Below are 72,089 nucleotides of genomic sequence, written 5' to 3' on the forward strand. Positions count from 1 at the left end.
ACTACACTAATTGCTTATTAAAAAAAAAAAAAAATCACACCAATGCAGTTTTCTCGTCTTTCCAGTAATAGATCTGAGAATCCCATCCCAAGTATATTACGTTCAACTATGCAGGAGTTAACAAGAAACACAACTTGCTCCCCACCTCCCTCTGACGTTTATTATTAGTATCACCATCATCAATATTATCATTTAATTAATATCATTATTACAATTATCAACTGGGCAGCAAATCAAATTATCTATCGAAAATATTTTTCACAAACCACATGGCAAGTGCAACAATGTCTTTAGCTATTCCTAAACAAATGAGTGCACCCCACCTTACCTTCAATTTTTCTAAGTGAACCAAGAGAGGGAAGACCTCAGAGCTTAAAATACAGGACTAGCTCAGTAGGTTCTCAATGAAAATAACACCATCTCCTAGGGAGCAACTTAGAAATAATAATTGTTAGATGCATTTTATAATTACTTTTAAATTAAAATTAACTTTAGTTTCAGCTTTACAGGAAAGTTGTGCAGATAATACAGAGAATTCCCAGGTGCCCAGGCCCAGTTTCCGCATATTATTAACCTCTTAAATTAGTATGGTACATTTGTCACAATTAAAGAACCCATACTATTATTACTAACTAAAGTCTGTACTATATTCAGATTTGCTTCATTTTTAGCCTCTTGCCCTTTTTCTTTTCCAGGATTCCACCCAAAATACCACATTATATTTAGTCATCATGTCTCCTTAACCTCCTCTTGGCTTGGCCGTGACAGATTCTCAGATTTTCCTTGTTTTTGGTGACCTTCCCCGTTTTGAGGAGTACTGACCAAGTGTTTTGTAAACTGTCTCGCCGTTGGGACTTCTCTGATGTTTTTTCAGGATTACGGGTTATGGGTTTTTAGAAGGAAGACACAGAGGGAAAGTGCCTTTCTCGTCACATGGTATCAATAGTACATACTGTCAGTACAACTCAGTTGATGTCGGCTTTCATTACCTGGCTGAGGCGCTGTCTGTCACATGTCTCCGGTAAAGTTAGTCTTTATCCCCATTTCCATATTATACTCTTTGGAAGTCACAATGCATGGCCCACAGTGAATGAGTGTGTAGTTGAGGGAGAAGTGTCTACATACATTATTTGGAATTCTCCTGTACAGATTTGTCTGTTTTCCACACCCTCCCCCATTTATTTATTTATTTATTTAATCATTTATTTACATCAGTATGGACTCATGGATATTTATTTTATATGTTGGGTTATAATCCAATACTACTTCATTAAATTTGTGGCCCAAATTGTTCCAGCTTTGGTGATTGGAATGGCTCCTGTGCACCTTTGATTCGAGGTGTGCATATGTGTGCTTCACGTCGATTATATTACTTCCCCGGCCCTAGAATCAGCTATTTCTCCAAGGATCCCTTGTCCCTTCATTGGAGAATGGTATTAGAAACCAAGATCTGGGTGTTCAGTGTGCTTGTTGCTATTGAGGCATTGTTTCTTTTAGGCCACCTAAACTGACAGAGCAAAGAAACCGATGTGTGCACACTCACCTGTGTAAGTACACCTAACTACAAATAGCCCCTCTATGTATTAATCTACATGTGTATTAAGCAAAATGTAAGTTCTTACTGATGTCTCCAACACCACTCCTTACCACCTGGATCATTCTAGCCTTCAACTCTTATTGATCTGTAACCTCCCACTCCAATAGTGAGAAACGTGGCTTCCACCATCTGCCATCATTTACTTAACTGTTAAATTACAGTATACCAGGGGTGCCAAAAAAATATACGAGGTCGGACAATGAAGCTCGCAAACTCATCCTAGAAAAAATGCTACATACCTCATTGCTGAATATCACCACGGTCCCCTTGGGAAGCTATGCACCGACGCCAGTGCCTAGTCCACCCTTCAAAGCAATTTTGGAACTCTTTTTCTGGAATGGCCATCAGAGCTGTCGTCGTATTACCCTTGATGTCCTGAATGTCATCAAAATGTCTTCCCTTCAATATTTCCTTTATCTTTGGGTAAAGAAAGGAGTCACTGGGGGCCAGATCAGGTGAGTAAGGAAGGGTGTTCCAATACAGTTATTTGTTTACTGGCTAAAAACTCCCCGTATACACATGATTTGTATTCATCTTTTGTTATCAGAATATATATTGTTACAATTTTAATAGTTTTTTCCTTTCTTAAAATGTATATACATTTTTTTGGCACCCTCTGTACATATTGTGGTTTCGGAATTGTTAACCTGTACGCCTACGAAGAGCTTTTATTACCTAGAGTATAGCACTCATGTGCAGTTTTTTTTTTGCCTTAAGTCTTATAGACTTGTGGAAGCACTTTTGATTGTCATAAAGTTGCGAGGGGTGGCTCTGACATTTAGTAGAAAGGGCTCTGACATGCTAAATGTCCTAAAACGTGATGCAGAAATCTGCACAATATCTATGCAGATATTGAAATCACCAGATTGTGACGGGAGAAGTGCTAAAGAGAGTGGCCATGAACCAGGGGCTAAAATCTTTAAGGGGTGAGAAGGTGTAACCTGGGGGATAACAGGTGACTACAGCAGCAGGGATTGTGAGTGGGTTAGTCTGATGACTTAAGATTCAAAAATGGGTGCTTTTATGAAAAAGGGAAAGATAATTGTATGGAAATAGCAAGGAAGACACCTACTCCACCTCCAGACCCAGTGATAATATGACATATAGTTCTGGTTTCCTACTACCATCTAGTAGTCCCTTGATCAAATGCAATCTGGCCCTAACCATATCCCCAAGAAATGCTCTGGTTCAGTCAAGTGCACTCTTTAAGCATACTGCCTGCTGTCCTGGATTTGCCTGTCCTGATTTCTCAATGCTTTCCCCCTGCTCAAGGAGTTCAAGGGCATTTTGAAGGTAGTTTTCTCTGCCAATGTTGCCTGCTCTGCCCTTCGGTCCTTACCTGCATTAGTCATTGCAGTAATCATTGCACAATATATACAAATAACGAATCATGCTGTACACCTGAAACTATTATAATGTTACATCAATTATATCTCACTTTTAAAGGCAACGTTATTGTCTCCCCATAAAATATATGGAAACTGAGACTCAAAGATTAACTGAATCTCTAAATATCAAAGATAATAAATGATAAAGATAGGACTGGAACTTAGGTCTTTCTGAATCAAAGTACCCCACCTACCTCAGCACAACACATTATTTCCCCTAAAAATGATAATATTCTTACATAATATTTGCAGTTTTCAAAACACTCTCATATCCATTATCTCACTGGAGTCTCACAATAGCAAGCAAATGACCACACAGAAAAGGGATGTAAGACCTTGGGTCTGGATGAGGTGAAAGGTTAGAACTGAGACCTGAGTGTAAAGCTGCAAACCTCAAACGGCTGTATTTGAAGATGCAGAGCCAGATTTCATATATAGCTATTGATCTAAGATGAAGTCAGAAGTTCCAGAAGAGGACGACAGGCTATCAAGTTCTCTGAAAGTAGGGTAGGCCCCAGATAATTAGCTGAAGTATAACACTGGTCTCTTCGTAGGTGCCAGAGCAGAGGGGAGCTAGGTAGGCAGGTTGCTCCCTCGGGGCCCATAACTCCTATGGGGACATATGGTGGACAGCTGTCAGTTTAGAGAACTATTGTGCTGAGTGCTAAAGCTTCTGTCGCTTTTTGGACACCTGGCTTAGCTTAGCACCTGAACTATTTCACAATAGTATTATACAATGAACCTAGACCTTACATAAGTATGGGGAGACTGTCTCGGCCCCCTAGAACAATACTGCATTGACCCCTGGTAGCAGTGCTAATGGGGAGAAGGTTCCCTTTGTTCTGCCAGCCTGGACTCCTTTCGCCCTGGGGCACAGTCCAGCACTGACACAAGACTGATGATCACTGAGATCATGTAAGATGGGATTAGGACAAGGCAGATGGACATTCCCAACAGTGTCAGGGAAAGTTCATGGCTCCGGTTTTCTCCATCAGTCTACCATGACCATCCTTAAGGACACCCAGCCCTCCATGGAGGTTGAGAACTGCACATTGATTAGTGGACTGATCGGCTCCTGTGAAATTAAGGTTCTTTATTTCAAGATTTTTTTCTCACCTATCTAGAACAGATTTACTAATATCTGAAACTAGATTGTTGAGAAAATTAGACCCTAGCCCAAAAATGAGATGGAAAAAACAGTGAACATGTGTCTTTATGTATAAATGTTTTCAGATTTTTTGGGTAGATACCCAGGAGAGGGATTGCTGGGTCATATGGTAATTCTATTCGTAATTTTTTGAGGAACCTCCACACTGCCTTCCATAGCAGCTTTGTTTACGGTGGCCAAGACATGGAAACAACCAAAATGTCCTTCGATAGATGAATGGATAAAGAAGTTGTGGTATATATATACACAATGGAATACTATTCGGCGGTAAGAAAAGATGATATAGGAACATTTGTAACAACACGGATGGATCTTGAGAGAATAATGCTAAGCGAAATAAGTCACACAGAAAAAGCAGAGAACTATATGATTTCACTGATATGTGGTATATAACCAAAAACAACAAAAGAACAAGACAAACAAATGAGAAACAAAAACTCATAGACACAGACAATAGTTTAGTGGTTACCAGAGGGTAAGGGGGGAAAGGGGTGGGAGATGAGGGTAAGGGGGATCAAATATATGGTGATGGAAGGAGAACTGACTCTGGGTGGTGAACACACAATGGGATTTATAGATGATGTAATACAGAATTGTACACCTGAAATCTATGTAATTTTACTAACAATTGTCACCCCAATAAATTAAAAAAAAAGAAAGAAAGAAAAAACAGTGTTTCCTGAAATGTTACAAACCCAGAGAACCCATGGATGCTTTTATGTTTTTGCAAGGGCTTATAACCACCCTTTAGCATGGTATAATCAACATGCTGGAATTTTCTCACCTGCTCTCTCCTTGCCTTTCTTGGTAAAGTCCAGAGATTTCTCGGAGTCAAAAGTTTCAATGGGCACTTTATCCCAAGCATCTCCCAGATCATCACTTCTGCTATGGGCGGCCTTGGTCTTGAATTCATCTTACTAAGTCTTTTCTATAACCCACTCCTTAACCTAGCCAATAATCTTAGCAATAAGTCTAAGAGAACTGAGAGGCTGTACCCTAGAACAATGGGCTAAATCAGCACTTGAAGAGATAGCCAAAGTTATGGCTGACAGTAGGCTTCCATGTAAAACAGAGGCTGTGAAAGCAAAGGATGAGCACAATCCTTAACGAGGGAGGCAGTGTTAAAAGACCTGTTCACAGCATTTACCTCTTTAACTTTAGTTTCCTCAACTGAAAGTTGGGATAATAATCTCAACCTTCTAGTATGGTGTTAGAATTAAGCAAGAGAATCTTTAAACGTGCCTTGAAATAATACCTACCACATAGAAGGCACTTAATAAAGGTTTAATTTTTTAATAAAAAAGAAGATAGCATTGGACTTTGACCTCTGATACAATAATTGGGTCCACCTAGTCTAAAGAGAAGCCCTTACTTAGAAACCAGTCTTTTATAACTCGGGCGATGGTAATAACATCCTAAGTGGTCTCATTGGCTCTACAATTCCTCTGTCAATGGCTTTGTTCTATTGTCAAAGTTATCTTCTTATACCAGAGTATGTCGTTATCACATATAACTCAAAGCTCTCCATGACCTGCCACCAACCTACAGCAGTAGCCCCAACATCTCACTATACTTTCCTAGACACCGTATGTTTGAAAATGACCGGGCAACTTGCAATTTCCCTAATGCACCATGGACCTCCCCATTTCTATGTTACTGTGTAAGATGTTTCATCAATTTGTAATGCTTTGAAAACATCTACCTGCACAACTACCACCATTACTCAAGTTTCTTACACACCCACTCCCAGACTTCACGTAAGATTTGCCTCCTCCCTTGTGGGGGTCCGTGGCTTAGTTTAGCTCTAATTCCACAATTCTCTCCTCTCTCCTACTTCAGGTCTCAGCAGCTCTCCCTTGTCTACAAGCTTCCCAGCTCTTCCCACCTTAATTGGGATGGATCTGAGAGAAACGATCCTCAAAAATATTTTCCTCTCTTTGTTCTAATTCCACATTAATCTTTTCATTATGTATTTCGTTTCCTGGATAACTTGATATCAGGAAATGGTGCCCCAGAGAAGGTATAAAGGTATTCCGATTAATGGAAAGTATGAAGCTCCACTATAAATTAATATATTTGCATTGTGATATATAGCTCAATTTTGTGAATAATTTTTAATTAATCTATCACCAAAAAAATTGATCATCTTGAGGAAATTAACGAAGGCAAATTTTGGGATCAGCAAAGCCATAAGGCTCAAAGCCTGAACTTCAGTCAGGTTAGGTGGGCAGTTCTTCATTTGAGGACTATCATGGCCAACGAGCCCATTACCACTGTCTCACCACACTCTGATTTCAATCATTTAAATAATTAAGTGATAAATAATTCCAATAGAGAATAGGATTCATTTTTTCATAAAACAAAAAAAGAGATATTTAGGACTTTAATATGCTGACTCAATCAACTTCTAAGTTGAATAATTGCTTCAACAAGTATGAAATATGGGATTTAATTTTTAAAATTCTTCCTCTCAAATGTTTTTCAACCAGAAAATAAAAGAAAATGTGTCCAATGCTGATTTGTCTCAATGCTGACTTCTTTATAACAGCTGAAAATATCAAGACTAAAAATGAACCAACAGTGTTTATATTTACAAATAAAAGTACCCAGAGAAGAAATAGGTTATCATGTTATCATTATTCCATCCATAATGTGATAGAGGGAATTATGAAACCAACTTTCCACTTTGCTTAAACAAGAGAAATGGACTCTCATCATTTACTATTAATGTCAATTTTAAATGCACTGATTTTTCTTTTATAAAACATTTGTCAAGCTCAGCTTTTTTTTAAAAAATGTGTTTAAATACAAAAAGGTTAATATAAACTGCTACAACTAATCAAATTTTTATGTTACTATGGTATATTTAAACCCAATAAAAACAAGTTTCAAATTATTCAAGGGAGAGTAGTTGGAAATGTAAATAAACTTCTGTGAATATTAAGGCTTTTAAATTATCAAAGAACTATATCAAATGATTATTTAATTTATAGATTTTGTAATAGATAAAGAGAAAATGTTTTAACAATTATTTGATACTTCTGTCCTTTTATAAAAAAAATAAGTTTCTGTTTACAACCCAGGTATTATCTTATAATTAAGTGGCTACAGTAATGACAACAATTTAGTATTTCACTTCTAAATCAATCCAAGATATCCTTTCACTTTTTCATAAGCCACACAGCTGATGACTACCGCAGGAAGCACTTTTATGATGTTTGGGGTGAGACCCCTGAAAAATCCCTTTTTTCCTTCTTTGTTATATATATCTTGAATGAGATGAATCATAGAAGTTGTTCCTTTTTGCTCCAGTGCTATAAATTGAAAAAAATCAGTGTAATTCAATATTTATCTTTATATATTAAGAAAGTCCAGTGATTAATGAGAATTTACAGAGGCTGAAGTTACTTCAGAGTACACCTTTCTCCCTACCTATAAAAGAATAGTCCTGTGCAGTAGTCACTAGACACATATGGTGTGGGAACAGAGTCCCAGAGAGCAGTTTCTAGGCTCTTGGCCTCACGTGGAAAGGTGCTGGCTCAGTTATTAGATGGCCATCAGCTGTAATCAGATGGCCATCTGCTATGGCTGGATGGCCTTCAGTTGTTACCGGTTAGCCATTAGCCACTAATATAACTGCCCTGGCTAAACTAGGGGGTTGGTTGATTTGTTGGTTGGCAGAGAGCGGGGGGCGGATTGCCGCTAGCAAGTGCAGTTAGCAAGCAGATTACATTGTGGATTGTGTGAATCCTTCTTCCTGTGTCTCACCCGACCACCAGCAAGACTGGGGTGCAGGAAGACGCCTGGGGTACTGGCGGATGTTTGCCTTTGTGTCTCAGACAACCGCCACGGAGACTACAGTGGTATGACTTCCCTGTCTGTGGCTCAGTTGTTCCTTTTCAGCCTCACCACATCCTGCATTCTTGTGCGGGGAGCGGGAGCTGAGACTCCGCATGACATGTGGTTATTCACATTTAAATTGATTAAAATTCAATAAAACTGTAAATTCAGTTGCACTAGTGAAGCAACATCTCAAGTGCCCAACAGCCATGTGTGACTGGTGGCCACCGTACTGGACAGCACAGACATAAAATCTTTCCATCATTGCAGAAAGTTCTATTGGACCACATGGGAAAGTCTTTAATAAGGAACCTCAAAAGAGCAGCAGCAACTGGGTATCACACAAATAATTTGACAGGGGGATGGATGGGTGATGGGATGAATAGAGAGATTCCTCACCTGGATTGCAATATAAATTAAATCCAAAAATCTTCCCCCAACAAAGAGGAAAAAGAATGTACAAGGCTTTCTGTCGATGGACGCCGCCGAGTAAGCATCATAAAAGTCACCTCTCCCGCAGTCGTCACGTCTAAGTCAGAGTCTCCCAAAGAGTCTGAACAGCTGCAGAAGCTCTTCATTGGAGGTTTGAGCTTTGAAACAACCGATGAGAGTCTGAAGAGCCATTTTGAGCAATGGGGAACACTCACAGACTGTGTGGTGATGAGAGACAAAAGCACCAAGCACTCCAGAGACTTTGGGTTTGTCACCTATGCCACTGTGGAGGAGGTGGATACAGCCATGAAGGCAAGGCCACACAAGGTGGATGGAATAGTTGTGGAACCAAAGAGGGCTGTCTCAAGAGAAGATTCTCAAAGACCTGGTGCCCACTTAACTGTGAAAAAGATTTTTGTCGGTGGTATTAAAGAAGATACTGAAGACCATCACCTAAGAAATTATTTTGAATAGTATGGGAAAATTGAAGTGATTGAAATCATGACTGACCGAGGCAGTGGCAAGAGGAGAGGCTTTGCTTTTGTAACCTTTGATGACTATGACTCTGTAGTCAAGATTGTCATTCAGAAATACCATACTGTGAATGGCCACAACTGTGACGTAAGGAACGCCCTATCTAAGCAAGAGATGGCTAGTGCTTCATCCAGTCAAAGGGGTCAAAGTGGTTCTGGAAACTTCGGTGGTGGTCAAGGAAGTGGCTTTGGTGGGAATGACAACTTTGGTCGTGGAGGAAACTTCAGTGGTCGAGGTGGCTTTGGAGGCAGTCGTGGTGGAGGAGGATATGGTGGCAGTGGGGATGGCTATAATGGATTTGGTAATGCTGGAAGCAATTTTGGAGTTGGTGGAAGCTACAACGATTTTGGCAATTACAACAATCAATCTTCAAATTTTGGACCCATGAAAGAAGGGAACTTTGGAGGCAGAACCTCTGGCCCCTATGGTGGTGGAGGTCAATACTTTGCCAAACCACGAAACCAAGGTGGCTATGGTGGTTCCAGCAGCAGCAGTAGCTATGGCAGTGGCGGAAGATTTTAATTACTGCCAGGAAACAAAGCTTAGCAGGAGAGGAGAGCCAGAGAAGTGACAGGGAAGCTACAGGTTACAACAGATTTGTGAACTCAGCCAAGCACAGTGGTGGCAGGGCCTAGCTGCTACAAAGAAGACATGTTTTAGACAATACTCATGTGTATGGGCAAAAAACTCGAGGACTGTATTTGTGACTAATTGTATAACAGGTTATTTTAGTTTCTGTTCTGTGGAAAGTGTAAAGCATTCCAACAAAGGGTTTTAATGTAGATTTTTTTTTTTGCACCCATGCTGTTGATTGCTAAATGTAATAGTCTGATCATGACGCTGAATAAATGTGTCTTTTTAAATGTGCTGTGTAAAGTTAGTCTACTCTGAAGCCATTTTGGTAAATTACCCCAACAGTATGAAGTTAGAATTCCTTCAGGGTGATGCCAGGTTCCATTTGAAATTTATTTACAACCTGCTTGGGCTCAGTCAGAAGCCATTGTCTTCAGAAACCTTGGTGTAGTTGAATTGACAGTTACTGTGTTGGTGATCTGGAGCTCACCATTAAAAGAGTCACCCAGCAGAGTCTGGAGTTTATTTGATTAATGATTGTTGGCACATCCTATGCAATATATCTAAACTGAATTATGGTACCAGATAAAATTATAGATGGGAATGAAGCTTGTGTATCATCCATTATCATGTGTAATCAATAAACGATTTAATATCCAAAAAAAAGTACAAGAATACCACTTACCGCATGACCCCTTACATAGTTTACTCAGGAAGATACTAATAGGGATATGCAAGGTTTTTTTCCTTCTTGACAAGTGAAAAACACAGGTGCTTAAAATCTAAATTCCTAACATTTCACTTGAGAGGAACAAAACAGATACCCTCCCTTCTATTTCATATCTCCTTGCAATGTGGACTGGAATACAAAACAACTACGTTCAGTTCCACAAATGTATTAAGTTCCTGATGCAGAATATAACAATGATAGCAGAACTAGGAGAAAATTACATGTTCATATTAACTGTTGATTCAATTTGAAGAAAGCAAAATCTTTTCTGTTGTTCTGCTTGGTACTTCCTAATTGTAAACTCCTGAAAGAGATCGTCAGTAACGGAAGGAAATGTGGAGAGTTCCAAACAGAACTTTATAAAAGAAATGAAATCTAAAATTCACAAAAGACTCTATAATAAAACAATAAATTCAAGATTATGCTTTAAAAATCACATAGTTTTTTATTTACCAATTCTACAGTTTTCTGTTTTTGAAATCGTTAACTTCTACTCACTTAAAACAACTTTATTATTTTAAACTGTTTATGACTTAATTTTTATTATTACTTCATTAAAACGATTTTCGTTAACTTTTCAAACTTATTATTACTTCATTTAAAAAACTCACCTTGAGCCTGCATCCGTGTTCTAACAAGGTTCAGAGGGAAGCTGGCTAGCTGGCCACTAGTGTGAGACAATGCACTACAACCCAGCAAAACCATTATCCCAGGGTCTACAGCGTTTCCTGCATAATGTTCTAGCCAATAATTCTTCAAAAGCTGAAAGAGAAGAAAGGAATAAATATCCTTTAACTACTATGGAAGTCTAAGTAGAATAAAGTTCATTGTTCAGTCAATTTCAATAAACATTATTGAGTAGCTTCTTGATTCAAGAATTATACTGAGCATTTCCATAGATGTTATCTCTTTTAATCCCTACAGAAACTTGACAAGTCAATATTGTCTCCATTTTAAAATTTTATAAATGAGGAAACTCATTCAAAGAGACTAAGTTGTCAGATCACAAAGTTGATAAATGGGAGTCAAGCTTGGTTGTTTGATTTTAATAACTTTGCATTAACTTTCCAAAATCTTTACAAAATATTGTTCCTGTTTCTTGTAGAGAGGGGGCTAACCCTACTGTCCTATCAGGGACAGGGTACACAGATGTTTTCAAATAAACGTGTTCATACAACCTCACAATGATGTTTTCATTCTCCTATGTTTGTGTCTCTGTGTGTGTTCTGTTTATTTTATTTTGTTTTGCTTGATTGTTTTGGTTTGTAATTATATTCAAACACCCAAGCAGAATTCTTAAGATTCTCAAAGGGATTAACAGAATATTATAGAGAAGACTGCAGAATTCATTGTAGGTTAACAAAACCATATTTTCTCAAGTTTAAAGAAATATCCATCTTTCTAAATTTGCTTTTCCTTGAATGGAAGTAACTAGAAGGAATTACAGTAGTACCTCGGTTTTAGAACGTCTCTGTTGACGAACATTCCGGTTTACGAACGCCATAAACCCGGAAATAAATGCTTCAGTTTTCGAATACGCCTCAGAAGTCGAACATGTCACACGGCTTCCACTGAGTGCAAGATCCTGAGGCCTAGCTGTCAGCTGTTTTCGAATGTTTCAGAACTCGAACGGTCTTCCAGAACGGATTACGTTCAAAAACCGAGGTACTACTGTATTTAGAAATAGCGGGTTTAAAATATAGCTGAATGCTTTTAGAACAGTTTATTTATTAACGAACACAACTTTACCATTACATACTAGGCAATTACTATGAAATGTATAATTTGATGCTTTTGAAAAAAATCTTTTTGATGCTTTTTTAAAATGTCTTTACTCAATGTACATTTATTATAGTTATGCAACCATAAAAAGAGAAACATGTAATGTCATTCTGGTGTGAATGCAAAAGATACTGAACTGTAGAAAGGAAAGAATGGAGAGAGACCAACATTAGACAGGCGCAATGAATTTATTTTAATAAGATCACAGAAACAAGAAAACAAAAAGGAAAAAAACACGTTATAATATTCAATACTTTAAACTTCTACCAAAAAAAGGAAGCATATATTTTTTTAAGTGCTAAATGAAATTGGCCCTCTTTCACACGATGGTGGTACCACATGCCAAAAGTACCACTGCTCCTGTGCCTAGAAAGCTGTCCTTCCTTTATTGAGAATGACTTTAAGTTACACTGGTCACAAACTCTCACCTGGTTCTTATGACCAAATGGTATACGTGGTTAAGATGGTTTACCTGAAACAGATGTGTGGTCATAAAAATGAAATGATTGGCTGAAAGGAGGGTAACCCGGAATCCTGTCCGCTCAGCACTACACCATTAGGGTATCTGCCCCATCTCCATGCTACCTCTGTCTCCTAACCCCCAGTTACTCCTCTCCTCAATTCTCATTTTCACAACCGTGCGTCAGATCCCTTTAGGGAGTTAAAAAAAACCTGAGTCCCAAGATAATTAAATCAGAATATCTTGGAATGTAGCCCAAGAAAATCTTATTTTTTTAACAATACACATACAGGTAATTCTCATATGCATCCAGAGTTGAGAATCACTATTTTATCAGCATTTTTTTTAATTAAAGTTTATTGGGGTGACAATTGTTAGTAAAGTTACATAGATTTCAGGTGAACAATTCTGTATTACATCATCTATAAATCCCATTGTGTGTTCACCACCCAGAATCAGTTCTCCTTCCATCACCATATATTTGTTTATCAGCATTTTCATCTATAATTATTATTACCAAAAACTAATTCACACGTACACCCAAAAAAACCACCAAACAAAATTATTAGAATAACAATTAACATATAAATAAAAAGCCAAATAAAACCATTCAATTCACTTCTTCGTCAGAAGCTATTTCATGAAAAGTCATTTACATCAAGATTTTTAGAATAAAAGCTATTATTGTACCAAATGTTCAAATCTAACACATAATGTCGTATTATGAGAATAAACTCACCCACTCACCTCATAAACAGCAAAATCTATGCCTGCATAAGGTATAATACCTAGAAAGTTAGGAATATAACCTTTGAAAAAGGTTCTGACACCTTCTTGTTTCAGAAGCTTCTTGCCACAATCAATAATCCCTGAATACTGTCCTGTTGTACCTAGAGCCAGTCTGGTCTTTATTACCTAAAAGGTAAAAGGATATCATAAAAATATATTGATCAGATTCACTCAATTCATCTAGCAATTCAGTAAATTGTATTACATCACAATGTTTCCTAATTACCATAGAACTCCAAAAAGAAAGCAATCTTAAACATAATTTTACCTGCTCACTAATTGACTCTTATTAATTATGAACAATTGATACAGTATAGAGCTTTTTTTTACACATTATTTAAACAGGAGAGTAAATTAATCATGTGGCTCTGATTGATGCATCCACTCAAACTCCTTTTATGGGCTGTAAGGCAACGTATTCTGAAACAAATTCATTTGAGATAACATTGTTTCAAAATAAAGGAACTACAGCCAATATCCAGTTTAAGAAAAGCGTATGGTCATGTTAAAGTGAAGAGCCAAGATGGAAACAAATGCTATATGTGCTTAAATACATATACATACTCTGGGAACTGTGGTAACAGTGAAGCCTGTAAACTAATTTAATATGACTTAGGCTCATTTTGTGCCCATAAAATAGTACCATTACAAGAGCTATACGGGCCGTCGTGGGCTCCAGTGGGCTTCCTGTAATCAATACTCCTACGTTCAATGTAATTCTTCTGATAGAACCTCACTCCTTGTCCTCTTATTTTCCATTAATTTAATTTAAAGGAGCTCTCTATAGTATACTTATGCTTCAAACAGCTCAAATTTTTTTAAAAAGTATAAAATTTGTTTTGATAGGGCAAAGTGTGTGTCTTGATGGAACTGCCTCTGAGTAGTCAGTTCCATGTTTTAATGTCTCTGCAGGACCCCACACTTTGGCTAATCCCATTCTTAAAACTTTGCCCTCTCCAGGGCAATGCACTCTCTTCTTACCCAAGTAAAACTTTTCTGTGTGCTTCACTAGCATGTTTTCTTTCCTCTTACTCCCTAAATTAAGGTCTTTTCAAAAGTTTTCTTCTAAGCATTGAAAAAAGAAAACTACTTTTTTTTTTTTAACTAACACTTCTTTGCAGATGATAGACATATCAAGACTTGAACTCTCTCAAGTCTCGGTGTCACATTTGCAACTGCCTGCTGAAAATCATAACTTGGTTGTCCACCAACAACTCAATTTAAATATATATGTAAACCTGAACACATCATCTCTCAGAGCCTGGCTTACTCCCTCCAATCTCTGTTAGAGACGCAGAACCCAGATAGAGTCTGCCTTCTTCCTTTTTCTTTCTCCTGCTTTCTATTTCTCATGTTGTCAGTTCTCAAGACAGCTCTAACATGAGTAAACTTCCTGTAGTCAATATCACATTTCAAGCCCTTATTATCACTTCCCTGAATGATGGCAATATCTTACATCCAGTCATCTCATTTCTCTAGTTGCTTCTGCTCTAAAAAAACTTGACCAAGATTATATTTCAGGCCCCAAGGTCTTTAATGCCTTATTTTTTAAGAAATTAATATTAAATTTCATAAGCTACATTCAAGAGCCTTTATTATCTGGCCCCAACCCTTTATCTATGGTATCGTCCAGTCCAAACCTAAACACCTGTTCTTTTACCTCCATTCCTTTGCTTAAGTCATTATTTCCACCTAAAATGCCATCATCTCTGAACATCCAAATTCTAAGCCAAACTCACACATTCTATTGATATCTTTCATGAAATTTCTAACTGGAAATAATTTCTCCCTTCTGAATTTCCATAGCACTTCACATTGCTGTCTCTTCCAGAATTTATATTTTCTGTATTGGATCATTATTACTAATGTACATGTTTTATCTCCCCTTCTAGACTATAAGCTCCATGACAAAAATGCTTATCTGACTCATCTCTGGATCTAGAAAAGTACCTTCCACCTAGTGGGTGTGCAATACAAATTTGATTTGATTAATGAATAAATCAATTAAACAATCAATGAATGAAATTATTATCTTCTTAGTACATCTACAATACTACCTTTACCCTAAACAAAACAAAAAATCTACTAAGGCCAACTGATACTTGATATGAGATTTAAATCTTGTAGCTATAAAACTGTTTATTGTACAAAATCTTGACCTGGGATTCATTTATTTAATTCATTAAAAAGTTATAATTTGCATTAAAAACATTACTTTAGTTAAAATTTTATAATAATACATACCTCCATGGGGTAAATACAGGTCTGGGCAGTTACACCAGCCAATGAACCAGATACAAATCTCTCAATAATTCCTACTTTAGCACCATCAAAACTAAGCCATTTCTTATACTGTATAAATAAAAGTATTAAAATGTATAATATTACTGAAACTGAATATATATTTTTTCTAAGTTTATAACATTAGTTAGTAGCATAAAATGATTTTTAAAAGTATTCCAGACACCTGATATCAAGTAAAATACTTGATTTTAAGTTTTATTTCATTGTCTAAGATAATAAGTATGACCCTTTTTTTCTTTTTTCTGCAGAATAAATTAGCAACATTAAATCACTTAAGCATATTCATGAATATAGGCATACAAATGACACAAAGGGGGCAGGGATTGTATCTTTTATCTCTTTTTAGCCCCACTCCTCACATATGGAAGGTACTTAATATTGTTTGGGTACTGGATAATCAGGAATATTAACTTAATGTGAAAAGTTCTTTTTGTTACAAGGGTCAACAGCTTAGTCTGGGGTTAGCTCAAGAAATGGAGGTTATTGCAATAACACATGTGGAAATAAAGAAAACAGAAATATCAGCCCAAAGGTCAGGCTTCACAGGAACTAAAAAGTAAGTCAAGTTTATGGAGATTGAAACTTGCAACTCATTTAGAATCCAAAATAGCCTTGGAAAGCAGATTATCTTGTCACCTCCTAGGCAAGATGTTTTCCTGTTTGCCTTTCTAGTGGTCTTTCGTTAATATAGACCAGCTACTTTCTATGAACTAACTCTCTCGTTCTCATATCAGTGACTCCTCATCCGAAAGTGTCATTGGTTCAGTTAATATGGCAGACACTGCTATCTGTTCCCAGTACCCATTACCCTAATCTTCCTTTAGTAACAGAGCTGACTCAGCTACAAACTACATTTCCTTGTTCTCCTTTGCAGTTAGGCTGGGTGGCTCAGTGACTCATTTTGGCCAATGAGATATGTGGAGAAGTTGGGCACGCCCATTCTCAGCCATCTTCTTCAAGAGGTTTATCTTAGCCTCCTCTTTCCTCCACCTGGGAAATGGCAAAGATGGGTGAACCTATGAAGCTCTGTACTGAAGATGGCAGAGCTGTACTGTCAGCCCTGGACCACTTGCCTCTATCTTGTTTAAGCTACTGTATTTTGGCATCTCTTTGTTAGAACAGCTTAGAATGAGCCCTAACAAGTACAGAAATTGGTTACTAGATGTGAGGTGCTGCCATAACTGAAACATAAAACATGTGGCACTGGCTTTATTGTTAGGACACAGATATTACACTGTAAAGAGGTGATGATTGAAACTCGAAACTCATTTAGAATTCAAGATAGCCTTAGAAAGCAGGTTATGTTTACTAAAGAATGCTTTGTGGAAATGCTTGATGAAACTGCCTCCTGTGATAACTTGGAAGGTAGACCATGTGCTTTCTGAGGCTGAAGTCCTAGGAAAACTGACTGTAAGATCTCAGAATGTGGATCAGTGCTGCCCACTCCTTGCTGCTTTTAGCAAGATCTATGAGACATGAGGGAAGGCATTTCTCTGCTTTTCAGCCTCAGGGCCTGCTCCCAAAACCAATTTCCAAGCAGAGATGGAAGGGAATAGAGCTCTGCTAAGGGAGTATTCTTTCCTGGCTTGACAGTCAAGAAATGTGGGGTTTCCATGTTGGAAAAGCCACCGGCTTCTGTACCCCAATAGAAGGAAATAAGATTGTCCTAAAGAGACTGCCTATCTGTAAACGTTAGATTAAGGGTGTTGTCATATGATTTCAGCCTATTGTTTCAGTTGACATCAACACAGCCTGCTATAAAAATGAGAGCGAGGGAGGGAATGACTAAGCACAGGAGCTGGAAAATAAAATATCATAAGAGAAATCTTTTGGATGTTGTTACTTCGTGTGGTATTGATCGGAAGCAAACAGAAAAATGTAAGAAGTTTTTGAAAGAACTGTATTGCTAGAAAACCCATAATCATAGTCTACAAACTTTATATTTCATTGATCTCTAAAGCAACTCTCAGGCCCCCAAACCTCAGCGGGCAGATAGCTGGCGACGGCAGACACTTCTAGAGCCGCACATCACATCTGGACAGTTCTGTATGGACTCACACTGACAGAGCCCCTTCTAAAGCAAAAGCCTCTATCTCGCTCTTTTCTGCCTCATGGCCTTCTCTGAAGCCTGCCCAGCCCAGAAGTCTGGGGAAGTCAAAGTCTTAAGAGCAGTCCTATATCATATGGGATAGAAAGTGGTAAATAAATGCCTCAGCTCCCTTTCTTCAGACAGACAATTCTGGGAACTCCTCAGTACACTTCTTAGAAGTTCCAGCAGAATCAACCCTCTACTGCCGATGCCAAACCCTCATTTATGTACCCATACACTGACTTTTCTTCCTTCTGTGTCTCCCTCTTCCTGCCTCCTCTCTCTTGCTTCTTCCCAAATAAATGACCAGCTCCCAGACTCTGCTTTGGGGGAGTCCAAACTAAAACAATTGGTACCACTTCAAAAGGGGTCCTATGTACCAATTAAGACAGAGATTATCAAAGTTAACAAAAAAGAAGACCCAACTATATATTGTCTACAAGAAACTACTTTAAATATAAAGACACATATAGATTAAATATAAATGAATGTTAACACTAAAAAAAAAAGAATCAGGAGTAGCTATATTAATTTCAGACAGAGCAGACTTCAAAGCAAGGAAAGTTATCAGAGACAAAAAAGGGCATTTCATAATGATAAAGGGGTCAAGTCTCCAAGAAGACAAAACAATCCTTAATGTGTATGTACTTTAGGACAGAGCGTCAAACAATGTGAGGCAAAAACTGAGAGAACTGCAAAGAGAAACAGGTGAACCCCCTATCATAGTTGGAGACTTCAGCATCCCCTGTTAGAAATGGGCATATCCAGCAGGCAGATGTAATGACATAACTGAACTCAACATCATCAATCAGCTGGATATAAATGACATCAGAGACGACTTCATCCAACTATAGAACACACATTCTTCTCAGCTCACACAGAACATTCATCAAGACAAACTGCATTCTAGGCCATAAGACACACCTTCACAAATTGAAAAGAACAGAAATTATACCATGTCTGCTCTCAGACCACAATGGAATGAAACCAGAAATCAATAACAGAAAGATAGTTGGAAAATACCAAACTATGTGGAAATTAAACAACACACTTCTAAATAACACACAGGACAAAAGACATCTCCAGAGAAATTTTAAAATATTTTGAACTAAATGCAAATGAAGACACAATTTATTGAAATTAGTGGGGAACAGCACTTATAGGGAAATTTATAGCATTGAATATATATATTAGAAAGGAAGAAAGATCTAATAATCAATCATCTAAGTTTTCACCTTAGGAAACTAGAAAAAAAGACCATATTAAACTCAAAATAAGCAGAATAAAAGAAATAATAAGAATTAGAGCAGAAATCAATGAAGTTAAAAATAGGAAATCAATAGAGAAAATCAACAAAATCAAAAGCTGGTTCTTTGAAAAGTGGTCCTAGAAAGGCCTGCTGATGTTATTAGAACTGTACCAGTCACTTGGCAACCCAGATCCACTGCTGGTGGTAAATGGGATGATGATAACCCTGTGGCATTACAATTACTATGATTCTTAGCCGTGGTGGCTTGGGCTGAGGTACTGGTAGAAAGGAAAGCATTACATTATGCAGTTGCTCTAATACCTGAGCAGTATGGGGACAATTATAAGAATTGTGGAGTTAGCTGGCTCTTATTCACTGCCTTAGAAACTTTGAAGAAAGAGAATATCAAGGTTAGGTCAGCCAACTATCACCTTAAAGCATATTATGAACACTGTGAGGCCTTCACCAAGGCATTTAAAGACACCCTCACCTCCTGGAGAACAGACTGCTGCAAATCAGGCCCAGGATATAAATGTAAAGGTAACAGAGGAATATATAAATACACAAAAAAAACTGAAGGCACCAAAAAAAAAAAAACTAAAGGCACAGCTTCAAAAGGTTTCCTGCACTGAAGTGAGGACCCTCCCTGGGAAGGAGTGGGACCCTGACACATGGAACGAGGACATTTGGGTGTACGGGCCCGAGAAACCTGAACTCCCAAATTCTCCAGCACCTTCCATTCCCACAAGCGGAGCAGCCTCTCCTTGTCCAGAGGCCATGGCAAAGCCTCAAAGAGGCAGATGCCTATCAAGATATTTTTCTTCCTCATTATCTGCTCACACCTCATCTTAGTGCCTTCCAACCAATAACTTATAGGGTCAGGCCTCAGACAGCCCAATGAAAATGCAGTCCACGTTCTAGGAATAAATAGCATTCTGACCAAAGAGTTGTATGACCTGGCTAATATGGACTAGAAGGAACCAGTGGAACACGTGTGGGAGTGGAACATAAGCGTGTTGAACAGTGGGGCAATAGGGGGTGGAATGCGGGAGATTTTATTAATGTGTGGTACTCTCCTATGACACAGGACACCTGAAACCTATCTCAATATGCTGCTGGAATGGCTCTTTAAAGCTTGGATACAATTATGGCTGACAGCACATGAAGTGGAGATGCCAAAGTCTTGACAGAGTATTGTGAGAGGGATCAGTAGATTCAGGAAGATGGAAATTTTAGAACAAATTGTATCATGAGACTGGAAAACCTACCAGTTGACTATGTTTCTATGATGAGAGGAGAGTCCTTGTTGAAAGACCCATTGATGGCTGTTCTTGGGGTTGGCAGCAGGGGATGTTGCCATGGAACTAGGTTCACTAGTATCAATGGCGATGGAAAATTCCAGAATAGCAGAGGCCAAGTGGTGGCACTTAACCATCAGATGCAAGATGAACATAATGATCTCCATAGACAAGCCCCGAGTTATAACCACAGTACCCTGACCCACAGGGATAAGTTGATGGCTAGTTACTCATGGCTTTGCTAGAGTAACTTTGGGTTATCATCAAGCATTACATAAATACAGACGAGGGTATTGTTTCACTTATATTTCACCTGGACCCTTTGCCACCAGCAATCTTAATTTCATTTCCTCTATCTATTCGCTTTCCCACTCTCCTGGAATACTATTTCATACATTCACCTCTTTCCTCACACCTCCAACATAGCCTTGCTTCCTGTTTCACTGAAGAAATTGAAGCACTACGAAGAAAGCTTCCACAAACCTGCCTGCATTAGTGCCCATTTCGCAGCGCTTCCCCTATGGATGAAGTGCCCAGCCAAGGCCACCACTTCCATGAGCACTACTTCCCATCTCTTCTCACCCACGCAGACTCAGGGAGAATCTCCTTGCACGACCATACCTCTCCTCTTTCCAGTCATCAATGCTTCTCTCTATTGGATCATCCTCCTAAACATATAAACATGCTGTTGCTTCTTCCAGTTTTAGAAGACTGTCTTGATCCCGCGTCCCCCTCCAGTTACCACTCCATTTCCCTCTCCTCTTCATAGCAAAACTCCTTGAAAGAGTTGTTGATTCCTACTACCTCCAATTTCTATCCTACGTTTTCTGTTTCATCTGGTACACTGTTTTACTTGTTTATTGTCTCCTCCAACCTATATGCTAATACATTCTTTTTTGTGTTGTGTTTGTTGCTACATCCCCAGCACCCAGAACAAAGTCCAGCACATATTAGGTGTTCAAGAAACATTTGTTCATAAAAGCAACATTTGTTGAGTGAGTAAACAAGTCCCCATTTAAGTAAGAGATGTATGTTTTTAAGATACACTTTACAACTAAGTCTAGTTTCCTATTCATCCATCTCAACTGTCTGAGTTGAGAAAGGATGTTATTAATCTTTCATGTATTCTTAAACTTTTGAGGTCTTCTGACTTTGTGGACCAAGGTTCTACAAAACAAGCAATTTAATGCTATATGCTATAAAAATGTTTTTAAAAAATTACTATAAGATTTACAGTGAAAATGGAAAACGTGAAACAGAGAGCACTCTTGGACTCCTATATGATGCTATACTATTTGAAAATAAATAAATAAATACATCTTATCTCAAAGTGAATTATTTAAGCAAAACTAAAGTCCTAATCAGAGTAACAAATTTTAAATAAAACATTTTAATTGCTCAGAGGAAAACTAAATTGAAATGTTTGGGCTTCTTTCACTGTAACATTGAAATTAAAAGAACTGCTAACAGACATCAGTTACAATAATATAGTATAATCCATGGAACATCTCTTGTAAACAAAAGTAATATGAAAACAGAAAAAATAAACAAATGAGAATAAACGAAGCCACTTATATTTAAATTGACATCTATTGTTTGCACACACACCAATATTCTCTCTCATGAAAGCCTAAATTTTTCAAAATTAAATTTAAAACCTTATCTTTGTTATAAAATTCCACAGACAATAGCACTTTACCTGTTCATAGGCCCCGATCTTGATGGCTGCCTCAGGTGCAATCTTAAAAACATTTGTACCATTTCCTCGCCAAAGAGAACGAATTCCTCCTTCTGTTACCATCTGCTCAAACCCACCAATTAATCTCATTCTTCCGGACTTCAAACTATGGACCTAAAAATGAAAAGCAAATTCATTTATTTTTTTGGTAGTGTGGCACTGATATTATTATTGCTAATAAAATAATGATACATATATGTATAATTTATGATCTTTAACACCATTTAAATTTTCCTTTAGAAAGATATAAAACTGTTATATTAATTTTTTGTTGTCCCCAAATACATACTTTAATTAAAGAAGAATAACTTAAAGAAAACAGGAATAACTTAATTACCAGGGAATTTTTGCATATACCGGATGTGTTGTTGCTGCTAGAATATTTTAAGATAATTAAAGAGTACACTGAAATGTGCACTGAAAATGGAATGGATAAAAGTACATCAAACTTTCAATAGTGGATATTTCTGGGGAGTGAGGTGGTATGGGTTGAATTGTGTGCCCCAAAATTCATATGTTGACTTCCTAATCCCCATTACCTCAAAATGTACCGTATTTGGAAATAGGGTCTTTATAGAGGTAGTCAAGTTAAAGTAAGGTCATTAAGGTGGGCCCTAAAACCTAATCTGACTGGTGTCCTTATAAAAAAGGGGAAATTTGGACTCAGAGACATGTACAGAGGGAAGATCATGTAAAGAGACACAGAGTTAAGATGCCATCTACAAGCCCAGGAGAGAGGCCTGGAGCAGATCCTTCCCTACAGACCTCAGAAGGAACCAACCCTACTGACACCTTGATCTCAGACTTCTGGCCTCCACAACTGAGAGACAACAACTTTCTGTTGTTTAAGCCACTCGGTTTGTGGTATATTGTTACAGCATCCTCGGCAAACCAACACACAAGGATTGTGTATCATTTTAATGTTTTCCTTTATACTTTTCCCTATTTTCACATTTTTAATGCATTATTTTATAAGAAAAATGTTATTTTTTAAGAAAGTTAAAATTAAAACTAATAAAATATCCTCCTATTTATAAGAGAATAACAATGGAAGGAAGTGCAAGGTGAAATGGGCATTCTCACTTCCTGTAGTCTGTAAAATAATAATTTAACAATATATACATACAGCCTTAAAGACGTTCCTATCATTACTTAAACTTCTAGGAATTCTTTCTAAGTAAATTATTCTAAATATGAGAAATGATTCATAAACCATGGTATTCATCATTATGAACTATTATGAACAATCAATTTCAAAAAAGCTTTAAAAGACTTTAAAAAACCACCCTATATATGCAACAATAGGGGAAAAGTGATAAAATAAATTATGACATTCACTTGAAATACTACATAGTCATTAAAAACTATATTTGAAAAATATACAAATATTTAAATATTTGAAGTAACATGAAAACATGCTCACGTTATACTGTTACTCATAAAACAATAAACAATATAAACTATTCATGAAGGAAGCAGTACTATGTAAAAAAATATATAAACAAAAACAAGAAGACAATACACCAAAGTGTTAATAATGATGATTTTGGGTGGTTAGAGAATAGATAACTTTTCTACTTTCTACTTTTCTATTTTCCAAAGTTTTCTTTGTAGGCATATATTAATTTTATTTAGAAAATACAATTTTTAAAATACTAAAAAAGGAACTGCAGAAAGTTTAATGTGGCTTTGATAAAAATAGTAACTGCTATTTTTTAAATCTTATTTCTCTACAAAAATGATAGCTTTCATTTTTTTGAGTACTGACTACATGCCAGGCATTATGCTAAGCACTTTATAAAATCTTATTTAAATCTTAAATTAACCTTGGTATTATAATCTCTTCTTTATACACCCAACTGGGAGAGATCAAATAACTTGCCCAGTTATAAAGTAAGCAGCAAAGACAGAATTCAAACCCAGGACTTTCTGACTGTAAAGAGACCTGCTCTTAAACAACAGTAAACTACCTCTACCACACAACACATGTTCTTCTCTAGTTGTATGAAGTTCACAAAGTAACACCTCCATCAATAAAGAGGACAAGTTCTAATGAACCCACTTGTCAAATATATGTATAAATGAAAGCCAGGAGATCCAATCCAGAATGGCATAAGAAAGGCAGAGACTCTCCTTCCTCTTGCCTCTCATTATATTATTCTTCTCTCCCATTTCTAACCCATTTTTCATTTATCATATTCCTTCTTTTTTTCTTTCTATCTCTTCTCTATTTTCCTTCTCTATTTTTCTATCTCCCATCTTCTTCTTAATCCTCTTTATCCAGCCTCCTTATTCCTTTCTCTTTTTTCACTCTTTCTGGAAATAACCCCCTATTTGTTCCATACTTTTTCACTCTCCCTAATCCACTGACCTATTTCCATCCCTGAGAGAACTGATCATGCCTACCCTATATTCCTACAATGCACATATATACCTGTCTATCTGGCACATAGCAAGCACTCATAATTGACAATTATTATTTTCAATAGTATCATCATCGTCACACAGATATGTTGTTTTTATCTTCATAAGGTTCTGGAGTATGAGAAATATGTTTTTTCATCCAGCACCTAGCATATTATGGGCACACGATAAATATATCTTCTTTCTTTAGTTCTCCTCTGGATCCCTTTTCCATTTTTCCCATCTCCTTGTATGTCTCCATCTCTGTGTAGCTCTGTACTGTGTCTATAAATTTTTCCTTTACACCTCTTTTTTTTTTCCTGACACGTCCAGTCACCAAGGACGCTAGGTTTTTCATTTCTATCTGCAAAAGAGGTCTTTTAATTCCTGCTTTTTCCTAACAGCTAACTGAATTTAGGCACCAACTAAACAGAATATAGGTTAGATATGTAATCAAACATGGAGAAAGTTGGTGGGTTATTTGTCTTATTATCTTATGCCATTCAAAGTATGTTCCCTACACTTGCCTCATTAAATTAAAAGGTCTTTATTTCGAGTGAATGCATTAACCAAGATATCACATATATTTATGTGAGAAATAATAGGTGGAGGGGAAATGATATTTACTCCTTCTTGGTGTCCCCTGGTAGTATATGTATCCTCTGTCAAGACATACAGCACTTATATCACATTTTATTATTACTGGACTAATTATCTATTTTCCTGATAAACTGTAGATTCTGTAAGGGTAGCAATGTCTAACTTACTACCATCACCCCCAATGCCTATTAAGTACCTACTGCATAATGGGCCCTAAATTAAGATATGTGGAATGAATGAACAAAGCCTTTATTATTATTTTCCCAAAATGACATACCTCTATAAATCTAGTTCTTTATTGAGATGACTCAAATCTTTTTTTGAATGATGCAGAAGAATAAGCTAAATAGTTCTTAATTATGTAAAATTACAGTTATTACACAATTAACTCACATTGTATAATAATAACTATTTAGCTCTTTCTTGTGGCAGCTTGGAGGTGGTCAGCTGCTTCAAGATGAAGTTGAAAATCTTCCTCCCAGCCACTCACTTCTAGAAACTCACTGAAGTGGATGATGAACACAAATTCCTTTTTTTTTTTTTAAGAAATGTATGGCCACAGAAGTTGCTGCTGATGCTCTGGGAGAAGAATGGAAGGATTATGCCCAAGTCAATGGTAGGAGCAACAAAATGGTTTCCCTGTGAAGCAGAGTGTCTTGACCAACGGATATGTCTGTCTGTTACTGAGGAAGGGGCATTCCTGTAGTAGACCAAGGAGAAATGGGGAAAGAAAGCACAAAGCTGTTCAGGGTTGCTTTGTGAAAGCTAATTAGCATTTACAACTTGTTCACTGTAAAAAAAAATAATAATAGTGAACTGATACTACTGTGCCTCAGTGTCTGAAGCCTAAAATAACTAGCAGAATTTGCAAACTTTTCAATCACTCTAAAGAAGATGGTGTCCACCAGTGTGTTGTAAAAAAGACCCTGAACAAATAAGGTACAAAACCAAAACCCAAAGTCCCCAAGTTCATCATCTTGTTGTTGAACATGTCCCACTACACAAATATCAGCTATTGCTCTGAAAAAAACAGCATACTAAAAAAATTAAGGGGCAGCCGGATGGCTCAGTTGGTTAGAGCGCAAGCTCTGAACAACAGGGTTGCTGGTTCAATTCCCACATGGGACAGTGAGCTACACCCTCCACAACTAGATTGAAGACAATGAACTGCTACTGAGCTGCTTTCCTAAAATCTCTCAAAGATTCACAAACCCAAAACAAGAACATCTGGCCTTGGCATGGCCCGTACCCCTTGCTAAGCAGCCCCACTAGCAGTAGATGGCCTCAGTTCACAGCTTAGGCTCTCCCAAGTGTCTTCAAGCCCAGCACAAGTGGCAACAATCTGCACATCACTTTGTAGCTCATATCAAGTGGCCCCAGGCAGGGCACAGGCAGCAGCCAACATTGGCCTGCACCAGAGCATCTCCCAAAAGGCCCCAGAACCAAAACACCCAGTGGCCAGCTTCAGACCACACCAGAGCACCAGCCAACCACCTCCACAGAAAACACATCAAAAGCGCACACTGGGCAGGCACCAGAGCCTGCTAAAGGAAATCCTGCTCTGTAGGGTTAGCCCCTGCACAACACCTCCTTCGCTGTAGTCAGAGACAATCCTCACAACCAATCAGCCTGAGGATCAATCCCTCCCAATGATGTACAAACAGCCAAGGCTCAGCTACAACAGCAGGGCACACACAGGGGACACACCTGGAGCACCTGGCTCAGGTGACCAGGGAGACTAAGCTACTGGGCCTACAGGATACCTACTACATAAGGCCACTCTACCAAGACTGGGAGACATAGCATCCCTACACAAGGAGGCAGCCAAATGAGGAGACAAAGAAGCATGTCCCAAATGAAAGAACAGAAGAAAACTCCAGAAAGAGACTAAAAGAGAGAGAGAGAGAGAGAGAGAGAGAGAGAGAGAGAGAGAGAGAGAGAGAAAAGGCAAGCAATGTACCACATGAAAGTTCCAAACACTCAGTATAAAGGTGATCAATGATCTCAGGCAGAACTTCAACAAAGAGACAGGAAACATAAAAATAGAGATAGAAAACATAAAAAAGAACCAGTCAGAAATAAAGACTACAATAACAGTAGATTAGATGAAACAGAGGATCGATCAGTGATTTAGAAGACAAGGTAGCAGAAAACACCCAATCAGAACTGCAAAAACAAAAAAGAATCAAAAAAAAGAAAAAAATGAGGAGAGCTTATGGGGCCTCCGGGACAATATTAAGCATAACAACCTTTGCATCATAGGTGTACCAGAAGGAAAAGAGAGCGAGTAAGGACTTGAAAACCTATTTGAAGAAATAATGATGGAAAACTTCTCTAACCTGGAAAAGGAAGTAGATATACACGCCTATAAAAGTGCAGAGAGGGCCGGCCCGGTGGCTCAGAGCTCCATTCTTCTAACTCAGAAGGCTGTTGGTTCGATTCCCACATGGGCCAGTGGGCTCTCAACCAAAAGGCTGTCAGTTCAATTCCTCGAGTCCCGCAAGAGATGGTGGGCTCCACCCCCTGCAACTAAGATTCAACACAGCACCTTGAACTGAGCTGCCTCCCGGATGGCTCAGTTGGTTGGAGCGCGGGCTCTCAACCACAAGGTTGCCAGTTCAATTACTCAAGTCACGCAAGGGATGGTGGGCTCCGCCCCCTGCGACTAAGATTGAACACGGCACCTTGAGCTGAGCTGCCGATGAGCTCCCAGATGGCTCAGTTGGTTGGAGCACGTCCTCTCAACCACAAGGTTGCCGGTTCGACTCCTGCAAGGGATGGTGGGCTGCGCCCCCTGCAACTACTAACGGCAACTGGACTTGGAGCTGAGCTGCGCCCTCCACAACTAAGACTGAAAGGACAACAACTTGAAGCTGAGTGATACCCTCCACAACTAAGATTGAAAGGACAACAACTTGACTTGGGAAAAAAAAAAAAAAAAAGTCCTGAAAGTACACACTCTTCCCCAATAAAGTCCTGTTCCCCTTCCCCAATTAAAAAAAAAAAAAAAAAAATCTTAAAAAAAAGAAAGTGTTCCCAATAAAGTAAGAAATAAATGTGTGTTTTTTTAAAGTGCAGAGAGTCCCAAACAAGATGAACCCAAACAGATCCACACCAAGACATATCATAATTAAAATGCCAAAGTTTAAAGACATAGAATCTTAAAAGCAGTAAGAGAAAAGCAGTTTGTTATCTACAAGGGAGCTCCAATAAGACTGTCACTTGATTTTTCAACAGAAACTTGGCAGACCAGAGGGATTGGCCCAAAATTTTTAAAGTGATGAAAAGCAACAACCTACAACCAAGATTACTCTATCCATCAAGGCTATCATTTAGAACTGAAGGGCAGATAAAGAGCTTCCCAGGCAAGAAGAACCTAAAGGAGTCCATCACCACCAAACCAGTATTACAAGAAATGTTAAAGGGACTTTCTTTGAGAAGAAAAAAAGATCAAAAATATAAATAATAAAATGACAACTACATATCTATTAAGAATTACTTTAAGTCAAATTGACTAAATGCTCCAATAAAAACACATAGGGTGGCTGAGTGGATATGAAAACAAGACCTGTACATATGCTGTACAGGAGATTCTCTTTAGATTGAAAGACACACAGACTTAAAGTAAGTAATGGAAAAAGATATTTCATGAAAATGGAAACTTAAAATAAAAGAAGAAGAAAGCTTGCATAGTGATACTTATACCAAACAAAATGGACTTTAAAACAAAGGCTATATGAAGAGACAAAGAAGGACCTGGTAATTCTACTTCTGCTCATTTACCCAAAGAAACCCAAAACACTAAAATGAAAAGACGTGTGCATCCATGTGTTCATTGCAGCATTATTTACAGTGGCTGGGATGTGGAGGTAGCCTGAGTGTCCATCAATGCATGAATGGATGGGAAAGAGATGGTACATATATACCATGGAATATTGCTCAGCCATGGGAAGGAAGGGGGTCTTGCCATCTGCAGTGGCATGGATGGACCTGGAGGGTAGTAAGCTGGATGGGGTGGGTTGGACAAAGAAGGACAGATATCATGTGATTTTGCCTATATATAAAATCTAAAAAACAAAATAAATGAATAAATAAAAGAGAAACAAACTCATAGATACAGGAAACATTTTGATGGTTGCCAGTGGGGGGGGGGGTTGGGTGAAAACAAGGAAGGGATTAAGAAGTACTGAATTGTTAGTTACAAAATAGTCATAGAGTATAACATGGAGTATAAAGTATAACATAGAAAATATAATCAATAATATTGTAATAACTATGTATGGTGTCAGATGGGTACTAGATTTATCAGGGGGATCACTTTGTAAATAATATAAATGTCTAATTACTATGTTGTACACTTAAAACTAATATAATGTTGTATGCCAACTGTAACTCAAAAATAAAAACTTATTTAACTGATGGAAGGAAAACCGACTCTGGGTGACAAACATATAATGCAATATATACATTATGTGTTACAGAATTGTATACTTGAAACCTATATAATTTTACTAATCAATGTCAGCCCAATAAATTTAATAAAAATTTTTTAAAAATAAATAAATAAGATTTTCTAACAGTAACAAATAAATCAGACATCAATCAAAAACAAAAAAACTATTCATAATTCATTACAAAATTTCCCCAATGTTATTAAAAAACCTAAAGAGTTGATATCTCATTGTGGTTTTTATTTGCCTTTCTCTGATGATTAGTGATGTTGAGCATTTTTTCATATGTCTAGTGCCATTTGTGACAACATGGATGGATCTTGAGATTATTATGCTAAGCAAAATAAGTCACACGGAAGAAGTCGAGAACCATATGATTTCACTGATATGTGGCATATAAAACTGAAAACAACAAAGGAACAAGAAAAACAACTGAAGAAACAAAAACTCATAGACACAGACAATAGTTTAGGGGTTACCAAAGGGTAAGGGGGTCGGAGGGTGGTAGAAGAGGGTAAAAGGGATCAAATATTGTGTTTCCCCGAAAATAAATAAGATCTAGCCAGACCATCAACTCTAATGCATCTTTTGGAGCAAAAATTAATATAAGACCTGGTATATTATATTATTATACCCAGTCTTATATTATAAGTGGGTATAATATAATAAGACTCAGTATTTAATAAGACTCAGTATTATATTATGTTATATTATACTCGGTCTTTTAATATATCGGTCTTATTTTAATATAATATTTTAAATTATATTTTAAGACCAGGTATTATATTATATTATATTACATTACATTACGTTATGTTATATTATATTATATTATAATAAGACCGGGTCTTATATTAATTTTTGACCGGGTCTTATATTAATTTTTGCTCCAAAAGACACATTAGAGCTGATGTTCCAGCTAGGTCTTATTTTTGAGGAAACATGGTATATGGTGATGGAAGGAGAACTGACTCTGGGTGGTGAACACACAACGTGATATATAGATGATGTATTACAAAATTGTACACTTGAAACCTATGTAACTACTAACAATTGTCACCCCAATAAACTTTAATTTAAAAAAGAAAGACAATAAAACACCATGTAAATTTAATTACAAATTTAAATTCACCAGATTGTGGATTATTAATTTTTGTATCCTTTCAAAGAAAGTATTCAGCAAATATTAATTTTTAATATGCTACTTAACATATTAAAGCATGCACTATTTTATAACTATTATTGACAGTTCATTACTCAGTAAAATAAAGGAAATTAGGCAACACAACCTCTAATGAGGTATTAGTCAATAATACACTCGAAGTGATTTATTCTCCAATTCTTAGAAATATCTTTAGTACTTAAATAATAGATGAGAACCATGCTATTATGTTGGTATCAGGGCTTAAAGATAACCAATAAATTAGACTAATGGTGTCTTATCACTTCTTTAATAGATTTAGTTATATTTCTGAACAAAGCTTCTAATAGAATGGTTCCATTACTATTTCAAATAAAAATTCATTTAAATAGTTTATGAGCATCTTTAAGAAATCTTTTAATATTGAAAATCAGAAAATGAACATTTTCAGAAAAATGTAGAAATTTAATGAGAAGTAGTATGAAATGTGTCAAAACATTTCTTTTGAAAATTATCAAGGATTTTACAAGTTACTTTAATGCTTAAGGGGTAACTACCTGCATCATGAGTTTCAAGCGGTCAAAAGGTGCTGTGCACGTCCTTGCAACTGCAGCCGCTATTCCTCCTGCTACCAAACGCCTCCACCAATCCCCAGAATGCTTTTCTTGTTCAGTAAATTCATCTGGAATAGCTATACTCTCCCCTATGTCAATTATCTGGTAAAGTATAAAACAAAACAAAACAAAACAAAAAGTTAGACAATAAAGTATAACACTTGATAAATTAAAAGTATAACTTTTTACAAAGACCAAAAACCTAAATATTTTTTTTCCATATTTCATCTCTTGTTAATGAAGATTGACAATTCTCTCAGCACTTGTACTAGGCCAAATGATTTTTAATAATGCATTCAGATATAGATTTAATGTAAAGTCAATTCACATTGATGAAAGAAATTGAAGAAGACACAAGTAAATAGAAAGCTGTGCCATGCTCATGGATTGGAAGAATTAATATTGTTAAACTGTCCATACTACCCAAAGCCACTGATAGATTCAGTGCAATCCCTACCAAAATTCCAAAGGCATTTTTCACAAAAATAGAAAAAAAAAAATCCTAAAATTCACTTCAAACCCTGAATAGCCAAAGCAATCCTCAGACAGAAGAACCAAACTAGAGGCATCGCACTTCCTGCTTTCAAACTATATTACAAAGCTATAGTAATCAAAACACTATGGTACTGGCATAAAAGCAGACATATAAACTAATGGAACAGAATCAAGAACCAAGAAATAAATCCTCACATAAACAATCAACTAATATTTGACAAGGGAGCCAAAATACTCAATGGAAAATGATAGTCTCTTCAATAAATGGTGCTGGGGAAATTGGATAATCACATGCAACAGAATGAAATTGGACCCCTATCTCACATCACTAACAAAAATTAACTCAAAATAGATTAAAGATTTAAACATAAAATCTAAAACTATAAAATTCCTAGAAGAAAACATAATGAAAAAGCTTCTTAACATTGGTCATGGCAATGACTTTTTGGATATGACACCAAAAGCATAAGTAACAAAATCAAAAATTTATAAGTAAGACTACATGAAACTGAAAAGCTTCTGCACAGCAAAAGAAACAATCAGGAATATGCAAAGGCAACCTATGAAATGGGAGAAAATATCTACATATCATATATCTGAGAAGGGGATGTTAATCAAAATATATAAAGAACTCAAACGACTCAGTAACAAAAAGAAAAAAAAATCCAAAGAAAAACTGGGCAAAAGAACTAAACAGACATTTCTCCAAGGAAGACAGACAAATGCCCAACATATATAGGAAAAGATGGTCCACATCACTAATCATTAGGGAACTGCAAATCAAAGCCACAATGAGTTATCACATCACACCTATTAGAATGGCTAATACCTAAAAAATACAAGAGATAACAAGTGTTGGCAAGGATGAGAAGAAAAGTGAACACTTGTACACTGTTGGTGAGCATTTAAATTGGTACAGCCAACATGGAAATCAGTATGAGCTTCCTCAAAATCTATCATATATAAGAACTAGTGTACAACTATCGTATGATCCATCAACTCCAATTCTTGGCATATAGCCAAGGCAATGAAATTATGATCTCAAAGAGATATCTGTACCTCCATGTTCATTGCAGCATTATTCACAATAGCCAAAATATAAAAACAACCTAACTGTCTTTCTATGGATGAATGGATAAAGAAGATGTGGTAGATAAATTAGATAGATACATATGTATATACTTGTACATATACATATACATATATGTATACATACACACACACACACACACACAATGGTTTATTATTCAGCCATAAGAAAGAAGGAAATCCTGCCATTTGCAACAACATGGATGGATCTTGAGGATATTACACTAAGTGAAATAAGTCAGACAGAGAACGATAAATACTGTATGATATTACTTACATGTGGAATCTAAAAAAGCCAAATTTGTAGAAACAGAGTAGAATGGCAGTTTCCAGAGGCTAGGAGGTGGGGAAATGGGGAGATGTTGGTCAAAGGGGACAAACTTCCAGTTAGGAGATGAGTAAGTTCAGGGATCTCGTGTACAGCATAGAGATTACAGTTAACTATTGTATTGTTTACTTAAAACTTGCTACGAGTGTAAATCTTAAATGTTCTTACCATACAATAGAAATAGGAATAGGAATTATGTGAAGTGATGGAGGTGTTAACTAACCCTCCTGTGGTAATCATTTCACAGTATCTAAGCGTATCAAATATCATGTTGTTCACCTTAACTTACACAATGTTATATGTCAATTACATCTCAATAAATTTGCAAAAAAAAGACAAAAATATAAACAGACAATTCATAAAAAAGAACATGTGAATATCTAATGTTTCTATGAAGAGATGTTTAAATGCACTAGGAATCAATGAAATATACATTGAACCAACAAGATACCACTTTATGCCCAACAGAATGGCAAATATTAGAAAATTGGATTATACCAAGTAAAAATAATACGAGTATAGAGAGAAATAGGAACCTCCATGCATTGCTGGTGGGAGTAAACTGGTATATCAAGCCGTTCTAGGAAATAACATAACTACACACTATTTCATAAAATTAAGACTGGATACCCTAGTAAGATTTACAAATGCATACTCCTTTTGACTTTAAAAAATCCAGGCAACATTTTTTAAGGTACATAAGAGAAAAGCATTTTTTGTGGGTGGAGAGTTGGAGAAAACTTAGATATCTATCACTAGGGGAATGGATAAGGAAGATGTGTTAAATGCATACTTACTATATAGTACTACATAGTTAGAAGCAATAAGCTAGATGGACACATAACAACAAGGACAAATCTTAAAATCATAATGCTGAGTGAACAACACAAGATAATCAAATGTGGCCTTTAGCACAATACTATCTGTGTAAATTAAAAACACACACATGAAACAATACTGTATGACTCCTAAGAATATATGCATATTCAAGAACACAGATGAAACATTAGAATAAGTGCCTATCATAATAAGTACCATTTATTGAACATATATGTTACCTGCTCAGCCCTTTTCTAAATACACTAATATAATAATTAAATTCTCAAAACTCTTACCATTATTATCCCCAGTACATAATTGAGAAAATTGAGGCACAGTTGGTGGCAGATGCGGGATTCAAACCTAGGCAGTCTGACTCCAGAGCCTATGCTCTTAATCTTCCCCTATATTATCTATGAAGAGGGGGCAAGAAGTCATGAGGATAGATGTGAATAGTATACCATGAACAAATGATTAACTTAACCCCGCATCTGCAATCTAAAAAAGCCAAAAAGAAAAGTCCCTCATTACAAAATCTCACTTGTTCCTCACACCTTTTAAGTCAATAAAAAGAGGAGGTAGATTACATATTTCATCCTTTCTGATTCTACAAATTTGAATCTTAATATTTGACTTTCCTATGACAGAAGGCCCAATTGAGTACATCATATCTGTGAAAAAAGAAAAGTACATTATTTTTCTACGTTTCTAGGACAGTGAACTATATCAGAGTTATTTATTCTCAACACAAAGTAGACCCTTTCTGCAGATGGGTATCTATTTTAAGGTCTAGGTTTTAGCAAAGAAATTGTGGTAGCTGTGTTTGTATATATAATACTAACACTCCTTGTTAAATTAGTAGAATACTATCTAGGAGAGAATACTACTACTTTAGCCACTGAGGCTAGAAGTATTATAGGGATTATGTGGTCACAATAATAGCTATAAAATTTATGGCAACATAAAAGTAGAGTAAAATACAAAGTAATCTTACAGTATAACGCTTCCAGAAACCAGCAATATCTTCAATACTTCTTGCAGGATGAAGTAAAAAGTAGTACTTCCATTCATCCCAGTCTATTGTCATTGTTCCATCCGTATCAATGCTGAAATCAAAAAAATATATAGTGCTTATAACATTTATAATAAAGTTAGCACAATTATAAAAATTAATTAAATGTTTCTCACATATTTATCGTAGAAGCCGCTCCTTTGGGCTTCATGTATATTGCTGTATTTTCATAATTTAATAGACTTTTTTTTAGAAAAATTGAGAATAGAATACAGAGAGTTCCCATATATCTGCACACCCAGTTTCCCCTAATGGTAACATCTGAATATGGTACATTTGTTACAATTAATGAACCAATATTGATACATTATTATTAACTAAAGTTCATACTTTATTCAGGGTTCCTTAGTTTTTAACTAATGTCATTTTGTTGCTTTAGGATCCCATCTGAGATACTACATTCCAACTAATCGTGATGTCTCCTTAGGTTCCCCTTGGCTATGACAGTTTCTCAGATCTTCCTTTTTTATAACTTTGACAGTTTTGAGAAGTATTGAAATATTTTGTAGAATGCCCCTCTAATGGAATTTATTTTGTATTGCTTTTTAACTATTTACTTGTATGTTTTTCTCTCATACTTGCCTATGATCTTTAATAAGGAAAACTATAAGTTACCTTTATATCTCTAGCACTGAGCACTCAATGTTTGTGAATGAATGAATGAATGAATGAATGAAACTGACTGAAGATTAACCTTATACCTTTTGTCTCTTCTAATAACATTTTTTCCTCTGACTCTTTTCTCCCTACCTATAGCATTTAAATCAACTTTAAAATAATGTTTTACTTATGAATTTAAAGAGAAGACTCATTTTTACCATGCAAAACTCAGGATTTACTCAACTTTCAAGCAACTCGAATCATAAAATAATCAGCTGCTTCTTTAAAGTCTGAGAAAAAGTAGAATTAAGTGAAATGCTTTTTCAATTACATTTTTCTACATGGAAATTCTAAAAACCAATTCCATTCTACCAACAAGATCAGTACGATTTCCAGTTCCAGCTAAAACAAAATAATGCGTGTAGAATGTATCCTGCCACTATAAACAACTATGAAATTGAACACAGTATATGAAGCAACTGTTTTCAGGCACTGGACTATGATCTGAATGTGGTTATGATCTTGAGAGAAGGAAAACACAGGAGGTGAGCTCCCCATTCACTCTGGTTCTTGTCTGGGGACACTTTTCCAAACTGTAGCACAGAGAAGTAGGAGCCTAAACAGAGAGCAAGTCTCATAGATAGAATAAACAGAGATAGGAGCTGAGGGCTGCTGAGGGGGCAGGAATGTGCACAGCAAAATTTGCAGGGTTCTCCAGAACCTATATAAGTACCTCTTTGCATCTTTGGCCAAATACTAATCTATGCATGACTCCATCAGTCTGACCAAAGTAGTTACTGGACGGCTGTGAACTTCATAGAAACTCTGTAGCTGAGCAATGTTGGAATAAAAGGGAGGGAAGGAAGGAGGAGCTATATTTATAGTAATTAGTTTCTAAACAAAAATTAAAACTACTAAAAATAAGGATAAGGGCTGACCTTTGCAGAATATTTTTTGCCTGAGCTTCAGAAATATTTATACCCAGTGATTTCAAAGCAGCAATTATTTCTGAAGTATCTATTACTCCTTTAAAAAGTGAAAAAACAAATGTCAAGTTAAAGTGTCTGAAAAGATAACAAAACAAAATGTATTTAGAACACAATAATCTTATAAAGCCCATGCATTTTATAAGCCTATAATCCCATATTCACAACCCAAAGACTAAAATGCTCTAAAAACTAAAAGACGTTTTATAAATTTGGCACCAAAATTCATCTGGTGGTAAAACCTGCCTTAACTTGATGTGAGGTTAATTTTATTTAATTATTTGTCTAATTTAGTGTTATTATTCATTTGTTTCACTGAATGAATATTCGTGTACAGTTGACCCTTGAACAACATGGGTTAGAACTGCACAGGTCTACTTATACGCAGATTTTTTCCAATAAACACGGCAGGGGTTTTGTGTCCCCAGATTTCGCATCTGCGGGTTTCATTTCCCTGGGTTTAATCAACCTTTTATTGAAACCAGTATTTTCATATTCCCAACTTCAGTTACCCAACCACGATCAAAAATACTGTTTCCAATCCACAGTTGGTTGAATCTGTGGGTGTGAAGGGCCAACTATAGTTAACTTTTGGGGGACTCAAAAGTTATACTCGGATTTCTAACTGTATGGGGGTCAGCACCCCTAACATCCCTGTTGTTCAAGGGTCAACTGTATACAACTGCACAGGTGCCCCAGACTCCACTTGGAGTATTACATAATCTACCATATATGCACTGTATTGTTTTTCTAAAATCCAAATTCTTAATTTCTAAACATACATGGCCCCAAGGGTTTCCAGTAAGAGTCTGTAGATCTATAACAGATCTTGATTATTGTACTTACTTGGAAAGAATTAAAAAGCTAATTCTGAATATCTGATTCGGTGGCATGAAAATAAGGTCACTCAATGTTTTATAAGGAAAGTTTTTTTAAAACAACCTACTTAAAATATAATACAACAAACTCCTTTTTAACACAACCATATCCTATCTTAAATAACTCGAATCAAATATATGAGGTCTGACAATTAAGTTCACAAACTCATCCTAGAAAAAAGTGCTACATACCTCAATGCTGAATATCACTATGGTCACCTTTGAAGTAAGTACTCCTCTTGGGAAGCTATGCACCTATGCCAGTGCCCAGTCCACCCTTCAAAGCAATTTTGGAACTGTTTCTGGAATGCCCCTCAGAGCTGTCGTCATATAACCCTTGATGTCCTGAATGTCATCAAAATGTCATCAAGATGTCCTTTATCATCTGGTAAGGAAAAATGTCACTGGGAGCCAGATCAGGTGAATAAGGAGAGTGTCCCAGTACAGTTATTTGTTTACTGGCTAAAAACTCCCTCACAGACAGTGCCGTGTGAGCTGGTGCATTGTCGTGATGCAAGAGCCATGAATTGTTGGCAAAAAGTACAAGTCATTTTTGTCTAACTTTTTCATGTAGCCTTTTCAGCAATTCCAAATATTAAACTTGATTAACTGTTTGTCCAGTTGGCACAAATTAATAATGAATAATCCTCCTGATATCAAAAAAGGTTAGCAACATCATTTTGACTCTTGATTTGGACTGATGGAACTTTTTTGGTCATGGAGAATTGGCTGACTTCCATTATGCACTTTGACGTTTTGTTTAAGGGTCATATTGGTACACCCATGTTTCATCACCAGTGATAACATGGCCCAAAACATCATCTAGCCTCTCTACAAGGTCTTGGCAGATTTCGACTCTCCTTTGCTTTTGTTCATCGGGACCATTTTTGCACACAACTTTCTCATGCCAAGATTTTCAGTTAAGATTTTCCTAACTGTTTCTCTATCAATGTTTACTTGGTCTGCTAGGTTTCTCACAGTCAATCGATGATTTTGATGCACAATTCAATGCATTTTTGCAATGTTTTCGTCAGTTCTGCTTGTTACTGGCCACCCTGACCTCTCTTCATCAGTGACAGGTTCTCTCCCCTCAGAAAAACATTTAATCCATTTGTACACAAACATTTAATCCATTTGTGCCGTTTTCTTCATGGCATTATCCCCATAAACTTGGACTAATATGTCCCTGATTATAGTTCCACTCTTGCCAAGTTGAACAAGAAATTTAATGTTTGTTCGTTGCTCTAATTCAAGCTCAGACATTCTCGCGACGGCACACAACAACACACAACAATAATGAATGCCACTCAGCAAGACACAGCCACACATCGACACAAACACAGCTGTGAGACTCTGATATACCAAAGTTATGAAACCTTACTGAGCCGGTTATACAGTGCTGCCAATGTAAGAGCACAGTGTTAAGTTTGCAAACTTAATTGTTACACCTTCATATTTAAAACAAGCTTACTAAGCATTTCAACCTCACATTGCTTAATGTTGTAAAGGAAAAATTAAGTATTCCATATTCTCCCTGAACTCTAAATCATGTCACTCCTCACGTTCAAAATATCTTTGATTCCTCTCTTGTGTCAAGCAAATAGTTGAGGATACCATCTTTTAAAATGTGAGGACAACTTTTTTATGTCCTCAACTGTTTTATGCTTAATAAAAAAATCAACTTTAGTGTCACCTAGTTGAAAAACATGTAAAGTCAAAAAGCTACTATAAATTCAGCCACCTCTTTAATTTGTATTTTATGAACCATAGCTGCATCTGCGTACATTTATAAATAGTACATGTATTATGAGACATATTTATTTGCAATTGACAAAGCCCATTATTCATATATAGAATTTCAAATGTTTTGCAATGACTCCAAGGCCCCTAGTATTCCAAGCTCCATGGGGTGGAATTTACTGATCTATTCCTCAGCCTAGAAATCAAATTTTTCTTCAACTGGGGAAGCTGGATTCTCTGCCTTACATCCCATTATAATCTTCAAACACTATACTCATCAATTCAATAGTTTAAACAATTTTTTTCAAAGTCTACTATTCAAACCACTGTGCTAAATGATAAGAGAGAAGCCAAAGATTAATAAAACAACACTCCCCCAAGGAGTTTACCAGTATGTATGAATGAGCTATTTAAAAAAATATATCACTCTATGCTAAATATATATTATAGAAGAGTTGTGAATAAGGTGCAATAGAAGGATAAATAAAGGCATGAAAAACAAGGGTCACACTAGTTAAAAAAAGAAAAAGGAAAAGAAAAACAAGAGTCCCAAATGAAATACCATAAAGGATAACCAAGAGACCACAAAAGAAACAAAGCATTTCAACAAAGACATAATATGAGCAAGATATACTTATTTAACAAAGATTGACTGAGAACTTGCATATAATATTAGAGAGCAGAATGGTAGCTACTTGGGAGGGTGGTAGTGATTAAAGGGGATTACAAAAAGGATGCGTCTGAGATTCTAGTTATATTCTGCTTCTCAATCTGGATGCTGTTTTCACGTTGTATATCTATCTGGGGAAAATTATGGAGCTTTTACTTATAATTTATGTACTTCTTTATACATGGTATATATATATCAATGAAATCTTCCCCCAAAAAATCATTAAGTTAGGGCCTAACTTGAAAGGCCATATTAACGAGCTTTTTGACCTTGTCGGGCAATTTCCCAATTCTGCCTTTGTTCAAGATATTCTCTCTGCTCAAGAACACTTTCATTTCAATTCTGTTTATATATTGACCCAGCATAAATCTAAATTGCCCCTGGGCACAGTTAAACCCTCCCTGATCACTCTTCTGGCAATTATCATAGTCTGTCTTATGTACAGCTATGTATGTTTATTCTCACTTCACCCAAAATGTGTGCTTCTGAAGACCTTGGTTAATATAGTGCCCAGTGCATTGCTCACATTCAGTGCTCAAAAACTGTTTGCTTCATTGAACTGAAATATATTAAGTAATCCTTACCCTAAAGAAGTTAAAAACTCAAGCTGAGATGTGGGGGAAAATTAAGGAAATATGACCCAGAATACAATCGGCCTATGGACTGAAAGGGAGATTCAATGTTGTCTTTAATCATATGCAGCAAGCTTTGACTGAGATGGATGTGAAACGGATTTGATGCAATAACAGCAGTCAGATGAATGGAGAGGAGGACTGCAACCATTTCAGCACTGTAATTCCAGGAAGAAACACAAAATATTCCATTCCTGTAATGTGATTTATTGCTAAATAACAAACCATCCCAAAATTTAGTAGTTTAAAAAGAATGTATTTGATCATGAGTATGCAATCTGAACTTGGTTCAACTCGGTTCTTCTGCTAGTCTTGCCTTAGGTCACTCGTGTGAATTCAATTACATCGAGGTGTGACTTCAGCTGAAAATCCAAGATGGCTTCACTCACACTTCTGTCAGCTCAGATGGGAATGTGGTACAACTGGGGACTAAATGGGCATCTCTCTACATGTGGTCTTTCAAGCTGGGTAGCTAGTCCTCTTCTCTGGTGGTTCAGAGTGCTCAAGAGGGAACATTCTAAATGGACAAGCCCGAACGTGTGAGTACATGCTAAGCCTTGCTAATGTCCTACTGGCCAAAGCAGGTCAAATGGCCAGCCCTGGTCAGTGTGGCTAAGGGCTGCATGGGGACATGAATCCTGGGATATGTGGTTTACTGGGATAGTCACTATAAAGCAAAATCGCTTAACCTGCCCTAGCCTTAGTAAAATGCAGCTGCTGTGAAGATTGTGTGAGATAAAAATAAGACACAGAAGATAAAGTAGCTAGAACAGACATAGCAGACAGAAGAGTCCAATAAATGTTAGTTCTTTTCCTACCATTTTCTGGATATCCAAAAACTCCATTCAAAAAAATAATCTTCATGGTGAAATTATGTTTAGCAATTGCTTCATTCACATATTTATAACTGCATTCCATGGATGTTTTGGCTAAACAGGAGCAGGGGCTGAGATACTTCTTGGTGAGAGAAGTTAAACAGATCAGTTCCCATTTGGGCTTGAAGGCGTCCAGCTAGTGAGTCTGATAGTAAACCAGCCCACATGCATCCTCTCAACTCCACTGATTAGCGTAAGGCCTGGAAAGCTTCCTGGGAGACTAAACGGGAGTGGTAAAAATGGAATCCTGTCTAGTCTTGATGTTTAACACATATAAATGTGTGATGAATAGGGAGAATCCCAACAGGAACAATGATAACGAGAAAGACACGAGGGGAAAATGTCTGACGTAGTGAGCCAGATCCTGTAATAGATTTTGGGGGAAATGTTGGCTCCAGGGTCAGTGAGGTACACCTGATACTCAGAATTCTCCTATCCCAGCCAATGTGGAAGCACTTGTACCATCTGGGAGAAAGTGGTCGCGTGTTCATATGAATTGAAAAAGCTGTCCCTTGAGGCCCCAAATATTCTGGTAGCAAATTCCTTCTGATGAAGCTAACAAGAGAGAAGAGTATATTCATTTCCTGGGGCTGTGTCATGCAGGGAGTCACGCGGGGTCTCCTGTCCCGCTCCCCGCATAAGAACGCAGGATAGGGTGAGGCCAAAAAGGAACATTCACGGTGTCACACGGGGGACCCTGCTCGCTGCACCATTTGTCGTGCGAGGCAGCCTGCGGTGTCTCTGGTCCCGCTCCCCATATAAGAATGCAGCATATGGCTAGGCCAAAAATGAATACCCACGGAGCCATACATAGGGGAGTTATACCACTATAGTCTCACTGGAGGCTGGATCCACACGACCTGCAACCCGTCGTCCGCTTCTCTGCCTGCCAACCAACCGACTCACCAACCAACACAGCCGCAGCTGTTATATAAGTGGCTAATTGGCTAACTGGTTACAGCTGACAGCCAACTAGCCACAGCTGATGGCCATCTACTACCCGAGCCAGCACCTTTCATGTGAGGCTGAGAGCCTGGAAACTGCTCTATGGGACTCTGTCCCCACACACGGAGCCATAAATAGGGGAGTCATACCACTATATTCTTGCTGGCGGCTGGGTTGGAGACACAGGAAGCAAGAGCCACACGATCAGCAACTCACTGTCCATTTGTCTCTGCCAACCAACCTCACTTGCAGTGATGACACAGCTGCAATCCGCCCTGCTAACTGCAATCCATTGCTCTTGCTAGCTCAACCAACATCTTCTTGCTAGCCCCCATTTTCTGTTAGCGTAGCCACGGCAGTTATATTAGTGGCCAATGGCTCACTGGTTACAGCTGACGGCTAACTAGCCACAGCTGATGGCCATCCAATCACAGTTGATGGCCATTTACTACCTGAGCCAGCACCTTTCCACGTGAGGCCGAGAACCTGGAAAGGCACTCCTGGCTCTGTCCCCACAGGCTGCTGTAACAAAGTATCACAATCTAGGCAGCTTAGAACAACAGGAATTTATTGTCTCACGGGCCAGAAATCTGAAACCAAGTTGTCGGCAGTGCCCTGCTGCCTCTGAAGACACCAGGGAAAGGTCTATTCTATGCCTCTCTCCTAGCTCCTGGTCGCCTCAGGCGTCCTTCGGCTTGTAGATACATCACTGTCTCCAATTCTGACTCCATCATCAAATGGCCACTTCACATCATCTTCCTCTGTGTGTGCCTATCTCTGTGTCTAAATTTCCCTTTTATATGGCGTATTTTAATGATCTCATTTTAACTTGACTACTTCTGTCAAAACCTATTTCCAAATAAGGTCACAGTCTGAGGTACTGGGAATTAGGACTTCAACATATCTTTTTTTGGGGAGGACACAATTCAATTCATAATAAAAGAGATATTCTCTATCCCACCCACAAAACCATCCTGGCCAAGGTAAACTGGCTGAGCTCTAAACAAAGGTGGCTACAGAGGCAGCAGCAGTGATGACACAGACATGGCAGCACCTCGTCAGGGCTGGCAGCAGCCCTGATGGCAACAGCAGAGCCACCTCCTGTCACAGCTCAGGTGCTTACAACAAATGAAGCCAGTGGGAATTTGGACAGCAGCTCTACCAGAATGGTACCTCTGCAGGGCTTTGGGGACTGAGCTGTGACATCCAGTTTGACTAGTCAAGGCAGAAATTAGAAAATCTATATTGCCAATCACTGTATTATTTTGGGACTTCCATCTTGCCTCAATAAAATATTCTCTACTACCACCAATAGCTACAACCATGGATTTGCAATTTTACCAAGGACAATAGTAGTAGTATATTTTTACTAATGGCATTCTAATCTCATGAATTATCTGACGCAGTGGATTATCAGTTTACAAATGATGGTCCTGGTGGTAACCATCAACAACGGAGTGAAATTTCAGAACAGCACAGGAGCAGAACTATCAGTCCTAGATCAGCAGCAAATGATGACCAAGTCTAATTTAGTAAGCAGTACTTCTAAAGCTTCTGGGTACTATTTCAGCAGGGGGGCCCAGGAAAGCCTAAACTTCCTTTTGGAAAATGAACGAACACTTGGAGCACGATTTGCGTATTAAAGGAAATGTAACCACTTTTGTGCTCACAGATCACTAAAGCCTGTGACAATCAGGTTATATTTTGTTTCACCCAAGAATCCATCAGTAGAATCCTTTAAATGGCTTTTCTTGTACACTTAGAATTTTGCAATTAACAAAAATTAGATTTCGCAAAGCTTAAAAATTAACATATATGTTTCTTAAATAGGGTATAATTAGGCTCTAATTACCCACGGTGGATTAGCCACATATGGATGCTGAAGTGGTATTCCACTTTTACATTTAGTTTCTCTGATTTAAGGGTTTGTAACAAAGTATAATAGAGTATACCTTTCGTCTGCAAATCAGCATGGATATTGATCACAGTATTATACCTAAGAGTAAAAAAACTGAAAACATCCTAAATGTCTAACAATATGGGAATGATTAGATAAGTCTACTGACATATTTCAGTCATTAAAAATTGTGAAGAATATTCAATGAGGTGGAAATGCTTACATCATAACATTAAAAGAAAAAAGTAGGACACCAAACTATACATACAGTGTGACTGCAATTTCATTTAGAGAGAGAGAAACCAAGAAAGAAACAGAGACAAAAAGACTGGAAGGAAATAAAAAAATATATTAAAATGCTAAATCAGATCTCTAGACAGCAGGGTTACAAGTAACTTTCACTTTCTTTCAGGAGCTTTTCTGTGTTATCTCACTTTCTTGTAACAGCAAGATTTTCAAAATCAGCAGGAAAACAATAAATGTCATTTTTCAAACTACCATGATACTTTCAGCTCATATATTGCAAAAGAGAGGAGAGCCCTACGCACTGAGCCAAGAAGCTTTAAATTCAGAGGGCAAAATTATTTTATTAAAAAGATTGTAACCACACAGAAATTATACTACTACTAAATGTTATATTATGTTATTCTTAGGCATTAAAAACTTACTGGTAAACAAGTAATACAATTGAATCTTTCATGGTAGGAGTAAATTAGAATCTAGTAAAAATATCCTTTAGTACTGACAGTTATTATGCATGTCAAGCTAATTGTGAATAAAACACACATACGTACACACCATCATTATTTTTGTCCAGACTATTAAATGCTAGCCTCATTTTTTTCTCATGGTCTTTAAGGTATTGCAAAAATTCTTTGAAGTCCAATTTTGAATCATCATTCGTATCTCCAGCTTTAAAAATGTCCTACAAGAAAGAAGAAACTCATTGCAGAGATGCATTGCAAGTAAATCCATTATACCATGCTAACACTGGCACATTTCACTCATACTGATTATGATTTCCATCAGCATCCACTGCCCTAATTTTTTAGTCACAGCTACAAGGCTAATCACATTAAGTGATTTTTTTTTAATTTGTGTAATACTAGAGTCAATAACCACCGTGTCATTCCAAATAATTATGAATCTTATTAGTACTTACCTGAGGTTATCAATGAATGCCAAGTACCTTGAAAGAATAAAGATACTAAGACATATAATCTTTGCCATCAGAGACCTCACACTCTATTAACCAAATGAGATATGTGAAAATATGTGAAATTCTAGTATGACCCACAGCTTAATGGTTTGAGACCTAGCCTCATGAAGTAAGAGTGTATGTTCAAATCTCACTGAAGTGTTATGCTTTTTAAAATAAAAAATGAATAATCATAATTTTTAAATACACATCATCTATATTTCCAGTAGACTCCTACATCGAAATCACAGGCCATGTCTTGTTCATCTTTGTACCATCGATGCATAGCATAAAGTATGGCACACAAAGGCCTTTGATCAATATTTGTTGAATTGAAAAATACTGTGAGCTGGACACTGGACTAGGTGCTAGGGATTAAAAGACAAGGCGCAGTCCCTGCCCTGAAGGATGTTCCCGACTAGTAGAGACCACTCACATAACCAGAGAGAATATGTTAGGTGACATAATGAGAATTTTCCATTTTGAATAAGGGACCTCTGGAAAAACATCAAGCATAACAGCATCCACATCACAGGGGTAACCAGAAGGAGGAGAGAGCAAGGGATTGAAAACTTATTTGAAGAAATAATGATGGAAAACTTCCCTAACCTGGCAAAGGAAATAGAAATACAAGTCAAGGAAGCACAGAGAGTCCCAAACAAAATGAACGCAAAGAGGCCCACATCAAGACACATCATAACTAAAATGCCGAAGATTAAAGACAAGAGAGAATCTTAAAAGCAGCAAGAGAAAAGCAGTTAGTCACCTACAAGGGAGCTCCCATAAGACTGTCACCTGATTTCTCCACAGAAGCTTTGCAGCCCAGAGGGATTGGTACAAATTATTCAAAATGATGAAAAGCAAGCACCTACAACCAATATTACCCTACCCAGCAAGGCTATCACTTAGAATCGAAGGACAGATAAAGAGCTCCTCAGACAAGAACCCAAAGGAGTCCATCACCACCAAACCAATATCATAAGAAATGTTAAAGAGACTTCTTTAAGAAAAAGATGGGGAAAAAAGAGAGAAGACATGAATAATAAAATGTCAATAACTATATACCTATCAATAATTACTTTATATGTAAATGGGTTAAATGTTCCAATCAAAAAACATAGAGTGGCTGAATGGATAAGAAAACAATGCTGCCTACAAGAGACTCACTCAGATTGAAAAACATACATAGACTGAAAGCAAAGGAATGGAAAAAAAATATTTCATACAATGGGAATGGAAAAAAGCCGGGTAGCAATACTTATATCAGACAAAGTAGACTTTAAAACACAGGCTATAACAAGTGACAAAGAAGGACATTTCATATACAATAGCCAAGATATGGAAGCAACCTAACTGTCCATCAATAGACAATTGGATAAAGACGATGTGGTACATATATACAATGGAATATTACTCAGCCATAAGAAAGAATGAAATCTTACCATTTACAGCAATACAGATGGACCTAGAGGGTATTATGCTAACTATAGTAAGTCAGACAGGGAAAGACAAATACTACATGATTTCATTTATCTGTGGAATGTAAAAAATAAAATAAAAGAACAATCAAAACAGAAACAAACTCATAAATACAGAGAATAAACTGATGGTTGCCACATAGGAGGGGGGTTATGGGTCTGGGTGAAAAAGGTGAAGGGATTAAGAAGTACAAATTGGCAGTTACAAAATAGTCATGGGGATGTAAAGTACAGCATAGGGAATATAGTCAATAATATTGTAATAATTATGTATGGTGCCAGGCGGGTACTTGACTTATCGAGGTGATCACTTCATAAGTTATATAAATATCTAACCAGTATGCTGTACACTTGAAACTAATATAATTTGAATGTCAACTGTAATTGAAAAATAAAATAAATAAATAAATTTAAAAGCAAGGGAATTATGTGAGGTGATGGATGTGTTAACTAATCTCATTATGGTAATCATTTCACAACATATACATGTATAAATCATCACATTGTACACCTTAAACATGCACAATGTTATATGTCAATCATATTTCAATAAAGCTGGAACAAAAATAATGCAGTAAGAGCAAAACAAGGAGTTAGATTCTAATTAAATATCATTGCCTTTCTGAAAGCTCTGAGTCTGCGGCTTGTCCTTTTTCTTCTTTTAAAGGAAGATTATCAAGTATTGTAAGTGTTAAAGCCACATTGCAACAAACTGATACGTTCTGCTCAATACAATCATGGAGACGGAAAAAAGAATCATTTCAAAGGGAGTCACTTTCTTACCTTTGAACGTAATGTAGCTTCTGTAGCGTCCAAGTATAATCTAAAACCATCTCTTATACCATTAGTAATTTGTGTCCCTTTTTAGGGGAAATTTTGGCTAACAATACACTCTGGCTACCAATATTGTTCAGTCCAGAGCTCATCAACAAAACCAGACAACCAAGAATCACCGATAGCATGAAAGAAGCACCACACATTCAATTAGCGGAAGAACTACCCCTGAGGAAACACTTGGTACAGGAGATATGTGTAAGATTGAGGGAGTATTACATCCATCAGGAAAAAACAGTTATTAAAATAAAAATTTGATAGTAAGAAACAATTCAAGAATGGTTTCATTAACAAAATGCACATAGCTGAACAGCCATTTAGAAGGCTGAAGATTAATGGAATTGGGTGAATGTTGCTGGCAGCAATCGATACACTGGAGAAAAACAGCGAAAGACTGAGAAAGACACCGCATCAAAAATGTGGTAATACATACACTGGAATATTATTCAGCTTTAAAAAATAAAGGTTCTCACATATGTTACAATATGAACTTTGAAGACATTATACTAAGTGATATAAGCCATTCATGAAAAGACAAATAATGTATGACTCTACTGTATTTCACATGATGTAGAATAGTCAAAGTCATAGACATGGAAAGTAGAATGGTTTCCAAGGGCTGGATGGAGGAAGGAATAGGGAGTTATTGTTTAATGGGTATAGAGTTTTCATTTTACAAGATGAAAAGAATTATGGAGCTAGATGGTGGTAATGGTTGCACAGTATTATGAATGTATTTAATACCACTGACTTGTACACTTAAAAATGGTCAAGATGGTAAATTTTATGTTATGTGTATTTTACCACAATAAAAAGAGTTGGAGAAAAAAACAGTATCACACCCCAGAGTAAACAGCAAATATTAGTACCACGCTTAAAGACCTACTAAAGAATTCAGGGGTGGTGGTCCCCATCATTTTTTCACCAGTCTTAGCCCCTACACAAGCTAGGTGGATCACAGTGGAGGATGACAGTGGACAATTTCAAAACTCAACCAAGTAGCAGAGGAGCCAACTGCAGCTATGGATGCAGATGTGGCATCTTTACCAGAGTAGATTAACACGGCCCCAGGGCCACAGCATATGGCCACTGATCTGGTGAATGCAGTGATTTCCACTTACCAAGGAGGACCAGAAGCAACTGACATTCACATGGCATGAGCAATAATATACATTTAAATCTCCCACCCTCTCTCATAAAGGAACCTGTTGTATCTACACTTTCACAGCACATCACACTGTTCCACTATATTGATGACATCACATTAACCAGATTAGATGAGCAAGAAGTAGCAATATATTAGGGGCCTTGGTAAGACATATGCACTCCAGTGGGTGGGGGATAATAGAATCAATGAAGGTTCAGGGGTCTACCACATCAATTAAGTATTTCAGGACCAGTGGTAGAAAAAATGATGCATGGAGTTTATAAGCCCCCAAAGGAGAATCTTCAGCAGAAAATTGTTTAACAGTTCTTGGCATGCTATGGGGCCATGGTAGAAAGAGTGTTTAACTATGGGACATCAAGTGACCATACAGCCAGAGTTGCATATCATGAGTTGGGTTCTGTCAGACCCTCTAAGTCATAAGTTTTGATGAGCCCAGCAAGCAATCCTTATGACGTAACACTACGTCTGAGATCAAGCAGAATTAGCACAAGCAAGCTACAAAGAGTTGTCCAGATCTCTACACCCCACCACTGTTATCCATCACCTCTCCCTGAATTCACACCTGTAACTACATGAGGGGTTGTTATGACGTATAGGGGGGTGGAGGGGGCAAGGAGGTTGAAATTGGTTCGTGGAAGTTTTCTTACTATGTGAGTGCAAACAGAGAATGGCCCATTATGCATTACTCTGTTTCCTACCTCTCAGGTTTCTTCTCTGATATCCCTTTTCAGGTAAGCAGGAACCTGAGATACCTGAAAGGCTGAGATGCAGTGTCCTGGAATTCTGGGCTAACAGAAGAAAGTAGAACCAGAGACTGTTCTAAGAGACAGAGTTCAGGGCCAAAATAAAAATAAAACCATGTAGATGGTTTGATTAAGTCATCAATCTGAAGGGACTAAGCAGAGTGAGAGGATACAGGTATGAGACAGTGAGCTAAAAATCAAATCAGAGCAACAGGTTTTGGACCGCAGAAGTCTGAAGGAATTTCCTGAGCTATGGGAAAGGTTTGGACATCACACATACACACACACACACACACACACACACACACACACACACATAAACCCTAAACAGTAGAGAGCTGAAACAAGTGAGTAATATCTGAAGACTGTTCAGCAATGATGTAGAAATAGAATAACTGTTTTATCTTGATGTCCTAAACTTCCATCTAAACAGTTTTTAAATAAGAAGCCAAGACCCATCTAGAGAAGGAAGACCTCACTAATTTAGGCAATGTATTAAACAGTCAGCAGGAGCGTGAATTCAAGGATCAAGGTCTGACTCCCCTAGATCTTGTGGATGTCAGAGACAGCAGGTCTGGGGACCCACCTGTGCCTGATGCTGAAGTGTGAACCCTGGGCTGGGAACGTCCTGATTAAAGAGAAACGTCGTTTACTCCTGCATTCACAAAGGCTAAGACGACCCCTGAAATTCTGTGTGGATTCAGGAAATGTTGAATGAGTCACCAGAAACCCACTGAGCATCTCGCAAAAAGCCCAGGAGAAGGCTTTGGTCATGGTCAACAGTGACTGTCTTAAGAAGATTGAGATCGATCGTGTTTCGCCGGCGGGCGTTATTCTGCGTGAGGGGCTCAGGGAGGAGAATCCCGCCCTTATAACAGGGGCCTTTGAAAGAAGCTCCAGAAAGGGCAAGTTTGGCTTCACCCTCCACCCAACGTCTCTCCCGACTCCCGGTGCCACATTCTCTTGGTCAATCACCTTCTCTGAGTGCATGCCAAACGTGGAGCTCCAGTTTTTCAGCCCCTCCCGGAGCTCGATGATGTCCACCACCCCGTCCCCGTTGCGGTCCAGGTCTTGGAAGAGGATCCCGTAGTTGAAGTAGTCCTCGTCGTCCTGGCAGGCCGCCGTGGGCAGCACGAAGCCCCGCAGCCAGCGCAGCATGGCCCGTCCGGTGCTGCCTCGCGGTGGCGGGGACCACACGGCCGCCTCCACTGCGGCGGCTGTGGCAACGGCCCGAGGGAGCCGCAGCGGTTCGAAGCCGCCTGGGGGAGCGAGAGGACCGCGCCGCCGGCTTCTCGGGCGCCTCCGAGAGGCCCCTCGGGCGCGCGGCCTCATGGGAACCCTGCCCGAGGCGCCACGCGAGAGGCCGCTCGCCGGAAGTGGGAGACGCGGCGCGGTCCGCGGCGACCTCCGGCCGCTGACCGACCCGAGAGACAAGTGAGTGTTGGGGAAGCGGAGCGCGTTCCCCAGGCGGCGTCGAAGGAGCGCCCGGGTGTCTACAATCTCCCGGAACAACTCAGTGCCTCCCGCAGGGGAGTTGCGCTGACCTGCAGCCCTGACGTGAGTGTCCAGTGCCCTCGTGCCACCCTCCTCCCAGAGCCCAGAGTAGGTCATCGCCTTGCAGTAGGCCCCCCGCTGACCCTACGGGGATTGGGGGGCGGTCTAGAGAGGGCAGACCTCCCAGAGGAGCCGTACCCCACCCACCCCGCGCCCCCCAACTCAGCCCCCCTCTAGTCTGGCCCCCCCTCGCCGAACCTGAGTTGCTTCCAAAGACCCTCCTCCTCCTCACCTCCTAGTACTTTCTCATAGGTCTGCTGCAGTCTCATCTCAGCCACCTCCCTACTTCACTGAACTTCCCTGTCACAACATCCAAAGGACACTTTAAAATCCTTCCCTTACTTAATCCCGATCCTGGTTAGCCACTGTTGTCCATGCCCTCCATTCTGACACACCTTTTGTGTTGTCCTCTGGGACACCGCACATTGCCGGTGCGCCTCAACCTCTTTTCCAGGCGCCCATAAAGGATCTGAGGTATTCTCAAGTCGAGGTACTAGAGAATTACAGGCGACAGGACTGAGGGATTATGGTAAAACCTAGTTCTGTACTATATTGCACTGGACTTTGTGTCCTCAATCTGTGGTCACATCTTTTGAAAGTCAGTGGCACAGTCTAAAGACAGGCCCAGACCAATATTTTTTATTTTTTCTTGTAAAATCCCAAATCTTGGACCACTGGGCTCCTCATATCACCAGAGTAACTGTCAAAGTTTACTCTGATCTCTGTGATCTGCTCCCCCATTACCTCTCTGACCTCATCTTCTGCAACTGTCCCCCTCATTCACTTTGCTCCACACACCAGCATTTGCTGTACCTTGAGCCAGACATAGTACACACACCTTAGCGCCTCTGCATTGCCCCCCTGCCTGGAATACTCACCTCCCAGGTATCCTCCCGGAGAACTCCCTCATCGCCTTCCAAGTCTTTGCTCAAAAATCACCCTATCAGTGAGCCCCCCTGCTTCTTAACACTGTTACCCACACTTCCTGACACTGTTGCTTCCCCTTACACTGTTCCAGTATTTTCTTTTTCCTATATCGCCTATCACCTTAGAGGGTATTGATCACCTAAAATACTATATGATTTACTCATTTCTTAGGTTTATTGTCGGTTTCCCCTGCTAGAATATAAGTTTCTTAAGTATCGAGAACAGTGCCTAACAAGTAATAGGTGCTCAATAAATATTTGTTGAATAAATTAATCAAGGTACTATCATTTTTTAAGAGGATAAAGATTCCTGGCTTCAAAAGCTTAAAAACTCCCGTGTGCTGTGCTTACAATTGAAATGACTTTTTTTAGGACAAAGTAATAATTTTCTTTGATATATATATATATATATATATATAGAGAGAGAGAGAGAGAGAGAGAGAGAGAGAGAGACAAAAAAATGTATACACATTTTAAGAAAGGAAAACTGTATTAAAATTGTAATACTCAATATATAACAAAAGCTGAATATAAGTCATGTTTGACTTCTGCAATTACAACAGGTGCTCAAAGTAGTTACCATCAGCGTAATTTTAATACAGATTTTTCCTTTCTTAAAATATGATACATTTTTTTGGCACCGTGTGTGTGTGTGTGTGTGTGTGTGTGTGTGTGTGTAAAAGTAAAAGTGAAAGCCCCCCACACTTGGTATTTACCAATACCAAGATAAAGAAAGACAAAAAAAAAAAAAAAAGACCAGGGAACTGATCCAGATAAAAGGATATTCAAGAGACCTGACACATAATCTAGATACTTCAAAAAATTACTATAAAGACCATTATTGAAGGGATTAGGAAAGGAAATGCAAATTGGTAGTCACAGGGATATGAAATACAGTATGGGGAATATAATTAATAATGTTATAAAGACTATGTAGGGTGTCAGATAGGTACTGGACTTATCAGGGGATCACTTCATAGAGTATATAAATGCCTAACCACTGCACTGTACACCTGAAACGAATATAAAACAATATTAAATATCAACTATAATTAAATATGTATACACATATATACATTATATATGTGTGTGTATATGTGTGTGTGTGTGTGTGTGTATAGTCATGGGATGTAAAAAGTACAGCATAGGGAATATAGTCAATGGTATTATAATAGCTATGTACGATGTCAGATGGGTAGTAGACTTGTTGGGGTTATCACTTTGTGAGGTGTGTAAATGTCTATTATGTTGCTTTGTACACCTGAAACTAATTTTTAAAAGACCATTATTAGTACAGATTTTGAGACATCAGCTCATAAATTACAGGGTTGATGAGTTCATCTGGAGAAATAAAAAAAGAGAGTAAATAAAAGGGAGAGTGGTTGAAGATCTTGGTAGTGGCTGAAGTTAGAAAAGCAGGAAAGGATGCAGAGAAAACTGGTTACAGAGATAAGAAGAGGACCAAGAAAAGATTCTCTAGAGGAGCTTTATCATTAAAACGATGGCGAAATGTCACCAAGAGGCAAAGTGGTTGAGGAGGATGAAACCATTAGTTTTGGTAATTGAAGTCACTGGGTATCCTTACAGACAGCATTTTCAATAGAGAGGTAGGAACAAGACCTGTAAGGGATTTAGGAGTGATCGTGGATATAAATGATGAGAGATAGAAGGAGGTAAAGGGAGGTAGTATAAACATCTTCATAAATGTGTGGAAATAGAATCAAGGAGATACAGAGGTAGTATCTTGAAAAGGGTAAGATACAAAGAGAACAGATCGGTGGTTGCCAGAAGCTGGGGGTGGGAGTGGGGGAAGGTCTGCATAATAGGTAAAGGGAGTCAAAAAGTACAAACTTCTATTTATAAAATAAGTAAGTCATGGGATGTATTGCATATTTGAAAGTGCAAAGGAAATAGACCTTAAAAGTTCGCATCACAAGGAAAAAATTCTCTATGGTGATGGATGTTAACTAGATGTGTTGTCACTAGATCATTTTGCAATATGTGTAAATATTGAATCATTATGTTGTTTACCTGAAATTAATATAATGTTTTATGTCGATTATAGCTTAATTTAAAAAAAAGAATAAGCATATGTAAATGGCAAAATAATAATAATAATAATAAAAAAGGCACAGGTTGAAAGGAAGATGTTATGGGATAGAAGAGAAACCTGAGAGTTCTTGAATAGTATACTGGGTTGTTCAGTAGAGAGAGAGCCCTTATGCAAAGGAGAACTTTGATATTTTTGATATTTTAGTTGGTTCAATCTTTAAGAAATTGTTCTCTCTCTCTCTCTCTCTCTCTCTCTCTCTCTCTCTCTCTCTCTCTCTCTCTCTTTCTCTCTCCCTCCCTCCCTCCAGCTCTCCCTCTCTCCTTCTGTCTCTCTCTCTCCCTCCCTCACGCCCTCCCTCTCTCTCTCCCTGCCTCTCGATATAAAGTTCTGCACAGGATGACTTGGGTATAATAACTGCTCAGAGTGCTACCTGTATCAGTCAGGATAGGTTAATTATTGCTGCAGAAACAAATCCCTTTCCCACAAATCATTGCTTTAATAAAATAAAGTTTATTTCTTTTAAAAAAGACAATTCTTAGAACAATTCACAATTAATGACATCTAAATAAGGGCTGTGGATTAGATAATAGTATTGTATTGTTAAATTTCCTCATTTTGAAAAATATGTAAAGGAAAGTTCTTAGGAAATTCACACTGAACTATTTAGAGGTAAAGGAGCACAATGTTTCCAATTTTTTCTCTCTCTCTGTCTCCACACACACATGTGCACACACATGCACATATGTATAGGGGAGAGCAAATGGGGCAAAATGTGCATTGGGAATTTGTGTAGAGTATCCAGGATTTCCTTGGACTAGTCTATATATTTTACCTTGGACTATATATCCTATATATATATTTCCTTGGACTATATAAATGTAGGTTGAAACTATATCAGAATAAAATTTTATCTCCCCCAACCACACATATACACATGAAAGGAACCCACCCCACAGTGATTGATTTTCTTATACATTTTTGTTGGTAGATTTGCCTTTGTTAAACTGCATCTTCTCCACTAATTATTTTATGTTGCTTCTCCCCTTGAGTGTGGACATCAAGGTAGAAAATGCTTTCCTTCAGAACTTTTAAAGCGTTAATTACCCTATTATTTTCTGGCATCTAGTGTTACTTCTGAGAAGTCTGGTGACACTGATTTTTTTGTAGATGACCTGGTTTTCCTCTCTGGAAACTTTTAGTCATGCCTCCACCCTGGGTGTTCTGTACTGTACAATGTGAGCTAGGTAGGGTTTTTTGTGTTGTTGTTTTTTTCATCCAATAGTGCTTGACAGTTGGTGGGCTTTTCCTAACTGTAAACTTACGCCTTTCCTTTTGTGCTTGCCAGGAGTAGTGCAGAAGATGCAGTTTTGATTTGCAAAGGCAAATCTAACAACAAAAATGTATAAAAAAAAACCTTTAAAACCTGTGAGGCTTTATTCTCTGGAGAAAGCAAAAAGGCTCTTGACTCAGGAATACGGAATTCAGTAATTCAGTGTGGTGTAGGACTGGAAACAGATGGATTAAATGATAAAATAGTCACCATTGACAGTAGGCCTTTTGCCCTTTTCCCCTGCTTTGAACATAGCATCCTGACATGCTTCCCTGCTTTGTATATTTATATAAAAATTAGAGAGAAATTTGTTCCTTGGTGACCCAAAAGGGGTAAAAGGAGATAGTGACTGAATGTTGTCTTAGGCCCATCATTTCTGCCTTGAGTAGAACAATGAAAAGAATGGAAACCCTTCTCCCCTTGTTTCATTGTAGTTCTCACCACAGAGACTTGGCCACCAGGCTCAGGCAATCCCTCCATTTCCACACCATCTTCAAAGGGACCACAACAGCTCTACCCGAAACTTTTCAAACAATTGAAGAATTCTACCTACAGGGCCTAGTATTTGATAAGGAATAAAGAGGGAGTACAGCTCTTTGACCAGTCTCTGTCTCTTGGTGTCACAATTTCCAGCCCATGGAGAGAATCAGAGTATTGTCTAGCCTTCCCCAACCCTACTTCCAGCAAAAAAAGGAGAGTTTCCTAATTTTTTTCTGTTCCTAGACCACTAGTGCTAGGTTATTATATTGTATTTAATTATGTATTTACACATCTGTCTCCATCACTAAACTCCAAAATTCATGTGGATGAGAATGGTGTATGATTTGTTTTTTGTACCCTCAAGGTGGGTTGAGTGCCTGGCAGCTTATTTGAATAAGCTAGGCAGCTTATTTGAATGAGTCTAGGAGATTACTGGCAATAAAGTAATTGCACATGAGAATATCAAGGAATAGTGTTAAGACCTCTGAAATCCTTCTTTTGAAAAGCATCAAATATTATTCCTAACTCTCAAAAACATGCACATGAACTATGCAACCCACCTGCATTAGGGTTTTTAGATGCTCTAATGGCGTTGTGTGTGTTTGAGCATAAGTACCAGTTATGCCTCCAGCCAACAGATATTTCCATAACAGACCAAATTTTCTTCTTGATCAATTGAATTTTGAAAAGTACATCTATATCCCACATGAAGTCCCTATTAAAATAAATAAGTAAATAAATAAATAATATTGTAATTAGATAATCTCAAATGAATGTTTTCTCCTTATAAGAGCTAAATGTTTTATATATCTCAGCTCCACAACAAATTAATGTCAGCCTTTGCTAGAATTTTGTACTTCACCAACTGGTATAATTTTGAATAACTCAAAAATTAGCTTGAAATACTATCAATTATAAGTTAATAACTATTTTTATCATGTTCAGGATAATCTTTACATTTCCCATTTTAAAATCTATACCATTTTGCACTCTTCCACCATGTGAAGACATAGCAAGAAAACAGCCATCTGTTAACCAGGAAACAAGCCCCAACTTGACCAACCTTGATCTTAGACTTCCAGACTCCAAAAGTGTAAGAAATAAATTTCTGTTGATTATTTTTTTAAATCGAGAATAAAAATTTAAAAACAACAAAGGAAAAAAATGTATATCATTTTCAATTTAAAATTGTTTGTCTAAGATTGAATACAAAAAGAACAATCTGTCAAGTTATAAAATATATTTTTAGGTATGATAAAATACAGGCTACACAAACAACTTGGGGGATAATAGCTATTTAATTAGCAATAGCATAAAGGTATCTTCAGTGTTCAAGATTTAGTGGGTCCCTATGTTATCTTTAGTCAGACTTTTTACTGTTAACAAAGCAAATATAAAATATATGGCATACATTTAGAAGCAGTTTCCTTTTTTATTGAATTTATTGGGGTGACATTGGTTAATAAAATTATATAGGTTTCAAGTATACAATTCAATAATACATCATCAATGTATCACATTGTGTGTTCACCACCCAGAGTCAGTTCTCCTTCCATCACCATATATTTGACCCTCTTTACCCTCTTCTACTATGTCCCCTCCCCCTTTCCCCTCTGGTAACAACTAAACTATTGTCTGTGTCTATGAGTTTTTGCTTGTTTGTTTGTCTTATTTGTTTGTAGAAACAGTTTCCTTTTACATCTTTACCTACAGTGGAATTGACAAAACCCCAGGCCTTCCCATCTAGCACCCAGAGCAGATAATAAGCTCTGCTATACATATAAGTAGGGATTTTTTTGGAGGGTCTAGAAGGTTGATCATATACAGCATGATTAAGTACCTGGGCTCAGAACTTTAGAACTGAAAAGTCAGACAGGATTCAAATCCTGACTTCCCTAACTCCTCGAATTGGATGAACTCTCTGAGGCTTGGGTGCTATTCTTAGCCTCAAATGCAAAGTGGAGATAATACTAATACCTAATCTTACAGGACTGTTCAGATTAAATAAAGCATATGAAGCACTTAGTACAATGCTTGGCCCTAAAAATACTGAATGTTAGTTACTGATATTATTAATTGTAAAGCATAGATTGTTCGGTAACAATTTAGGCCTCCAAAGTGCTTGGCTATGCATAATCATTAGCAATAATGTGACTAGGAACTAGCTCAATATCTGTTTAATAAACAAAACTAACGTTTACAGAGCAAAGCCAGCACTGCATTAAACAGTTATATGTGTCATCTTTAATTTCCATATTAATCCCAAGAGAAGTAAGTATTATTATCCGAATTTTACAGTTAAGAAAACTGAGGCCCAGAGAGATTCAAGAATTTACCCCAACTTACCTAGATATTGATTTGAACCAAGGCAGCCTAATGCAGAGCTCATACTCGGTATTCCATCCTGCAAAAATGGCTGCCTTCTACCTCTGTGCTGGCAGCGATAGTGCCAAGCATATTTGTTTCTCGTGAAATTACTATTTACCAAACAGCAGACCTGCCCCTTGAACACATGAAGCACCCTTTGTTAGCACTATTCCCAAAAAAGCAGTTTACTGAATTCAATTTATACGTTTTACTTAATTAGGTTATCACAGACAATATGTCATTTAATTTACAAATCAGCTGTTTTTCATAACTCTTTGCCCCTTGTCTTTGTTAAGAAACAGAAAACCTGTTGTAGGCATACAATAACTCTATTTTTCATTGACTTGAATTTCCTTTAATCATCTTTAAAGGGAAGGTACAGAGTGAACACTACTAAAAGGATAAAACAGTCCCTTAGTGACTACATATGTATAAGAGAATGTTGGTAACTGAAGTTTCATAGCATCGTGGTAAGAATAAAGAAGGCCCCTACAGCTAAGGCGATAGTGGAGCGTGTGTGGTTTTTCTACCTATCAATAGTAATGTGATCCTACAGGTCATCTTCCTTTCTCAAATGAATATTTTATAGATACAGGGAAAGCTGCAGAGCCTCATATGAAACTCCTTTTCACTAGTTAAGCTTCTTTAGAAAGCAGTTAGGTTACATTTAGCTTTTTTCTATTTAATTTTGGCATCTTGGGATTGAGGAGATGGTGGGAGATGGGGCAGGACAGATTGCTGTTTACTGTAACTTTTTCTTAAACACATAGACTATTAAAAGAAAGTCCAAGTGTTAAAGAAAGGTGAAAGAAACATAGATTTCATAAAGAAACACCAGAAGTCACAAGTTTTGAAATACAAGTTTCAAAGTCCTTCCTTTTCTACTGATAATCATAACAGCTAACAGTGCTTAACACGCGTGAGATGCTGTTCTAAGCATATCTCTAGGAAAAAGGAAAGCCCCTAGATGAAGCTCTGAAGAAAGCCCTTACAGGTCACCTCCAGGAAGTGGTTTTGGCTCTATTAAAAACTCCCACCCAGTTGGATGCAGATGAACTCTGTGCTGCCATGAGGGGCCTTGGAACTGATGAAGACACTCGGAATGAAATTTTGGCATCAAGAACTAACAGACAAATCAGAAATTAACAGAGTCTATAGAGAGGATGTGAAGAGCGATCTGGCTAAAGATATCATCTCAGACACATCTGGAGATTATCAGAAGGCTTTGCTTTCTCTTGTTAAGGGGGACCAATCTGAAGATCTTGGCATAAATGAGGACTTCACTGACTCAGATACCAGGGCATTATATGAAGCTGGAGAAAAAAGGGACAGATGTGAGTGTGTTCAATACCATTCTTAGTACCTCCAGAAGCCATCCCCATCTCTTCACAGAGTTTCATCTTTACATACATTAGCTAGTTTCATCCTCACAACAACCTAATAAGTAGGTACCATTCTTAGTGTCATTTCACACACAGTAGGAAAATGAGGTAGAAAGAGGTCCCCTTGTTTGTAAGGGTGGAGCCAGGATCTGAACCCAAGCAGACTAGCTCCAGAGTTCTTGTTCTTGACCGTCTGCCAGCATTCATTGATGACTTCCTGTTTGCCAGGCATTGTGCTAAGTAGTGTACATGGATTGTCTCAATCCTCACATCAACTCTATATGGTTGGTAATATTATCATCCTTACTTTAGAACTGAAAGTATAGGCTTAGAAAGGTTAAATGGTGTCCCCAAAGTCACAGGGCTAATCAGGAGGGACACGAAGAGGCACACCCAGGTAAAATGATTCTAGAGTTCATAATCTTTACTGTTACACTTTCCTCCTTGCCTGTAAGAAAGCCAATTACTTAACCTCTCTCTGCTTTGATTTCCTTATCCATAACAGGAATAGTTATCCCTACCTCAAAAGTTGTAGAAGAACAGTGTAGATTATAATTTGGAGTTACTATGCAAAAATTTTAAGAAATTTTGAGGATTTTAAGAAATTATTAAGCATAGATCTGTAAGTGCACTGGTAGACAAGAGCCAAGCAGACTATGAGACACATATGAATATGAAAAAATACTACAACTGTGGCACTCTTTCAAAAGAATTCCGGTTATGGTTTATTTATTCATCCAACAAGACACAGCAATCAGCAATTCACAGGCAAGAAAACAAGCAACTATAATACAGAATAATGGTGCTATGTAGGCGTAATCAATGCTGGAATGCATAGTTATTATCAACAAATGGGTGCCTTTTGCAAGTTAAAACTTGGATTGAAGTAGATATTATATGCCAATTCAGATATTTGGCATCATACAAATTTCTGAGGAGACATTCTGTAGTGTCACATGTTTAATCAACAAAACCTCAAAAGCTAATTTTCTGGCCCCATAATTTTCTAACCGATTATAATGTAATACACTGTATACACATAACTTATGGAGTAAAATATACAAATATTTTTTAAAAGACCACATACAGTAAAACTGTTCCAGTAACAGGCAATTCCCTCAACATTTCTAGCAAGTTTAAATAAAAGTGCTTCCTCCATTCATCCCAGTCCACTGCCATTGACCCATCAGTATCCATGCTGTATGTTAAAAAAAGAATATGCTCAAGTATAAATTATGAAAAAATATGTGAATTATGATTCATAAATTTCAAAAAGTATTATAAAAAATGGCATTTTATATTCCTAAAGTCATAAAATTTGGGCAATAGTTGAGCTGTCTCCATAGTTGCTTTTGTGATGTAGAGAGCACATCTTACATCTCTAAAGTTCAACGTATATGGGAATAATTCCTACAACACAAAGCTATGGGAGTATTAAATGAGATTACATGTACTATGACTTTGTAAACTATAAAGAACTACAGCACTGTAAATTAGTGTTACTACATCCCAGTATTCTAGTATTTCTTCTTAAACATTTCCGCTTCTTTCCATCTTGTAACCTTATCTTGTAACTTCTCTAGCAATACAGTGATGGCTGACAATTATCCTTTTTGGTTATTGACTTAAAACACAATTTTCATTTTTTATGGATATGCAATATCCAATATCAAAAATATCATAAGAAACCCAAATGTTTATGGAAATATAATTTCCATTCATATGAAATGGTAATTAAGCCAATTTTAAGAATTTTAAAGAATTCCCATCAGAGATTTGAGACTGTCTCAAATCTTTTGATAAGTTTCAAATCTTTAAATGAAATTAAGAATTTGAAAAAAGATGGTGAAATATATTGCTTGCTAAGTCTAAACTACCTAAAATGTCAAGTTCTTGTCTCAGTCAGCTCCCTTTCTCATTTTTCTCGGTGACTATTGCTAATCTTCATACATCTCCTCAAGCTACCAAATCAACTCCAGCCTTCCATTCATTCAATAGCCCTATGCAATCTGACTTAACCCTTTCCCACCCTACGGAAACTGCTTTCACTGACATCCCCACAAATCTCCAAAGTGCCAGCTCCAATGGATGTTTTTCAATATTTATGTTGCTGGTCCTTTTTATTAAATGTGATACTCTCCACCCTTGGCTTTTGTGACAACATTAAATCAATCAGAAAACATATTGATGTGTTAAAATGTGCCAGACATTGTGCTAAGCACTGACTATAAAACAATAGATAATATACATGGGTCCCTATCTCCATGAAACTTACAGTGGAGACAGGGAGTATGACAAGCCTCTGTAAAGTTGCTGTAAAACAAACACCTGAGTAATCAAAGAAGTTTCAGAGATTAAAGTCACATTTTAACTGAAACCTAAGGAGTTAGTTTGAGATACTCAATAATAGTATTACTGAAATCAATAATATTGAAGTACTGGGAAGGGTCTTCCAGGCAGAGAGAACAGTTTGTACAAAGTCTAGAGGAAAGAGACTCCATGGCTTTTTTCAAAGATTGAAAAAAGCTCAGTCAGCCTGGAGCACAGAATGGAAGGAGAGCCGCAGAGATGATGAGGCCAGAGAGGTAGGCAGGAGCCGGTCCATGCAGAGCCCTGTAGACCATGGAAAGGATTTTATGTTCCATCTTAAGCCTTGGTCTAGCATCACTTATTAAAATGGATACTAAATGTTCTAAATGAAGTGATAGCAAATCAGATTCATCTGTAGCTATAAAAACTATGTTTCTATGAATAAATGCAGCAAAAGTTAACAAAGGCATTTTTACAGAATATATAAAACTTTATTAAAAGACATAAAAGAGGACCTAAATAAATGAAAACATATAATATTCATGGAATAGAAGATTTAACATCATTTCTCCCTCCCCAATAAATGTATAAATTCAATGCAATTGCTCTCAAAATTCCAAAAGGATTGTGTGTGCATGTGCGTGCTTGCATGTACACGTGTGTATGTAAATATGGTGATTCTAAAATTCATGTAGAAGAGCAAAGGGCTAAGAATAGCATTGACACTGTTTAAGATGAAGAAAGTAAGACATAATATCAAAAGAAATTGTAATATCTTGATATCAAAGTGAAAGTAATCAAGACATGTGATATGATGCATAATAGACAACCAGTGCACTAGAATAAAGAGACCCATATGCCCACACAGAGACGGAAATCGATATATGAGGTAAGCATTTCAAATCTGTGGGAAAGGATGGGAGCAGCCAATAAATGGAGATAGAACAACTGACAATATAGAAAAAAAATTAAATTGGACCCCTATATCACACCATACACAAACATCAATTACAGATTAATTGAAGAACTAAATAGAAAATAACAAAGGTTTTTAAAGTAAGGAAGAATTTCTCAAGATGTTAAAAGCACACCTGTAAAAGAAAAAGATGAACAAATATGACTATGTTAAAATTTTTAACTTCTGCATGATGACAAAATAAACACCTAAAAGTAAATTTAAAAATAAGCAACAAGCTGGAAAAAGACATTTGCAACGCATTTAACCAACATAGGATTAATATCCAGAATGTAGAAAGAACATCCACAAGCCATTAAGAAAAAGACAATCAATTCAGCTGAAAAATGGACAAAAGACATGCTAGGTAATTCACAGAAAAGGAATATCCAAATAGCCAACAAATATGAAAAGATACTCAGACTCACTAGTAATTAGGACTATAATTAAATTAAAACAACAGCATGGTATTTCTGACCCATAGGTTTGGAAAATATCAAAATATTAGAAGGCTACAATATGAAGTATTGGAAAGGAAATATATTTCTGGTAGGAAACTAAACAACCACTTTGGAGAACAATTTAGAATATATAGTTAAAGTTAAACATCTGCATACTCTATAATCAAGCAACTCCACTACAAGTAATATACAAGGAGATGTAAATGAGAATACTCACTGCAGCATTGTTTTGTATTAATAACAAAACAAAAAAATTGTTTTAAAGTCTAAATGACCATTATCAAGAGAATTTCATAAGTAAGTTGAATTATATTTATTAAATAGAACCCGTACAACAGCTAAAATGATTGAACTAGAGCTATATGCATCAACATTAACAAATCTCAAAAATAAATCTTAGGAAAAAGTAATTTTAAAAAATATGTGGTATGCCACCACCTAATGTATTAAAACACGAGAAACAATATATAATTCAAGAGTACGTATGTCTATAGTAAAATATGTACAAAGATAAAAATCTGTATGGGAATGATAAATTCAGGATACTAGTTACTTCTGGCAGAAGGGAAGTAAATGGATTTTAAAAATACACTGAAAACTTCAGTTGTCTGTAATATTCTATTTATTTGAAAAAAATCTGACCCAAATATGGCAAAATGTTAAATATAACAAATCCAGTGATGATATAGTAGTTTGTTACATTATTCTCTTTATTGTTCTGTATGTTTTCCCGTATGAAACAGCTCATAACAAACATCCCAGGAATGTTTAATGTCAGAAAATCTACTATAATTCATTATATAAATATGTCAAATGAAAACAGCAGTATAATTTGATAAAATTCTGTACTCTTTCCTGATAAAAGATACCTTTCTTTGTTGTTTTCCTATACATTTCTGTCATAACCATTGCCACACTACAACTGCCTACTCACTGTTTTCACTCCCTACATCCCCCAAGGACTGTTAGTTCTGTAAGGGCAGGCACTGGGACCATTCTGTTTACCACTGAATCCTCATTGGCTATGTGCCTGGTAAAATGTATTAATCAACATTTGATTGATAGCTAACTTGATTGATTGGTTGATTGGTTAATAATATAAAAGTATATGTTCTTACAAAAAGCAATAGATATACGCACTAAAATTATATCAGTTGGTTAACATTTGAGTGCCAGATTATGGCAACCTTGGGCAAGTTACTTAACCTCAATATTCAACAATAATAGACTTTGCCTCCAAAGTCTTGTAAGGATTAGGGAGATAATATACATAAAGTACTTAGAAAAATTCTAGCAAAGAGATGCTCAATAATTATAAGCTATTATTCACATGTCTTTAAATTTCCATAGTTATCATTTTTATAGTGAAAAGGGTTTTAAAGTAAATAAAAAATACTTTTTACTTAAATGTATACACATATAAGGGGCTGATCTTTCAAGAACCTTCACTGCCTCTTTTTGAGAAATATGTATACCTATTAAGTTGAGAGCACTGATAATTTCTAAAGTGTAAGTCACTCCTATAAAGGAATAAAGATCAAGTGGGTAATCAGGATGGTGGAATAGGTAATGTTGTGCTTGCCTCCTATCATGACCACATCAAAATTACAACTAAACTGTATAACAAACATCATTGATAATCGCCTGAAGTCTAGCTAAACAGAAGTCCTATAACTAAGGACATACAGAATGTATTGGCATAGAATTAACTCCCGGATGTTCTCAGAATGTAAAAGTATTTATGAGACTCTACAAGAATACAAAAAAAATTATTGAAAGTCAAAAAGAAGGAGAGTTGTGTTGGAACTGACAAAGGGAGTTTTGCCAGGGTAGAGCCCGACAGGGACAGCTGCACCGATGAGAAGGAGTGATGGGGTTTTATATTTTTCCATCTAGGGTGCTTGTCAGCTTGCAGGGGACTGCTGTTATAATTGTGTCTTCTCTTGGAAACTGTCCTGTTACCATCTATGATGGATGTCAGTCTGCAAGGGGTTGCCATTGTGATTGGGAACTATTCTGTTCTCACCTATGATGGATGTAAGGTGCTTGTCAGCTTGTAGGTGCAGTGCTAGCTAGGGGAGTTAGAGCCAAGCAGTTAATGTGTAAGCTCATTCCTGTTAGCCCACAAGCTTGCTCCTGTTAACTCTTTGCCTGTCCCATCCTGCCAGCTCATAAGCCCACTCCTGTTAACTCTTACCTTGTCTCATCACAGAAGATACCTGAAGACTGGTAGGAGGGGCAGAGATGTGGAAGGGCTGGTCCCACACCCAAGTGTGACCATTAAAAATTGGGAGGGATAGGGCCGGCCCAGTGGCTCAGGCGGTTGGAGCTCTGTGCTCCTAACGCCGAAGGCTGCCAGTTCGATTCCCACATGGGCCAGTGGGCTCTCAACCACAAGGTTGCTGGTTCAATTTCTCGGCTCCTGCAAGGGATGGTGGGCTGCACCCCTTGTGCCTGGGATTGAGCACAGCACCTTGAGCTGGGCTGCCCCTGAGCTCCCGGATGGCTCCGTTGGTTGGGGTGAGGACTCTCAACCACAAGGTTGCCAGTTCGATTCCTTGACTCCCACAAGGGATGTTGGGCTGCATCCCTTGCAGCTGGCAATGGCAACTGGATCTGGAGCTGAGCTGCGCCCTCCACACCTAAGACTGAAAGGACAACAACTTGAAGCTGAATGGCACCCTCCACAGCTGGGATTGAAAGGACAACAGCTTGACTTGGAAAAAATCCTGGAAGTACACTCTGTTCCCCAGTGAAGTCCTGTTCCAATAAAATCTTTAATAAAAAAAAAAAAATTGGGAAGGATATCTTGGCTAAAGTGGTCCCCGCTGAGGAGCAATGGGTCACAGCCCCACACCAGTCTCCCCAGCACAGGGGTCTACTGCCAGGGAGAGAAGTTTCTATAACTTCTGGCTGTGAAAAACAGTGGAGATTATGGCTGAGACAGAGGGTGGCTGGAGTCCCAGGCACTCCTCTTAAAGTGCTGGTGCGTGGACTTACTCACTGATGAACTCACTCACTCTGAGCTCCAGCACTGGAGCAGCAGCTCAAAAGGCTCTAGGGACATACCAGAAGGAACTGAATTGTCTATAGTTTCAGGGTGAGAGCTGGAGGGGCAGCTTTCTCCTAAACAGAAGTCCTTGTAGAGCCATTGTTCCTTTGTTGAGCCCTCCCCTAACCAAGCACACAGGCAGCTGCCATATCTGAGTCTCCATCAACCTAACTAACATTCTTTTTCCCACCCTAGTGATTCCTTGAGACCCCATCCTTTCCAACTTTCAGGCTTACCCAAGCCACTTCCAGTGGCTTTTCCATACAAAAAGCCTATCTTGGCTCATGCTTTGGACTTTCCTAAAATCTCTCAAAGGTTCACAAATCCAAAACAAGCAGCATCTGGCCTCAGCATGCCCCATACTCCTTGCTAAGCAGCCCCAAACCTGGCTTTAGCAGCAGACAGCCTTGATTAACAGCTCAGCCTCTCCCAGGCACCTCCAAGGCCAGCACAAGTGGCAACCATCTGCAGATTACTTGGTAGCTCATACCAAGTGGCCCCAGGCAGGGCACAGACAGTGACTGACCTTGGCTTGCACCAAGCCTGTCCCAAGAGGTCCCAGATACAACACACCCAGTGGCCAGCTTTAGACCACACCAGAGCACCACCCAACCACCTCCACAGAAGACACATCCAAAGGGAAGACTGGGCAGGCACCAAAGCCCTGCTAGAGTGGATCCAGCTCTGTAGGGTCAGCCCGTGCACAACAGCTCCTTCACTGTAGTCACAGCCAGTCCACATAACCAATCTTTATTGACCTAAAGGTCAGTCCCTCCCACTGCTGTGCAAACAACAACCAAGGCTCAACTACAACAGGATGGCACACACAAAGGACACACCTGGAGCACCCAGCTCAGGTAACCAAGGAGACTGACCCACTGGGCCTCATAGGAGACCTACTACATAAGGCCACTCTACTAAGACCAAGAGACGTAATAGCCCTACCTAATACATAGAAACAAAAACATAAGGCAGCTAAAATAAGAAGACAAAAAAAAAAAGACTGTCCCAAATAAAAGAACAGAACAAAGCTCCAGAAAAAAAACAAGCTCAGAACAAAGCTCCAGAAAAAAAGAAAAGAAAAAAAATAAACGAAATGGAGACAACCACTCTATCAGATGTAGAGTTCAAAACACTGTTTATAAGGATGCTCAGTGATATATCAGTGAGAACTTCAACAAAGAGATAGGAAACATAAAAATGGAGGTAGAAAACACAAAGAAAAACCAGTCAGAAATGAAGAATACAATAAGTGAAATAATACATTGGATAGAATTAACAACAGATTAGATGAAGCAGAGTATCAAATCAGCAATTTGGAAGATAAAGTAGCAGAAATCACCAATTAGAACAGCAAAAAGAAAAAAGAACCCAAAAAAATGAGGATAGTTCAAGGGGCCTCTGGGACAACATCAAGCATAACAACATTCACATCATAAGGGTACCAGATGGAAAAGAGAGAGAGAAAGGATTGAAAATCTATTTGAAGAAATAATGACAGAAAACTTTCCTAACCTAGCAAGGAAACAGACATGCAAGCCCAGGAAGCACAGAGCATCCCAAACAAGATGAACCCAAAGAGGCCCACATCAAGACACATCATAATTAAAAGGCCAAAGGTTAAAGACAGAGAGAATCTTAAAAGCAGCAAGAGAAAACCAGTTAGTTACCTACAAGGGAGTTCCCATAAGACCATCAGATGATTTCTCAACAGAAACTTTGCAGGCCAGAAGGGATTGGCATGAAATATTCAAAGTGACTAAAAGCAAAAACTTATAACCAAGAATACTCTACCCAGAAAATCTATCATTTAGAATCAAAGGACAGATAAAAAGCATTCCCAGACAGGAAAAAGCTAAAGGGACTCATCACCACCAAACCAGTATTATAAGAAATCTCAGAGGGACTTATTTTAGATGAAAAAATTAAGAATATGAATAATACAATGGCAATAACTACATATCTATCAATAATTACTTTAAATGTAAGTTGATTAAATGCTCCAACCAAAAAACATAGGGTGGCTGAATGAATAAGAAAACAAGACCCTTACATATGCCACCTGTAAGAGACTCATTTCAGATTGAAAGACGCACAGAGACTGAAAGTAAAGGGATGGAAAAAGATATTTCATGAAAATAGAAACAAAACAAAAAAATTAAAAGCTGGAGTAGCAATACTTATACCAGACAAAACAGACTTTAAAACAAAGGCTATAACAAGAGACAAAGAAGAACCCAGGAATCACACATCTGGGTATTTATCCAAAGCATTTCTTGATATCACCTTTCATCTCCAGTTCCAGAACTTTGTTCATGTCATGCTGACTACTTGTACTTCTGAAACTCTGTGAAGAGATGGGGATGGCTTCTGGAGGTACTAAGAATGGTATTGAACACACTCACATCTGTCCCTTTTTTCTCCAGCTTCATATAATGCCCTGGTATCTGAGTCAGTGAAGTCCTCATTTATGCCAAGATCTTCAGATTGGTCCCCCTTAATAAGAGAAAGCAAAGCCTTCTGATAATCTCCAGATGTGTCTGAGATGATATCTTTAGCCAGATCGCTCTTCACCTCCTCTCTATAGACTCTGTTAATTTCTCTGATTTGTCTGTTAGTTCTGATGCCAAAATTTCATTCCGAGTGTCTTCATCAGTTCCAAGGCCCCTCATGGCAGCACAGAGTTCATCAGCATCCAACTGGGTGGGAGTTTTTAATAGAGCCAAAACCACTTCCTGGAGGTGACCTGTAAGGGCTTTCTTCAGAGCTTCATCTAGGGGCTTTCCTTTTTCCTAGAGATATGCTGCTTTGATCTGTTGACACTGTCATTGTTTCTCTTAGTTAGAATGGGATCAAATCATGAAGTATTCCACAAACAAACCCGTGTTCTTGGCTGAGAAGCTTCATCAGGCCAGGAAGGGTACTGGAACACATCATAAGACATTGATCAGAATTATGGGTTCCCGTTCTGAAACCAACATGAATGATGACAAAGCATGCTATCCGAAGTTGTGTGGTATCTCTCTCTGCCAAGCCATCCTGGATGAAACCAAAGGAAATTATGAGAAAATCCTAGTGGCTGTCTGTGGAGGACAGTGAACATTTCTTGATGATCTGAAGCTTTTTTATCAGAATATTTTTAATAATATTTTTTTCCTTCCATATTATAGACTTAAATAAGAAATTTTCTTCAGCTGGATTAGTTTAACTGCTTTCTGAAAACTATAGCCTACAAGTCATTTTTATATCACAACTCTGAATAATAGAGATAAGTTTTTTAAAAATATGTCTACCTCAACTCTAAAACCCCATAAACAGGGTGTTCTAGTAATATTACTTGAGAAAGATGTTTATGTAACAAAATAAAATGCTTTTACGGGCAAAACAAAAATGCATGACTAATCAGAATAACAGGTAACCAGAAAAATGCCCAATCTAAATGGCATTGAACATAGGATTGAAAGTGTTCAAATATATTCAAGTTAAAATAACTTTAGCATTTTATGTGAAATCAATGTTGGAAATATCTGTTTTACTAGTTTTATATAATTCCATAGAGTAATGATATTTATGAAACAAAGAACTTTATAAAATAATTATAAATGAAGACTGTTATAATTATGCAAATTGCCTCAACATTTCATCTATCCAACATTTACTGAGTATGTACACTGTGTTAAGCAGTATACTGGCTGTTAGAGATATGAAGATAAATGAAAATCTCTAATTTCCATTGAGGAGCTCACAGACTAATGGTAGAAAGCGATAAACAGATAATTTTTGATATACTTATTTTCAATGTAATTTTTTAATCCGTGAACAGATTTTATAGATTGAGCAAATAAACAGTTTTGGGTTTTGTTTTTTGTTTTTTTAGTGTTTTGTTTGTTTTTATAAAAGAAATACACTTTATTGGAGTGGAGAGGCTAAAAGTAATTTGGCTTACTGACCAGTAGAGGGTGATAGAACATCAGAATGACATTAAGCATGCCTTTAAGGACCATGTTGTAGGCATTTTTCTATAAATATAATTTACTCAATAATTTTCCCCAAACTCATGACATATTTGTCTGTGAATATACAAAGTATATAGATCCATTCTGAATAAAATATGTTCATGATTTGGAAAAATACAATGAAAAAAATAACAATTCTCAATTACTCTTTTATTTATCATTCTATTTTAGTTTTCTTCTCTATGTCTTACAATATCATGAATGCTCATCAACTGAAGAAATACATTGAATCAGTTTTCTCATAAGTGCTGCAAATATAGTTTATCTGTCTTATTGTTATCTTTCCAAGAGTGGTCAAGTTGATGAAATCCAATGTAATGGGTGCACCAAACCACCTGTAGTTGTTGACAGGAAATAAGTGATAAAATCTGTATATTATCTGTGAGTAGTATCATCTTGAAACATGAAATTTTATTCCCCTCATTTATGTCATTTTCTTCGGCTACAATTCATATATGTAATATTTGAGATCAAAACTTTTCAAAATGCAACTATAGAAAAGCATTTTATATTAAACCAACATGTGTTTTCTACAAAAAAGAAAAGAAAAAATGCTTTTCTTTATTGGATTGTTTTGTTTAAAATTACTGTGAAAGTGCCCCTTGTTTAGATTATTATAGACAATTCTCCCTTTTGAAGGCTATTATTTGAAGGCAGTTATTTATGGAGTACCCACTAGGTGCTCAATTTATGTGCCATAACAAATTAACAACTTACCAAAAACTAGGTGGCTTAAAACAACAGAAATTTACTCTCTCAGTTCAGGAGACCAGAAGTCTGAAAACAAGGTGTAAACAAGGTTGGCTTCTTCTGGAAACTCTGAAGGAGAATCTTTTCCTTGCCTCTCTCCTAGTTTCTGGTGGTTACCAGCAATCCTTGGCTTGTACCTGCATCACTCCTATCCCTGCCTCCATCATCACATGGCCTTCTCCTCTGTGTGTCTCTGTGTCCTTCCTAGAAGGACACCAGTCATTGGATTTGTTACCCATCCTAATCCAGTATGACCTCATCTTGACTAATTATACCTGCAAAGACCCTATTTCCAGTAAAATCATACTCTGAGGTTCTAAGTAGACATGAATTTTAGTGGACCACTAAACCAAGTACAAATAGAAATGCTATCTTGTATGTCTTCAAAGAAATCTTAAAAGAGAAAAAATAATGTGGTTTTCCATTATGGAAATAATATGGAAACTGAATTATTATATTCAGAATAGACATATCCCATAGTACAATCAACTGAGTCTTTTTATTTTACTTTCCTTAATCTTTTTATTTTATTTTATTTTACTTTTACTCTATTTTCATATTCAGGTATTTATGCCTTTCCTTGTTCTGTAATGGTTTTGAGCTATCTTACAATAAAAAACATTTAGGTAGTAATATGCACAATATAAAATGTATGTGGCTCACTGTCAATAAACAGTATATGCTTTCTATTGAGACCCACTAGAATTAGTAATGAAGGAAGAATGTAGTAAAACCCTTCCTATAAGTGGAATCCAAAAAGTTCCATCATGTAAAATTCATGATCTCATTATTGAAATGTTAAAAAAAGCATCCCTTTTCAGTTAGT

General features: G+C 37.5%; 1 protein-coding gene and 2 pseudogenes across 3 annotated transcripts; 1 reads left to right on the forward strand and 2 right to left on the reverse strand.

The window, feature by feature from the left end:
- Window positions 1–7,230: 7,230 nt before the first annotated feature.
- On the reverse strand, window positions 7,231–51,279 carry LOC117014306 (calcium-binding mitochondrial carrier protein SCaMC-1-like). Of its 3 annotated transcripts, XM_033092007.1 has the most exons (10): window positions 50,603–51,279; window positions 45,005–45,131; window positions 36,522–36,609; window positions 34,906–35,017; window positions 31,124–31,282; window positions 21,933–22,085; window positions 15,538–15,645; window positions 13,252–13,419; window positions 10,874–11,024; window positions 7,231–7,467 (listed from the first exon to the last, which is right to left on the reverse strand). In XM_033092007.1, the coding sequence occupies exons 1-10, from the start codon at window positions 51,236–51,238 to the stop codon at window positions 7,292–7,294; spliced, it is 1,878 nt and encodes a 625-aa protein (XP_032947898.1). In that variant the 5' UTR covers window positions 51,239–51,279; the 3' UTR covers window positions 7,231–7,291. The 3 variants fall into 3 exon arrangements, with proteins under 3 accessions (XP_032947898.1, XP_032947899.1, XP_032947901.1); XM_033092010.1 differs by lacking the exon at window positions 7,231–7,467 and having other exon boundaries at window positions 10,977–11,024; window positions 13,244–13,419; XM_033092008.1 differs by lacking the exons at window positions 13,252–13,419; window positions 15,538–15,645.
- On the forward strand, window positions 8,639–9,557 carry LOC117014307 (heterogeneous nuclear ribonucleoprotein A1-like; annotated as a pseudogene).
- A 17,478-nt stretch (window positions 51,280–68,757) lies between the features above and the next one.
- Window positions 68,758–69,339, reverse strand: LOC117015069 (annexin A1-like; annotated as a pseudogene).
- Window positions 69,340–72,089: the final 2,750 nt, after the last annotated feature.

This window comes from Rhinolophus ferrumequinum, chromosome 22, assembly GCF_004115265.2.
Source record: "Rhinolophus ferrumequinum isolate MPI-CBG mRhiFer1 chromosome 22, mRhiFer1_v1.p, whole genome shotgun sequence".
Lineage (NCBI taxonomy): Eukaryota > Metazoa > Chordata > Mammalia > Chiroptera > Rhinolophidae > Rhinolophus > Rhinolophus ferrumequinum.

Excerpts from the sequence above, each read along its gene's own strand:
- LOC117014306 (XM_033092007.1), bottom strand. The coding sequence starts at position 51,238 with ATGACCTACTCTGGGCTCTGGGAGGAGGGTGGCACGAGGGCACTGGAC. Across the intron at positions 31,283-34,905 it reads GTTTCTGGAAGCGTTATACT|ATAATTGACATAGGGGAGAG; the intron begins GTAAGATTACTT and ends ATACTTTACCAG. Across the intron at positions 13,420-15,537 it reads CCTGTATTTACCCCATGGAG|GTAATAAAGACCAGACTGGC; the intron begins GTATGTATTATT and ends TTTACCTTTTAG.